The sequence below is a fragment of the Lytechinus variegatus genome, chromosome 9 (genome assembly GCF_018143015.1).
Source record: "Lytechinus variegatus isolate NC3 chromosome 9, Lvar_3.0, whole genome shotgun sequence".
Taxonomy (NCBI): Eukaryota; Metazoa; Echinodermata; class Echinoidea; order Temnopleuroida; family Toxopneustidae; genus Lytechinus; species Lytechinus variegatus.
The window spans coordinates 17,324,850-17,385,659 of record NC_054748.1 but is presented as its reverse complement, the minus strand read 5'-3'; the positions used below and the strand labels follow the sequence as shown (position 1 = coordinate 17,385,659).

The 60,810-nt window shown below is 37.1% G+C and overlaps 1 protein-coding gene and 2 long non-coding RNA genes across 5 annotated transcripts; 2 read left to right on the top strand and 1 right to left on the bottom strand.

Annotated features, from left to right (window-relative positions):
• Positions 1-11,232: 11,232 nt before the first annotated feature.
• LOC121421129 lies at positions 11,233-15,559 on the top strand. The gene is made up of 3 exons (XR_005970942.1): positions 11,233-11,330; positions 14,732-14,830; positions 15,411-15,559. It is a non-coding gene; the product is annotated as an uncharacterized LOC121421129 (long non-coding RNA).
• Positions 15,560-19,654: 4,095 nt separating this feature from the next.
• On the top strand, positions 19,655-39,136 carry LOC121421658 (CD151 antigen-like). 3 transcript variants are annotated; one of them, XM_041616424.1, is made up of 9 exons: positions 19,656-19,784; positions 26,447-26,524; positions 28,462-28,653; positions 29,488-29,562; positions 31,607-31,705; positions 32,759-32,923; positions 33,266-33,349; positions 35,078-35,156; positions 38,344-38,428. In XM_041616424.1, exons 2-8 carry the CDS (start codon positions 26,459-26,461, stop codon positions 35,138-35,140), a joined length of 744 nt encoding a protein of 247 aa, XP_041472358.1. In that variant the 5' UTR covers positions 19,656-19,784; positions 26,447-26,458; the 3' UTR covers positions 35,141-35,156; positions 38,344-38,428. The 3 variants fall into 3 exon arrangements, with proteins under 3 accessions (XP_041472359.1, XP_041472357.1, XP_041472358.1); XM_041616425.1 differs by lacking the exon at positions 35,078-35,156 and having other exon boundaries at positions 19,655-19,784; positions 38,344-39,136; XM_041616423.1 differs by lacking the exons at positions 35,078-35,156; positions 38,344-38,428 and adding an exon at positions 33,633-33,713 and having other exon boundaries at positions 19,655-19,784.
• A 5,125-nt stretch (positions 39,137-44,261) lies between these two features.
• Positions 44,262-52,180, bottom strand: LOC121421702. The gene is made up of 3 exons (XR_005971026.1): positions 52,073-52,180; positions 47,142-47,245; positions 44,262-44,681 (listed from the first exon to the last, which is right to left on the bottom strand). It is a non-coding gene; the product is annotated as an uncharacterized LOC121421702 (long non-coding RNA).
• Between the last annotated feature and the right edge of the window lie 8,630 nt (positions 52,181-60,810).

Genomic DNA, 60,810 nt, shown 5'->3' with positions numbered 1-60,810 from the left:
TGGTGGTGGTGATTATGGTGATTATGGTGATGGTGGTGATTATGGTGATTATGGTGATGGTGGTGATTATGGTTATGATGCTGGTGATTTTGGTTGATGGTGGTGATTATGGTGATGATGGTGATGATGGTGGTGGTGATGATGGTGGTGATTATGGTTATGATGGTGGTGATTATGGTTATGATGGTGGTGATTATGGTTATGATGGTGGTGATGGTGACGATGTGGTGATCATGGTGAACATGATGACGGTGGTAGATGGTGGTGATCATGGTTATTGGCAATTGATTGTACTTATGATTATGGTGATGATTTGGTAATCATTGTGATTATGATGATAGTGATGGTGGTGATGATTATGGTGATGATTATGGTGATCATTGTGAACATGACGGTGGTGATGGTGATTGTCATGATTCAATGGTGATGATTATGGTGATGGCAATGATATATAACTATGATGATGATTTGGTATTCATTGTGGTGATTATGCTGAATGATGGTGGTGATGATAATGGTGATGATTATGATAATAATGGTGGTAGTGCATGATGAGCATACCACAATGATGACGATGATTGTGATGATGATCATGGTAATGATGATTTTATGATGATGCAACTTTCGGCCTATAGGTATATTAAATTGTGTTCTGGCGCTCAATTCTTCACCGTTTGGTCTCATCCCATTAGATTAGCAATGATCGTTAAGAAAAATGTGATAGACCTCAACTGTCATCGCCAAAAGTATTCTGTACACGGTTACATGGTATTGCTCGTATACACATAGCACTTGATATGATAATCACATACCACTTGAAAGCCGTTTGGACACCAATCTGTCTTAAAACTACTTAAAAAGTTAGCTCGATCTGATCTGATATTAAAGTATGAAGGTTATATCTATTACAATAAAGCCATTGAAAAAAATCGTAATAGGGCTAATATATCTGTCTCAACCAAGAAATATTTGCGATCAATTGCAAATATTCTGTTGCAATTTTACAACTGATAGATCAACGTTGGCTGTAGCAAATCAGACTAAACTTTGTTTCAAGGAGGAGATTAGCAATCACTAATTTGCAATTAACTGCAAGACATATGATTGATTTAGGGACCAAAAGACTTGCAATCGATCGCAAGTTTCTTGCAACGCCCCACAAGAGTGATAGATGCATGGGAGTATTATGCACACGGTTGTATACCACCGTATACAAAAAAAGGCTGCGGGGGGTTATAACAAAAATGAATATTTAGCCCAATTTACTGCTATGATTCCGACTGCTCGGATCAGATCTACGCCACCGTCCAATTCTCATATAATCACGCTTAATCCATCGGAACGACGTGTCTAAGTAGTATCCCTAAATTAGACCTCAAAATAGCCAATCTGGAATAAAATTATTGGAAATGGTTTTTCAACTGATTTGAGTAGGTATGGGTGTCAACATTTACCAAAAAAAGTTAGGAGGAATACGGGTTGGGGAAAGTGTTTTTTTTCAAGGTCAAAGGTCAATGACCTTTTTATATATACCGTATAATGATATCTCTGAGATGGAAAGGCGCAGGTTGGTGATAATGGTGTCAAAATGCACAAATTTTTACCAGAATATCAAATAAAATAAAATTAAGTACCTAGCATGCACATTCACCAATGAAATTCAAGGTCAAAGCCTTTCAAAGGTCAATGACCTTTTTTACATTATATACCATACTGTATAATGGTATCTCTGAGATGATAAGGTACAGGCTAGTGATCATGGTGTCAAAATGTACAGATTCTTACAAGAAGGTAAAATAGAATGAATGTGAGTACCTAGAATGGACATTCACCAATAAAATTCAAGGTCAAAGCTTTCAAAAGGTCAATGACCTTTTTACATTATATATATCATACTGTATAATGGTATCTCTGAGATGAAAAGGCACAGGTTGGTGATCATGGTATCAAAATGCACAGATTCTGATCAGAAGATCAAATAAAATAAAATTAAGGACATAGAATGCATATTCACCCATAAAATTTAAGGCCAAAGGTCAATGACCTTTTATACATTATATACCATATTATATACTGGTATCTCGAAGATAAAACGGCGCAGGTTGGTGTTCTTGGTGCCAGAATACACAGATTCTTACAGGAAGATCAAATAAAATGAAATTAAGTATCGACAATGCACATTCACCAATAAAATTCAAAGACAAAGGTCAATGTCCTTTTTGACATTAGATAATAATAATGGTATCTCTGAGATAAAACACCGCAGGTTAGTGATCTTGGTGCCAAAATGCAAAGATTTGTACAAGAATCTTCTGAAAATGGGTAGGATAGGTCTAACTCTCATGTCACAGCTAGCATCATCTGAGAGCATTTCCAAACAGCAGAGGGATGATGATGAAGTGAAGGCCATCATTAGAGCTGCATGTATATCAACTTCAACAAAGATGAATTCCCGTATTATTATTAATTACCTCTCATTGCGAGCTGCCAGAATCTCTTGAGATGCTAATGTTGCAGGACAAAACTTCATATCTGCTCTCTGCCGTATGTCATTATTTGGTCCAGAATAACTGAGTGTTATCATGCACAAATTATATGATATGATAATGAAATTCAAAAGGAGATAATAGCTTAAAAGTACACATCCATTGACCTAACAAAACTCCTACAGCACCACGTCCAGTTCTTGAGAATCAAGCTATGCAACATATCAGCAATAATATAGACCCTGGTCTGATATCCCTTGACAGAACGTTATTAGGCTTTCATTGAATGGGCCAGATCAAAGTCCTGAAAATGTCAGAAGGTTTTCAAAAGTTTAATTACTCTTTGCTGAAGTTGAGACACTTAACTTCATTTACTATGACAAAAGCTGCAGCTCTAATGATTGCCTTATTTTAATTCTTCATCATTGCCCCTGGCTATATGAAAATGTTCTTAGATGATGCATGCCATTAGGGTTAGGACTATCCTTTCCATTTACAGATTAAGTTATAGTTTATAGTATTGATTGTAGCAATTGCGGTTGGTGACCTATTGCTACAGAAAAATTAGTACCTTGATTTAGATTTATAAAATGCATATGAAAATGCTGCTACTTTAGACAACTTCACCATTTTAGATTATATCATACATGATTTTTTTTACACTTTTGGCAATGCATGACTACCATACATCTTAAAAAGTGCTATTTGATATCGATTTCACCTCGAACTTGTATTTTGACGTCATCATTGGTCAAGGAATCAACTATTAAATTTGTGTTCATTTTCCATGCAGGTCAGTCTTTTTCCCATCAGAATCACTATAAACAATGATGTTATCAAGTTATCGACCTTTTTACTTAAATTCCCTGACGTTATTGATATAGTTGATTGACTTCTAACCCTTAAATATATTTTCCATGGCCGCCATTATTTATCCTTATTTCAGAGTGAAATTATTAAACATCCAAGTTTTCATTACAAATAGGTATCTTTCTTTCTATAATTCACAAATAAAATGTGAATATAATAATTATGAATTACTATCTTTTTTTTGGAGGGGGGGGGGGGAATCATGCATGGATGTATAAATATTTATTAACTTTTGACCTTTGACTCTGGATATCAAAGGTGAAGGTTAATTCTTTATGATTATTTTGTGTCTTTTCATCTTCTTGCAAAAATTGCTTTTTGACACCAAATCACCAACCTGCGACTTTTCATCTCAGAGATACCATTATACCGTATATAATGTAAAAAGGTCATTGACCTTTGAAAGGCTTTGACCTTGAATTTCATTGGTAAATGAGCATTGTAGGTACCTTATTATTTGATTTTATTTGATCTTCTTGTAAGAATCTGTGAATTTTTGACACCAAGATCACCAACCTGCGCCTTTTCATCTCAGAGATACCATTGTACCGTATATGGTATATAATGTAAAAGGGTCATTGACCTTTGAAAGGCTTTGGCCTTGAATTTCATTGGTGAATAAGCATTGTGGGTACTTGATTTGATCTTCGTGTAAAAATCTGTGCATTTTGACACCAAGATCACCAACCTGTGCCTTTTCATCTCAGATATACCATTATACCGTATATGGTATATATTTTTAAAAAGGTCGATGACCTTTGAAAGGCTTTGACCTTGAATGCTTTTAGTTAATGTGCATTCTGGGGACTTAATTTTATTTTATTTGATCTTCCTGTAAGAACCTCTGCATTTTGACACCAAGATCACCAACCTGTGCCTTTTCATCTCAGATATACCACTATACCGTATATGGTATATAGTGTAAAAAAGGTCACTGACCTTTGAAAGGCTTTGACCTTGAATTTCATCGGTGAATGAGCATTGTAGGTACTTGATTTGATTTTATTTGATCTTCTTGTAAGAATCTGTGCATTTTGACACCATGATTACCAAATTGTAGTATTTTATCTGGGAGATACCATGATACAGTATATTTAAAAAGGTCATTGACCTTTGACCTTGAAAAAAAGCACTTTCCCCAACCCGTATTCTTCCTAACTTTTTTTTGGTAAATGTTGACACCCATACCTACTCAAATCAGTCAAAAAACCATTTCCAATAATTTTATTCCAGATGGTTACTAATTATGGGATACTAAAGCGCTTAACAGATATATTATTACCCCGGTCGTCGGATTCAATCACTCATTCCCGCACACAATGCAGGCGCGGATCCAGGAGGGGGCCGGGCCGGCCCTGCCCCCCCCCCTATTTTTTGACAACCTGCAGAAAAAGTTTACTCTTTACCTTGATAGAAACTACGAAAAACAGAAAGAAAAGTAAGAAAGAGGTATTTTCCCCATGATGTGTAATTTACGGCCTCGTAACGGCCGGCCCGACCCGAAAGGAAACAAAAAAAAGGTGAGGGGAAGAATTGGAAAATAGACTTTATAAAAAAATATAGCTCGCGCTTCGCTCTCGCATTGGCTTGGAAATGAATCCCATTCAAGAGGGTTAAAAGACACTAATATATAACCAATATATATACAATATATCCATTTCTGATATCAATTTGCACACAATTTTCTAGCACATCAAGCTTTCATTATTTTGTTTGATTTACACAAATTGTTAATGTGTATCAAAATGTTCGGCTCGCGCTGCGCGCTCTCATTGTTTAATTTGTGAGATACCTATGCTCTTTGGAAATTCTTACCAAAATTTGTCAAAATGCTCCTTTATCATGTATTTGCATGTACATGTATATCAAAAAATGAAGCTCATGCTTCGCGCTCGCATTAAATTGTTTGAGACACACAGCTTGTTCATTTAAATAAAAACTCGCTTAGCCTGTTCATTTTTTCAGGTCGGAATATCAGAAATTTTGAGCTCGCGCTTCGTACTCTCATTATGTATTTGGTGATACTTGTATCCTCTTCAATAATCACTAAAAACAGTCCTAATTGAGTCACTTTTTTGAGTCACTTCGCGTTGTTAAGGTGGATACTTATCTTTGTTCATGATTATAAAAACTGCTCTGAATCTTCTGTTCTAAGGACATAAAATATCAAAGATTTTTAGCTCGCGCTTCGCGCTTGCATTATATATTAAGACCACATGAGATACCTTATATTGTTTATAGCAATAAAAACTAACATATACTTAAAACTTCAGTCTTTAGTCTTTAGTCAGGACTACCCCGTGAAAAACCAACAAAAAAGCCAGATTGTAGCGGCCAATCGAGAAAAATATTGATGAAAATGTTTTTCGCCCCCCTCCCCCTATTGGCGAAAGCTGGATCCGCCCCTGCAATGTGTGCACATCCTCCACTCCCTGGGGAGTATTCCAGTCAGTTGCCTGTGAGGCACACACAGTACAGTAGTTCCACTCTGCGCATGATTAGAAGAAGGCCATTAATTGGTACTATGGTGGGTTAAAATTTAATGAGATAATTAATTAAGTACCAACTTTGATATCTTGATTATTCATATATTCTTTTGAATCATGTTTTTCATTTACATCCACCAAAAAATAACGACAATACCTCCATGAACGACTGGTATTTCACAGTTTTTCCAGGTACATTGTACATCATGCTATATTATGCATTCAAAGTGGAATGTAACACCTTCATGTGTTCATTGATGTTCTATTCTAGTCACCTGGTCTATTCATTTTCTTTATCCTGCAATGTAAGATATGCTTACGTAATATCTTGCTTTGAAATCTGCCTATCATGAGAGGTCCTTTGGACAAATTAGTCCCTTAAGTAATACCTCGGTCACATTTGTTCTACGGCGGCCGTACGGCGAGTCGAAAACGGTCGTTTTATTCATTTTTATTCAAACCACCTATATGTAGCTGGTACAAAAAAATGTTTAAACGACTGTTTTCGACTCGCCATACGACGGCCGTAGAAAAAATGTGACCAAGGTGTAACTACGAACTGGTCTATTAATGCGGCTAGGATCAGCAATCTGAAATAAAAATGTATAATTTTCAAATTGGACTACATACGCAGTAATAGCTGTTAATGTATTTTTGATACATTTTTTTTCATTCTAAATCCCCTTTTATAACAATGTCGCACTTCACCTTTCAATATTATGCATGGAAATAAAATATAACTTTTCCTTTTTAATCAAGAGCTTCCATTTTTATGTCTAGGGCCCCGTCTTACAAAGAGTTAAGATCGATCCGATCAATCGCAACTATGGAAAGCCAGCAACGTCCACATCTGAAATACATGTTTGTTAAAAATTATGATGTCAATTCATATACTTACTGTTTTCTTGACAATTCAGTATGCTTCTCTTTGTTTTCAAAGGACGTTGAGCAAATTATTTAACGATAAAATTTTGACATTGATGGATTTTCATATACTTGAGAATGGTTGGATAAATCAACTCTTTGAAAGATTGGGCCCAGATGTGTGCTTATGTGGAGACTTAATCTTTAAATAATTCATATTTTGCACAAAAATATTTATGGCACGATAAAAATAGATTCAAAATACCATGCCCTTCTTTCTCGATCATACGCAATATTTAATTGTTCCAAAACATTAACCTTTTGTTAGTATTAAGTATATTCGTTTGTAAACGTTTGCTGCACCGGTGAAGGGCAAATTTTCCGAAAGGGGGTATGAATTATCAATTCAATAAAGATGAATATTATCTTTATCCCACGTACACAGCTAAGCTTGGCACGCGTAGGCGTTAATTACAATTTAAATAATTGTACAATCCCGATTCGTAGAAATGGTAGGCCTATATTATGTAGCTGCATTGGCCTGCATTATCTGTATGATTACTTCGCTCCATTTGGCATATATTCAAAAGGCAAATTCACATTACAATAATTGATATATGAGGACTTCGTATAATAATGATGATTAGATATTGTCAATCAGCTACTGACGTGCATGCATTTATCTATCGTCACTATACCCATTTCAATTTGGAAACAGAGTTAATGGGTTGTGATCATGGTGGTTGAAGAAGAAAAAGACAAAATACTTTTTTTTCATTAATTTTGAATTTGGATATAACCGTGTATATTATTTCTTTTCTTACGTCAGTCTTACTTTTGCAAATTGTTGCATTTGTGTTGTTATATTATGTTTTCGTTATCTTTTTTGTAAACTCATTTTCACTTTTGTATCTTTTGCATTGTTCACAGCCTTGCTGAAAAGCAGCTTTTAGCAGAAAGCAGGCTTTTTAACCGTGATTAAACAAAATTAAAATGCAAAAACGTTCAATACTTTGAAAAATGATTGCATAAATAAAAAATCATCGGGGCTTAGCAACTAAAAATACACATTATGCATATTAATATTACAATTCTAACATGTCTAACAGAAAAAACATAAGCTACAAAACGAACTCAAAACCTAGGATATATTTCTAGGAATTTAATAACGTCATAGAATAATTCGTTCTCTTTTGAAACGTATAGACCCCCATTCCATGATGTCTCTACCCTTAAAAAAAACATGCACTTTCTGATGCGCACTCCAGTTGATTACTATGAATATTATTTACAAGCAACGAAGGAAAAAGAAAGCGTAAATGTCACCTTGGTTTTGCGGAACACAATGTATCGTACTATCAATGGTATTCCATTGCTATTCACCGTTTAACATATTTATTCCCCTTTCAACCTAATGAACCAAATTTTTGATAAGTTGGTTGGGACACTCAATTTGGATCTCTTTCAGTGTGTCACGATCGCCAACCGTCCGACTTGTGGTTCTCCCGCTATATCGCAGCGGCTTTGAAAATGACGCTTGGGACTGGAAAGGGTTATTTTCTTGCCATTTTCCTGATATTTTGTGGTAAGTCCTGCAGTATCATTCTTCATTATTGTGAAATCGATTTTTGGTCCCCGTCTCATAGAAAAGACTTACGATGAATTCGAATTAAATAAAAATTGCGATCAAGACAGATCTTAATCCTTGTAATATAAGTTATATAGAAAAGGAACATTTATATCGATTGCATTCTGAGTTTGATTTGAAACTGTCGTACAACTTTGTAAGACTGGCCCCATGATAAGGACAGTTCGTTGTTCCGAAGGTTCGTTAATCCGAAAACGAAATAAGGTTCGTTTTTCCGAAGGTTCGGTAATCCGAAAACGAAATAAGGTTCGTTTTTCCGAAGGTTCGTTAATCCGAAAACAAAATAAGGTTCGTTAATCCGAAAACGAAATAAGGTTCATTAATCCGAAAACGAAATAAGGTTCGTTAATCCGAAAACAAAATAAGGTTCGTTAATCCGAAAACGAAATAAGGTTCGTTAATCCGAAAAATGAAAACCGGGAAAGCAGAGGCAGAGGCAAGGGGGGTGGACACTTGCCGTTCAATTGTTATGAGGATGGGAAGGCAAGGGCGGCCAAACGAATTTTCGTTTGGGGGGTAAAGCCAAAAAATGAAACTCATACGTAAAAATGGGCACTTTGGTGATATTTTCACCTTAAGATTATCAAAAAAACCTTTTTTGAAATGACTTCTTATTATGGCAAAATGTATATTTAGCCTTTATTTTTCAGGAGAGTATAATGAGCGAGCGGCTTGGTAAAAAAACCAAAGGTGAAGTTGTAAAACTCGTTTTGGGGGTCAATTATTCTTTAAATGGCATTATTGCGTGGTGTTGCGAGCGTGAATCACAAGCTAAAACTTTAGGGAATTTCAATAAAAATGGAAATAAGTTTTTAAAAATCCGAGCAGATTTCTGCTGTCACTAAAAAGATGTACATCTAACTAAAGAATTAACACGAGCGCAAAACGCGAGCTTAAACATACTGACGAGAAAAGGAATCTTAAAGAAAGAATTTAGTGATCTCTTTAGGATACATATTTCACCAATCGAATAACTGAGAGTGCGAAGCGCAAGCTGAAAATTTGCAATATTCCAGCCTGAAAACTTTACTTTAAAAAAGTATTTTATTTCGAAAACATGAAAAACAGCATATTTATTTTTGAAAAAGGATCTTTCCCATTTTTGGAAAAATATGCATTTCCCTGATTTTTATTTCATTTTTGGGGTGCAAGTGCGCCCTGCCTCCCTCCCGTCGGATCCAACTTTTGTCAAATGGGGGGGGGGAATTTTTTCAGCCATATTTTCCTCGATCGGCAGCTTAAAGTTGGTCTTTTTTTTGAAAGGGTAGTCCTAACAGTCAATAATTAGCTTTATACTTATAAAATAAAGTAAATATGTAATAACATGATAAACCCTTTTTAAATAATGCGAGCGCGAGCTATATTTCTTTTAATATGATGGGCAATATGTTTGTGATCTTCAAAACGAGATGCCTATGTAACTAGATAATAACTGCTAGCAAGAAGCGCGAACAGAAATTTTAAATATAAGCTCTGACCTGATCTAAAGGGGACATTTTAAGAACTTTTTGCAGTTAGCCATGAAGACGATGCGTGTTTCAACCAGTGGCGGCGGAACGTATTTTCCTTTTGTGGGGGGAGCCAAAAAAGGGGCCAATAGGGGCATTTTGGTGCAAACGGATATTTTCGCCATAAGATTATCATCTGTGTAAAGAGGTTGTGTGTTTTGTAGTAATTAAGTTGAGCAAAAAAATTTAAGCGATCTCTGATTGGTAAGTTATATATTTACGTTTCATTTCTGCGAGCGTAGCGAGCAAGCGGTTTGGGGGAAATGTAAAATTCGCCTATTTGGTCAATTACTGTTAAAAGGGCATCCTTGTGAGATGTTGCCAGCGAATCACGTGCTCAAACTTTTGGAAATTTCATGTAGGCCTAAAATTATAAAAATTACATTATTTACCCAGGGAAGCCACTTCAGTTCTGAAAACTGTTCTCCCAGCTATTATTAGGCCTATTATTATCCGTGTTTGTTACCAAAATGAATAATTTTCATTTTCGGAAATACGAACCTTATTCAATTTTCGGATTAACGAACCTTATTTCGTTTTCGGATTAACGAACCTTCGGAATTACGAACCTTATTTCGTTTTCGGATTGACGAACCTTATTTCGTTTTCGGATTGACGAACCTTCGGAATTACGAACCTTCGGAAATACGAACCTTCGGAAATACGAACCTTCGGAATAACCGAACCTTCGGAATTACGAAGCTTCGGAATTACGAATGTATGCGTTTTATTTGTGACCACTCACACCCCTGATAGTAATGCAATAATGACATATTTTTATACAGCTTTTAATAAAGCTGTTTATCTATATATAGTTGGCTATTCGAAGACGCACTGTTATCACCTTGGCTTAAAGGTATTTTTTAACTTTGTGAGAAGCCAATTTAAAAAATTGTCAAAATTAAAATGGTGTTTCCGGTCACTTTATATTTTAATATTTGAAGCACTAAATCATTATTTTCGAACGCAATTTTTTTCTGGGCTTGGCATTTTTGCAACATATTACAGACACAGGTGACAAGTGTGACCTTCTAGCTCAGATTTTTTAAAAGTCAAACCAATGTTAACCAATCACTTTTTTTCCAGCACTTGGTGCATCAAACTTAAGGATTAAATCGGAGCCGGGCACACATTCATCCCTCCTGGGTCGAGCGCAGCAAATATGGAAAAATATCCAAATAATTCAATGACATATTATCTACAAACAATATTCCATAAGCGTATACATGGTATAAACCATTTAAACGTTTTTTTTACCAATTAATTTGATTTCTAGCTTTTATTATCGCCTCCGTAGCTGATGGGATTCCGGAGGAATGTCCCTTTACGTCACTATATTGTGGTTTCTCTGTCTTGGACAATGGTGATACCATCCAACTGGTTCCAAAGACAGTATCCGATGAAGACATTTGGTTGCCACCTGAGTTCGATCGGGTTCTCACTCACAAACTGATTTGTAAACAGCCAGGTAATTTCAGCTTTCGAGTAAAAATAATAATAATAATAATAATAACAATGATAGTAGTAATAATAATAATAATAATAGCAATATGAATAGTAATAACAATCATCATTATCATCACCATTACCTCCTTCATCATCATCATCACCAGCACCACCATTATCACCATCAATATAGTCATTAGCATCATCACCATCATTATCATCATCATCACCATATCATCATAATCTCCACCACCACCAACATCAAGACCACAATCATCATCATCATCGTCCTCATCATCACCGTCATTTGGGACCTTTCGCAATCATCACGGACGCTAGTATTAGGGTCCCCTAACACAAAAGTTAACGCTTAATCACACACTTGATTTTTAAGATTGATTGTGCATTACAGTCAATAGAATCAAACGTAGAAAACTGCTCTACGATCAATGCTAAGCTTTGTGTGACAGGGGGTTACAGGCCCTACAAATCTGCTTTTCGTGTGCAAAATCCCTTTCCGCGACACCCGTACCGCATACATGCATGTATATTACGACTGATGGCTGGAGATATTCAAAATGCAGGACCTAAAATAGATTTATGACATGGATAAGAAAGTGGTTTTTCAAACAAATCGAGAACATATTGAGTGAGGAAAAACTTACTGAATGAAGGCTTAAATATAGATCATTACAGTCCATCGAATCGATATTACATTTAATGTGGATTATTGGTGGATCACTGGCAATTGATTTCATGGATAAGATCAACCTCTCCAGCCGAACATTTCGCATGCGTTGATATGTACACATCATATGCGATACCTTTGAACTCGTTTCCTTTTGTTTCTTTTGTTTCTTTGTTTCTTTTGTTTAATCCTTATACACAAACGATATGCTTCTCGCACACGATGTGAGGGGCATTATGTTTTACATTCCCCAGAAATGGGGATTAGATCCCGGGGGGGGGAGGGGGCACTTACATTGACGAGTGGATACCATGCGCGACCAAAAAAACACGTAAAAAGGATGTCCTTTTCACGATAGGGCACGTTACGTACGTAACGTGATAAGGGTGTCAAAAACGCAAAAATAATGAAAAAAGGGTATCTATTTCGCTAGGAAAATTACGTGTTTAGGGTCGAATTTGCGGGGATGATAAAACAAAATTAAAATGTTTTATAAAGGATGTCCTTTTTGTCCCAACACTTCGTGTTTAGAGTCCGATTTGCGCGAGGTGTAGAAGGTGCATGGGGTCGTACTAAACCAAATAAGGTAAAAGCCGACGACCGAAGGACCCGTAACAATAAAACATTCCTGTACTTGTTTAGGGGTTCATTTCAGGGATTATTTGCCAATAGTATCGTTTTGTTTCCAATACTTGTTAAGGGTAGGGTTTCACACGCCAATACTTGTTAAGGGGTGCATTTTCAGAATATGGAAATTACGTGTTTAGGGTGCTTTTCGAGACCCCATGGTCGCGCATGGTATCCACTCGTGAATGGAAGTGGCCCCCCCCCCCCCCCGGGATTTGATTCAAATTCCGGGGGGACCACTTCCATTGATGAGTGGATACCAGGCACGACCATGGGGTTTCGAAAAGTACCCTAAACATGCTAAACAAGGGAAGCAATTCTTTTCCAGATTATGAAAATGCATCTCTTAACAAGTATTTGGCTTGTGAAACCCTACAAGTATTGGATATATATCCCTTTTTTCAGCATTTTAAACATCGTTTTGACACCCTTATAACGTTACATAGGCCTATATACGTAATAACGTACCTGCCCACTCTGTCCCCTTTTACGGGTGGTCGCTACTGGTATCCACTAATCAATGGAAGTGGGCCCCCCGGGCGGCCTCTCGAGCTCTAGGAGGAGTCAAATGTGGCTTTGGAAAGTCGTCCTCAATCGGATAAATCGCTGTTACCATAGTAGCAACCAGAATTTTGCACACGAAACGCATATTGAATGTTTCCGTCGCAGATGCGAAACGAAAAAAAAATCTCATGTCACACAATTTGCATTGCAGGACTGAGTTTTACGACCATGATGACGGGCTCAAAAAGTCCCTTCCAAAGTCAACTACCGTTGTAAATAAGCGTTCGCGTCCTCAAACGAAAGGTCGGGATTAACATCATCACCACCACCACCATGCATTGCCACCATCAATATCATCATCATCACCATCATCATTTGATGATGCCCATCTCCATCATATTTCTTGTTCCTTAGGAACAGATGGTGAGCAAGATTTCGAAGATCGGCCGAAACTGCATGCAGGGGGGGGGGGCACTCAGTATATAATGCATAGTGGGTATGTGCCGCGGAGGGGACCCCCATTTTCACACTCAAATTTCCGTTCCAAGGCATAGCATTTTGCCTTGTTGAGAAAAAGAACAAAGAAAGCCGCTCCAAGGCATAGCATTTTCTTCTTATCGAGAAAAAAGAAGAGAGAAATCCGCTCCAAAGCTTCGCATGTTTTTCGTTACGCCGCTCCGATCGCATTGAATGAGCCGCAATTTTGGTGAAAAGCGGCCGCAGAGCTCCCCCGGCGGAGGCCGCGTTAGCTGCATCATGCACACATGACTGTTCCATAGGGATGCATACGCACTCACACGCAGGCGATCCGTTCCAAGGACCCCCGTTTTCACAAACATTTGTCGTTCCGAAGCCCGTTCCGAGGACCCTCCTTTTTACAATAAGCCCGCTCCAAGGCCCCCGTTTTTGTCTCGCCCGCGGCACACCCCCACCACTTTTTTGGTCGAGTGCCCCCCCCCCCCCGGACTGCATGTTCCAATTGTTAGGGAAGTTTGAAGAACAGGCCATGAGCCCATGCACATGAACCCCGGCTTATAATCGTAACCAATTCAGGACACTGGATTGCATTTCTAAATCTTCTAAATGAACTACATTGGCTATACCTGTTCTGATAGAATTCATTATCGAATACTTGTTCAAACCTATCAAAATCTCTGTCAACTACACTACCGTGCATTACATTTCTTCATCATTATTTCCACCACAAAGATCTGCATACTCTCTTCGTTCTGCAGCTGCTCCTTCCTATGTCATACCAAAACCCAGAAAACAAGCCGGTTTCAATTCCTTTCAATCTCTTGTCCCCCGTCTTTGGAACAAACTCCCTCCATCTCTTCGAAACCTCTCTTCTCTTTATAACCTCTTCAAAAAACATCTCAAAGAACACTTATATAACCATAAACCGTAACTTGTCTTATGCAATCAACAGCGCTTGGTATCCTCTGGAAAAAGAGCTATATAAATCCGATTATTAGTATAATTATTTTTATTTTTTCAAGATTAGCGCCAAAAGCATACATTTTAAACATGTTAGATATTATAATCCCCTGAAAATCCAACAATTAAAGTTTGCGAAATGTATTTTTTGTCTAACTCACCCTTAGATTGCCTCTCATCACCTTGTCTGAATGGAGGTAGCTGTGTGGAGACACTTGATGGATTCGAGTGCAGCTGCCAGTCGGGATATTATGGACCGGTTTGTGGTAGGTCTATATGGTCGTAGCTGATTCGGAAATGGGGGAACGGTGGGATCGAAGCACCCCAATTCCTGGGAGATCCGCCAAAAAAAATTAATAGCCTACGAAAGAAGTCGGTGAATTCCGGTTCCTGGAGGCATAACGACTTTTTTAAAGTCAGATTTTTGGGAATGAAATAATTTGTCGATTCGACCAATTTTGAGGTTAAAAACTCGTTGTTTTGAGATGGTTGGGAGGAGAATTTCGGAAATCGGTATAAAATTAATATACCAGTCGTTTTTGTGATTTTGTTTGTTTGAATTTATTTACTTGTTCATTATTATTATTTTTTTTTTTTTTTGGGGGGGGCTGGGGTAGGCAATGCTATGTGCCCAATAATTATCAACTACTAGTAATCACCGGTGGTGACTATCTCCTCGGGTCCAGCCATGGCGTTATTTCAATCACCTTTCCATAGTTAGTCCTAAAACAATTTCATCCGTTTTCTGAAGCAGCAAAAAAGACTTTTACCTGGTGCCATGCATGTAATTAGTTGATATCTCATGGACACTGACTAACCAGCCTTCACCGTTTCTTTCAAACTTAGCCTGGACTTGTCCAGATTCTTGGATCTATTTTCGAGGGAGCTGTTATGGTTATTTCTCTGAGGGAGCTACATTCGAGACGGCCCAATCGAATTGTCGTGATGTCATCATATCGGGAAGACAAGCAAACATACTGTCCATTCACAGCCGGGAAGAATTTGACTTTATTTGGGACATGGAAGGGGTATGTATTTTTGAATGAAATATCAATATTAGAATACGTTTGCTAGCAAATTAAGGATTCATGACTGGTTTGCCCTGCAAACCGTTTTGATCGGAAAAGAGGTTTGACTTTGCAGCCTAATGACGTTCCTGAGACTTGTTTATTGAAGCACTCTCTTGTTCAAAACCCCATTTTCAGAGCGCAAAACGACACATGTGGGTGTGTGTGTGGTATGTGTGTGATGGTGTGTGTGTGTGTATGTATAATAATAATTGGTATTTATATAGCGCTTTTTCAATTTACGACTGTCAGAGCGCTTCACAATTATTATTACCCGGTCACTGGATCCATAGCATTTCAAGCAGCCTGTTAGGCGCAAACTTGCTAAACCAACCACAATGACGGTTGTTTCCTACCAGTACCCAATTAGCACCTGGATGAGAGTGACAAAGTGTGGATTGGCGCCTTGCCAAAGGGCGCTAGGCCATGGTGGGATTCGAACACACGACCCTCTGATTACAAGGCGAAAGTCAGAACCGCTACACTACTACTCCACGGCGCTTCCACATAGGCATAGGCCCTGACAAAAAACTTTAATAATATATATATATATATATATATATATATATATATATATATAATATATATATATGTATATATATATATATATAGTAAATAGTGGTAGTAAAATACGAGCTGTGATTGGCTGGATAGGTACCACGTGACCTCCCTTCAAAAAGTTATATTGTACATATGTACAATATAACTTTCGATTTTTGGATGGCAAAACCCGTGTTAAATGAATGGGGAGAATATCGATTAATTTGTTTTCAATCGATATATTTGTATATCGAATTCCCAAAGTAGCATTTTTATAATTTCCGATAGCAGATAGAAATACAAATTTACGTGGTTTAACCCCTTGCAGCAGACGACAAATTGAACATCGTGTTCAATTGGAATTTCACAAATATAAGGTAAGAAGAACGTATGCCATCTAGATCTAGACTATGGTAAAATCCATGATGGGGGGCTTAGATTGAGGGATCTATTTACTATAATAAATAGTGAACTTCTATCATACAATATTACTGGACTATATGAACTCCAAATATAAAATTATCCCTCGTGCAAGCCTATTTCACCTCGGCCTTCGGCCTCGGTGAAATAAACCTGCACTCGGGATAATTTTATATTTGTCGTACATATAATCCAGTATATTGTACAATAGATTGTACACTATTTATATAATATATATATATATATATATATATATATATATATATATATATATATATATATAATTAAAGTTTTTTGTCAGGGCCTATGCCCTTACCAAGTAGTTGCCGAAAAGGCAAAGTTACAACAGTTGTAAGACCTTTATGAAACGGGCCTCTATAGTGCCAATTTCATAAAGAATTACAATTGTGGTATAGGCCTACTGTAATAACAATAAAAACGTTGATTGTGAAAGGCTGCTGAGCACTGTTACCATATAGTATATATAGTTACCATTTATGGCAAAGTTCTAATAACTGTACAACTGGTCCCTGATCACCACTATACAGTGCGTCCCAGAATAAACGAAACCGAGATTTAGCCATCATTTATCATAACTTAATCATAAATACAATAGACAAATGACCTACCAATTTAAAGCTTAGAATCTCCGCTTTCATCTGATATTACTTAGGTTATTTCTTATTCACGCATGAGTGAGCAAAAACAATTTGAAGAAAGGATACCAAAAACTCATTTGGCGGGGGTTATCTGGGTTTCAAAAAGAAAAGCACATTTCTGAAAAGTTCGATATCTTCTCTTTAATTTGGTACCAAAATTACAAAAAATGGTCAAGAAATAAAAAAAGTTCTGTTCATTTGAAATAAGGCTTGTATTTCCATAATTTCATGAGATAACGTGTTTTCACCGGTTTCCCACAGATGCTTTCGCATGGTGAACAAAAGATTTAATGCATGGCTGATCGTCAACAAAACAGAGTGTTGAGAGAGTTTGAAAGCCATCCTGGAGAACCTCTTCATTTTATGAAATTATTGAAATTCAAGCCTTATTTCAAATGACCAGAACTTTGTTATTACGTGACCATTTTCTGTAATTTAGGTATCAAATTAGATAGGAGATATTGAACTATTCAAAAATGTGGTTTTCTTTTTGAAACCCAGATACCCCCCGCCAATTGAGTTTTTGATATCCTTTCTTCAAATTGCATTTGCTCACTCATGCGTGAATGAGAAATAATCTAAGTAATATCAGATGAAAGAGGAGATTCTAAGCTTTAAATTGGTAGGTCATTTGTCTATTTTATTTATGATTAAGTCATGATAAATGATCGCTAAATCTCGGTTTCGTTTTTTCTGGGACGCACTGTATATAGTTGGGCGGGGCTTAGACCTTGTATTTGCGCACATAGTCCGCTTCATGACGATACGTATGCAACCATTATCTGTCAGCATAATTTTTGCAGACCATCATTGGTGATTGATAGCGCTGTCCATCTCGGGTACGTGAAATGAAAGTGGTACGAGGCCAGGGGAGAGGGGCACTTACATTGTCGAGTGGATACCATGCGCGACCAATTAAAAAAAAACACGTAAAATTGATGTCTTTTTCAATTACGTTACGTACTACGTAACGTAATAAGGGTGTAAAACACTAAAATAGTGAAAAGGGTATTATTTTCGTTAAGAATTAGCTACGTGTTTAGAGTCAAATTAGCGTCGGTATAAAAATCAAAATTGACTTGTTTGATAAAGAATGTACTTTTTGCCCCAAGAGTCAGCACTACGTGTTTAGAGTACGATTTGTAGATTTGTACGAAGTGTGGGAGGTATATAGGGTTGTACTAAACCCAATGATGTAGGTAAGGGTAAAACCGACGACCGACGTCCGTGACATAACAATTAAAATACTGCTGTACTTGTTTAGGGGTTCAATTCAGGGAATACTTGCCAAGAGCATCGTTCTGCTTCCAATACTTGATAAAGGGTAGGGTTTGGTCACACGCCAATACTTGTTAAGAGGTGTATATTCAGAATATGGAAAATACATGTACCTGGTTAGGGTGCTTTTCGGGACCCCAGCAGGCTATAGGGTCGCGCATGTTATCCACTCGTCAATGGAACCTCATCCCACCTAATGAATATTCATGGCGATGTGCATATTACTGTTTTCACAAAATCTTTTTTTACTTTAAGATCCAATTAATTTGCTATTTCTTGTCCGATTTTGATGAAATTTTCAGCAATTTGCTCTGTGAGTTTCACTCTTATTTATTTCAATGTAAATATTTTCAGCCCGGATCATCCCTTTGAAGCATTAACACTTTCTATGCAATCCATCTGATTTAAAATGGAATTCTTCCCTTCTACTAATGACTTAATTAAATTTACCAAAGAAAAAAATTGTGACGTCACAGGGTGACAGATTCAAAACATCATAACTCTTGCATTCATTGAAGAATTTTCATCTGATAGGCATTCAACCACTTTTTATCAATATGTTTCTCAATAAATTGTCTCGTATATCATTACGACCGATGTAACGTCAATGTGAACTTCTCTTGATTGATATAGGCCTATTCGATACTGCAAACTTTTAAATGATCTAGTCACGTGATCACTGAGATTTAATCTGATTCAAGCAATGACGTCATCTCGCCTGGGATGACCCGTCCATGTTTCTTAATGATAAGTGATATCCGCCTACTTTAAAACCGATATGTTTAATGTATGTATTCGAACCGCGCCTTTTTGTTCAATTCGATTGTTATCATGTATTTGCACTTGACGACGTCCAAGATTAGTCTGTAAATACAGACTCTAATTTAGTCACTTAAACAAATTACACCATGTCTAGACTGAAGAATAGACTACAAACTATGTCTGCGTCACTAAGTATGCAAACGCAGCAACATAATACAAGCGGATTTAGTCTCACCACTTCAGACTCTGTATTATATACACTATACGAAAGCAAAGGGTCTGTTCTTGCCGACTAGTCTCAGATGACCATTGTCAACACAACTGACCAACGCATAAACGGATTACTCCATAAAACGGTTCCTCATCAGTGGACACAATCATTTAATGATTTTGAAGCATACGTGCGGGTTGACAAACTTTTTATCGGACCCAACTGCTGGAGCTGGACAAAAAGACATTTTGTGCTACTTTTTTTCGTGAATTTGAGAGTCAAGGTAAGATCTGCTCCTTTTTTATTGTTTTTGTTACCAAATGCATTGGGATGTCTCCTTGGAGTCTTGGACGCTTAGTCAGCGTGGGTGTGGGTGTGTGTGTGATTTTTTCATGCTTTTATTAAGCAGATATTATTATTATTTACGTCTGGGATCGACCTTTAACGTCACCATATGAGAGACGTTTGGTGGTTGTTTGTTTTATTTTTAATCATGCATAACAAAAATAATAAAAAATAATCACACATATAATGTAGGAACTAATAATAGACTGTAAAACTGTGGTGTTAAAGCTGACACCAGTTGGTGTTAATAAAGACCACACCCTGAGGTGTTATAATTACACCCTAGAGATTGAACATAACACAAAAAAGTGTAAATGTAACAACCAATGGTGTTGTAATAACACCTATATGTGTTAAACTAACTTAACACCGGTGTAAAATAACTGATGTAGTCCTCTGTGTACACCAGTTACACCACAGTTTTTGCTGTGCATAAGCATAAACAAATATGTTTGAAGCGCAGAGTCCCTTAAATAACATCGTATGTAGTAATTTGTTTAAGCAAAATATTGCCCTAATTTGATGAAGAAGCATTCATTAAAAAACCAAAGCTTAAGATAAAACAAAAATAAAATAATGCTCTTATAGCGTATCAAGACATAAATATCATTTGCATCTTAAATAAATTCAGAGACATTTTCATATACCTCAATTATGAGGAGTACTTTGTCGCCGTCTAAAGCAATTAGTTCTGACAGTCCCTTTATAAATTTATCATTAAAACATGATTGCACAGAAAATATTCATATATGCAAGGTCTTGTGAAACATAAAAGAGCATAAATACAATAGTGCCACATTCCATAAAATATGAAATTCAGAAGAACGAATGGTGAATCCAGATTATAAGCACCCTAACTGAAAAAATGTCAGCACTTAAAGCACAAGTCCACCCGAACAAAAGTTTGATTTAAATAAAAAGACAAAAATCCACCAAGCATAACACTGAAAATTCAAAATCGGATGTAAAATAAGAAAATTATGACATTTTAAAGTTTTGCTTAATTTGTCAAAACACATCCTGGTCGGTATGCAAATGAGGAGATTGATGACATTATCCACTTGCTATTTCTTTTGTATTTTTTCTATAAAATATGAAATATTCTCATCCGTAAAGTGAAACAACGATCAATTCGTCCCTGATTATGCGAGGTAAGCGTTGTTTATATGGTTCAGTCAAGTTTGTCCCTATTGCCAAATTTGTGAAAAAGAGATAAATATTGTATAATTCAAACAATTACAAAAGCAATTGTAAGTAAAGGACATCATCGACTGTTACTAAATTTTGCATATCACTTTTTTGAAAAATAAGCAAAACTTTAAAAATGTTAGAACGTTCTTGTTTTACATCCGATTTTGTTGAAATTTTCAGCATTATGCTAGTTTGATTTTTCTCCATTTATTGAAATTAACATTCTTCTGGGGTGGACTTGACCTTTAACAAGCACTTTTGAGAACTCGTGTACTCAATGTAGCCCTTGACCTACCACTTAATTTTTAAAGCGTTGTGCTTATTTACTCCAAAATGAATGAATTCTTACTCCTTTTCAATCCCCCTTGGTAGTGAGGTCAATAATCACTCGAACTGGGGTGAATTAAGAGTGAACAAACGAACATTTCATACGAATGACATTTGAAAAAGGGTGAGATTCACCCAACAGCAAGCGTGAAATCCACTTTAATGTGTTGATTTTTTTAATGATAAATATGCCACCAAATTGTTATTACTTTATCATTGGTACCATTTAGTCCTACACATTTAAAATGTTGGGCAAAATACTATCCATTCTGTTGGGTAATTGTATGTTGGTTAAATATATATATATATATATTGGGTAATAAACCTGCTCAGTTTGATAATAATTGCCAAATATAATTATATAAATATATAAATATATATATATATATATAACAGAAATAAATACTCCGTAATGAAAATATTTTCATTACGGAGTATTTCTTTCTGTTTTAACTATTCATTGGACCAACTCCGAGCAGAACATTCCCACTTTGTTTATATATATAACTATTTATATTTGGCAATTATTATCCAATTGAGCAAATTTGTTATCCAATTTGGGCAGATTTAACCAATAGTTGTGTGGACAGAATTTTGCCCATTGATGGTTAAAAAACTGGCCTTTTTGCTTAACCTTTTTAAGAGTGTATATATGAGATCTGTGTAGTTATTCATATGCTCATTACATTTTTGTTTTTGTTCTAACAAATTTATCTAAAATTAATCGATTTCTAATTGAAATGATCGCTCGATGATGAGTAGCCTATTCGAACATCGGCCAAAATAAAATTACTACGTAAATTATTTTGAATAAAGTGTTTATTTCAACGGTAACCAAAATAATCTATGTGTTTTACGCCTATAGGCTATACACTGAATACCAATCAACTTAGCAATTAATTGATAGGAGAGCTTAGTTACTAATTAACATGCTTTGTTAATGAAGCTCTATCGATAATCCCTTTGGAAAACAAATGCTTGTTGACAGACGAGGATCGGTATTTGAGGATTACGTAATCTTACAAGGGCGTGTCATAGTGTAATACTTGGATACTGTGTCATTCACAATAATCATCTTCATATGCTTATGTTATTTGCTAATAATCATTCTTTATAAGCATTTAGATGTTTCTATCCTAATTTAAGAGAGAAAAAACATTCAGGCTTTAATATGTGAGGGACTTTTCAGTAGATGTAAACAGATATGTTATCGTCATCATGTTTCACGAGAGATTACTCCAAAGAACATTCAAGTACATAGGATTTTCTTTATATATATATATATATATATATATATATATATATATATATATAACGATATTACGTTCCGCGTGTCGGACATCATAGATGATATTAATGAAGCAAAGTGGTAATGCATTGTACTTAGTTCCAACTGAGTTTATATATATATATATATATATATATATATATATATAAAGATATACATGATAATCTCTGTGACACGTAAGCATAAGACACTAGTTTATTTTCAATTAAAATATTTACGTTTAACCATAGTAAGGTAGCTTATAGTTTAGGATACTTCGCGCATTTGTTATCAACTTTGGTTATCTCATAGAGCTAGCTCCATGGTTATCTCATTCGTTACATTATTATTCATTGCTGGTATCAGGGTAAGGGATTCCAATTACAAATTAATTTTGAATGCATATATATATATATATATATATATATATATATATACATATATATGTATATACATATATATATATATATACATATATATATATATATATATATATATATATATATATATATATATATATATATATACATATATATATGTGTGTGTGTGTGTATATATACACACACACACACTAAAGAGTACCATTGTACTCTTCGTTCATTTCTTTCACAGCATATTCAAGTAAACAGAGAAGCTAAAGCTGTATATGTATATTTTCTAACATTTACATACACATAGGCCAAAATCGATTCTTACAGAAATGTGGACTTTGTAAGTCACAACCTCAATATCAAAGGGGAATCCAACCCAAATAAAAACTTGTTTTTATAAGAAAAAGAAAAATCTGACAAGTAGATAGGTGAAAGTTTGAACAATATTGGACAAATAACAAGAAAGTTATAAATTTTTAAAAGTTGTAAATATTGGTAATCACTATACCTATGGAGACTTCAAATTGGCCGCTTATGTGATGTCATAGTGATGTAAGGCAAGGACTACTCTTCTATGTACTTCAATACATATTATGGCTAAAATGTCATTTTCCCCAAAAGTTTTATTTCAAATTGTATTTTTCTTTCATGAGGACATTAAACAATATACTACCTGGGTTATATTTAGATTACTGCCCCAGGGGAATGGGTAATTAGGAGAAAACCACAAAACCCTGATAATAAAGTACATGGCCTATGGGAAAGTTGTCCTTGCCCCTTGTCATAATTTACTTACCCAGTTGCCAATTTGATATCTACATGGTATTAGTGATCTCAATTTTAAAGCAGCTATAACTTTCTTATTGCTTGTCCGATTTCTTTCAAACTTTCACCATTCTGTTTAATTCATTTTCTCCTTCCCAACACAACATTCTATGGCCAAGGCTGGATTCCCCTTTAAGCACCATTGATCATACTGCGAATTATCAACATTAATTTACATAGTACCATTTTATTAGCTATTAATATTATTACTAGCATTTCCTTATGTAATTATATATACTTTCAATTGATATCGATCCGTTGTGTCTTATGCGCTAGTAAGAACCACCTATAGCATTATCATTTCTATCATATTTGTTAGTATTACGTGGTTAATGACATCTAAATTATGTGTTTTCAATTACTTAGCAACATGAATAGACAATGAGCAGACATTGTATGCATACCGAGTAGTAACGAGGAATACTGTATGTGTAGTCCTGCTACATTTATATTCAGTCTGGGAAAAAAAAGAACTTCTAACGATTTGAATAGTGAGCTGGTAACTTGTAAGCATTAAATGTATTTGGGTTATATGCCCATATTATAGAAATACGATATGCAAATTGAATAATAACATATAATCTCAATTTCCCAATGAATTAAATCGTTCTTAAGTATTTGGTAACGAGCCCGATGTGTTATCATTTTTTTTCGTAGAACCATAAACGACTGATTTGACATTGAATTCACGTTAATGATTAACTATATAGTTGCTCATCTAACTAGTCCCTATAATGACGTCATTCTTATTCATGCCTGATCCATTTTACACCACACAGTAAAAAACTATACAACGCTGTTTACTATATGAACCTTACAGTAATTGTTTAAACAGTTTAAACAACTGTTTAAATCTCAAGCAACAAAGTTTAATTTTCAATATCTAATTTTCAATAAATTAAAATTGATTGTTTAAACGGTTAAACAAATACTGGAAGGTTCATATAGTAAACAGCGTTGTATAAAATCTGAAACAGCGTTTTTACTGTGCCTGAAGAGCAACACCATAGTAACGTTAATAAATTGTTATAATAGTGTTAAGTGTTAACAAGATCTCCCTTGCTTTGACAAAGGGAATGGGGTGACACATTATAACCAAATTTGAGTTATTGATGCGCTTATATAATTTTTACAAATCTATTCCTTCTAATCTTCCAGGCTGACTTTAATGTTAAAAGGCTCCGATCCAACTTCGTACATGGCACCCGGGGGGGGGGGGGCACTTCCATTCACGAGTGGATACCATGCGCGACCATGGGGTCTCGAAAAGCACCCTAAACACGTAATTTCCATATTCTGAAAATGCACCCCTTAACAAGTATTGGCGCGTGAAACCCTACCCTTAACAAGTATTGGAAACAAAACGATACTCTTGGCAAATATTCCATGAAATGAACCCCTAAACAAGTACAGGAATGTTTTATTGTTACGGGTCCTTCGGTCGTCGGCTTTACCTTATTTGGTTTAGTACGACCCCAGCTTCTACACCTCGCGCAAATCGGACTCTAAACACGAAGTGTTGGGGCAAAAAGGACATCCTTTATAAAACATTTTAATTTTGTTTTATCATCCCCGCAAATTCGACCCTAAACACGTAATTTTCCTAGTGAAATAGATACCCTTTTTTCATTATTTTTGTGTTTTTGACACCCTTATCACTTTACGTACGTAACGTGCCCTATCGTAAAAAGGACATCCTTTTTACGTGTTTTTTGGTTGCGCATGGTATCCACTCGTCAATGTAAGTGCCCCCCCCCCCCGGGACATGGCATCAGTACACTTCGCTCTTTTAAAGCGGATACGAACCTGGAGCCTTTTAATCGCACCACCTCTAGTCCTCAAATACTCACATATAGTCAGGCTCCTAACCCATAATGCAACATTCGGAGAGTATAGTCTTGTAATATAAGCATACTAGAACAATATCACACGAATTTTATACTTGGTATATTCAGACCGAAGTAAAAATGATACCAAGGAGAAAAAAAGTATTTTTTTTAAAGAAAGGTATTCTCTATACAAATAAAGTTATAGGCTTATTAATTCTCGGAATTATTAATATTTACCTCAAACGGCAGATTTCAAGACTAGCTATTTATGACACACAATCGATGAGAAACAACATACTGAGTGTGAAACTTTATTTTGTAACTTGCTTTTTTCTGCCAAAGTATAAGGCATAATAATTCTAAATGCTAGATTAGTTCTGGGAACATGAATATAGGCCTACGTACCTCTATTGTAGTGGAAGAGCCGTGGCGTAGTGGTTCTGACTCTCGCCTTCAAAACAGAGGGTCGTGTGTTCGAATCCCACCGCGGTCTAGCGTCCTTTGGCAAGGCGTTAATCCACACTTTGCCACTATCGACCCAGATGCTCAATGGATACCCGGTAGGATGCAAAAGATTTTGTATGTTTGATTTTGCCAGCGCCACAATGAGGCTGCGATTAATGCAAGGAATGCTCTCCAGGGAGTGGAAATTGTGCACTTTTCGTGCGGGATTGAAATAAATCCATATGCTGTAACGCGCTTTGAGCCATTCTGGGAAAAGCGCTTTATGAAAAAAATGGCTTTCGCAATGATTTTCACTTTATTAATGTCTTTTCCTTTACTTTTGTAGATATAATTCAACATGGTGGCTGGTTGCGGTCCGAAGATTGCTAAATTGATCCTCTTCATATTGAACTTCTGTGTATGGGTATGTATCCAATATCTAAACTATAACACAATTTTCTATTTTTTCCGATTTTATTCTGCTGTCATTTTTTCAGACATGCAATAGTGTGCATGATATTTCTTTTTAGGGGACCTTGTCAATAACATATACTTATGTCTGGGACTGCTATTGAACGAGGGGATGTGTGTACTCAGGATTTTCCAAAAAGGGAGGGGAGCACATTTCCCCTAGGTAATTGAATAATCATCCAAAAAAGGGTCTCACTAAAAAATTAAGGATGTCCCACGTAAAATTTGACAAGCAAAAAAAAAAGTTGCCAAGGTCCTCACTTGCATATGAGCGACATATTCCCATCAAAAATATTTCCCGTGACTCTCAAGGGGTGGGGGGGGGGGGGGGCACGGGCCGGATGTGCCCCCCCTGGATCTGCCACTGCGAGGGGGAGGGGGTGTTGTTGTTGTTTTTTTATATCCGGTCAGTCTCGATAACTCGTCATATAGATTTTTTATATAAATGTTTCTATCAGGTGATTTTTTTTTCGAAATTCCCCTTATGTTTTTCAATTCAATCCAATTCTTTATTCCATTTCCATTCAAACATAATACAAAGTAATATAAAGTAATACAAATCAAATACAATTTTACAGACGAGCATTCTTACTTCGTAAAAGAAAAAAAATATAATATTGAGCATAAATGGAAATGAGGGGGTCCACCAAAACGCAAAGCTTGTTAAATGCAGATCCCCCTTGGAAATGAAAAAAAATATAATTGACTTATTCAAATATGCATTTATATAAAGGAAAGAAAAAGAGGAGGGACAAAAGGTCCAAATCATATTGATGTATACATAAATACAGAACAAGTGCAAAGATATTCACACAAAGAGGTCTTCGCTGTGAAGGATATGTTGCGCAATATGCAGGAGAAAAAGCAGAAAGAGAGAGAGAATGACAAGACATAGAAGACAAGACAAAACAAGAGACAGGACAGTACAAGAAAAGATAACATAATAAGTAAAAAAAAATAAAAGGAGGAAAAGTCAGAATGGGGAAGGGCTGACCACAAACAAGCTTGATTTGGTGAAGTAACAAAAGATGATTATAACTGGACAATATAAGATGGAAAAAAGATAAAACAATAAAGTATTTCTAATAGTAACTTAATTAACTTTTTATACCCTTCGATTCACAAAATTTGGTACGTATAATTGAGTTTTTGCAGATTGTTGTAATAACAATCAGATACGACTGGGTGCTATTTATTACGATTGGGACCGAACTTTAACGTTACTATCTGAACGACTTGACCAGGACTCGAACCTTAGATTACCTGGGGCCCGTTGCAGAAAGAGTTGCGTTTAAACGCAAGTCAAAAAATCAAACGCAAGTTCCAAATGTGCGCTGTTGATTGGTTGAAAATCAAGTTGCGCATGATTTTCAGAGTTGCGATTGATTGCAACTCTTTCTGCAACGGGACCCAGGTGACATAATCAACGGCGTGTTCGTTATTTTGTTGTTTATTTCAATTCTATGTTTCATTCATATATACGCTTTCTTCTTCTTCTTCTTTCCTTGGTTGGCAGCCAGTCAGGATTGACTATTTTTGCCACAGATTTTTGTTCATTTTCAATCATGTCAATAGCTTGTTATTATTATTTCCTTTTCCATTCCTTTTCTTTCTCTCTCTTTTCTTTTCTTTTCCTTTTTCCTTCCTTTTCTTTTCTTTTCCTTCATTTTCTTTCTCTTTTTTCCTTCTTTTCCTTTTTTCCTTTTCTTTTCTAATTATTTTTCTTTTCTTCTGTTTTCTTTTTTTTTCTTTTTCCCTCTTATTTTTTCTTTTTCTATTTTTTTCTTTTCTTTTCTCTTTTTTCTTTTTCTTTTTTTTCTTCTTTTGTATGCGTTCTGTTTTGAGTTAGGCTCACTTAAAACATTTTCCATATAAAACATTGTATTACAGGCGGCAGGTATTGTACTGATCGGAATCGGATCATGGATAACCGCCCGGCAACAAGACTACACGGATCTGTTCTCTGAGGACACGATATTGATCGTTACAGGGGTAACGATAGGGGTGGGGTGCTTCATCTTTATCGTCGGCTTCTGTGGATGTTGTGGGGCTCTGAAAGAAGGAACGTTCTTATTAAAACTGGTAAGATATTGCCATGACAACGGTATAATAATAATAGGATACTTAATAATAAAGATATAAAATGTTTAATTATCACCTAATACAAAAATGTTTCCAAATCTGTATTCCGTTAAAAAATATGTCCTGTGGCAATTATGTTTGGTACCTATCTTGACCACACATCATGCTACAAGAATGTAATTTACCCCAAGGTTACCACAATAATGATGAAGAATTCTATTTCCGAGATTTGAGTATACTATCATGGTTACAATGATTTTAGCCATTTCGGGGGCCATTATATTTTTTTGAAATACCCGGCCTCCCAAAACTATTGTATCTAACCAGGCTGGATGATCCGCGCCTGGATGATGATGATGATGAGAAAGATGATGATGATGAAGATGATGGTGGTGATGATGATGTTGATGATGATAAAGATGGTGATGATGATGATTATGATGATGGTGGTAATGAAGATGATTTAATGATGATGGTAATGATGAATATGACAATATTGATGATAACGACGACGATGACGACGATAATGATAAAGAAATTATATTTTCGTGATTTAAAAACATTCTGTCATGATTATAGTGAGTTTAGCTGTATCCTTCTTTTTACTTTCGCAATGTAAGAACAACTGTGATATCAAACAATTAAGTTATTGACTGCTAATACTCTTGCAATCCTATAAACATATCATTCAGTCAAGTATGGACTTTGCCATTCAACTCCGCTACGCCTTGAAATGAGAAAACTTGACATCATTTTATATTTTGTACTATTCAATAGTGAGGGTTTCAATATCTGCTTATTAATATATAATTATCCCTATTATTCTCTTGATAGTATTTTTTCTTCATGGTTCTAATCATTATTCTGGAGATCACCGCCGGTATCCTAGCATTTGTCTTCGATGATGAGGTAAGGACACCTGGGCCCCGTCTTAAGACTTACGATTGATCCAATCAATTGTAACTCTATGGAAATCCATCAGTGTCATAATTTTTTCTACATGAAATTTGCAAAATGTCCTTTGTAAACAAAGGAAAACACACCAAATTGTCAAGAAATTAATGACTTCATGGATATACATATCTAGAACAACTTTTGAACAACCATGCATTTCATATGTTGACTTTGCTGGCTTAACATGGATGCGATTGATCCGATCAATCGCAACTCTTAGTAAGACGGGCCCCAGATGAGAAAAGGTGGATGATTGATGCAAAGAAACCGAGAGAGAGAGAGAGAGAGAGGGACAGTAGACAAAATTATATCTACAGTAGATGTGGACCAAGTGCCAAGAGAGAGAGAATAAAACAGATGGAGGGGGGCGGCACAACGGGGGGAGAGAGAGAGGGAGTAGATGAGACGAGGATAAATACTCAGAGAAAGGGGAAAAGAGAGAGAAAATAAAAATGTATATCTACAGTAGATGTGGAGCAAGTGGACCATAAAGAGAGAGAGACAGAGAAAGGGAGAGAGTAGTAAAGGGAGAGGGAGAGAGGGAGGGAGAAATAAAGAGAGAGATAGAGAAGGGGTATGGGATATGTAAACATATGTCCTGCCTCGGCAATAATAAGCCAGGACCTGGGCTACTTTGACTTCCTTTGTTAATTGTGTTTGTAAACTACTATGTAATTGTTTTATTTTATACGTCATCTGATCCTTTATGAATATTGAAATGAAGTGATACAAAATCATATAAAATAGAGAGAAAACAATGTTAGGCGTAGCTCAATCAAAGTACCCCAGAGCTACCACGGGGAGCTACCCTCCATTATTGAAATTTCGGTGAAGCCGAAAACATTTTTCTGCCTGGAATCGGACCCGAGCCCATGCACGCTTTGAACGCCTGTTCAATTCGCGGCAGAGACATTTCTTCGGGATCACCAAAATTTCAAAAAGGGAGCATAGCTCCCCGGGATAGCTCTGCTGGGGAACTTTGATTGAGCTACGCCTACCCAATTAATGTTCGCTATATTCACTTCTTTCTCAATATACAACATTTCAAAAAACAGAGTTACCAAAGCTGAAGCCATATTTATAGATAGATAGATAGATAGACAGCCCGGGGGGGGCACTTCCATTCACGAGTGGATACCATGCGCGACCATGGGGTCTCGAAAAGCACCCTAAACACGTAATTTCTATATTCCGAAAATGCACCCCTTAACAAGTATTGGCGTGTGAAACCCTACCCTTAACAAGTATTGGAAACAAAACGATACTCTTGGCAAATATTCCCTGAAATGAACCCCAAACAAGTACAGGAATGTTTTATTGTTACGGGTCCTTCGGTCGTCGGCTTTACCTTATTTGGTTTAGTACGACCCAACCTTCTACACCCCGCGCAAATCGGACTCTAAACACGAAGTGTTGGGGCAAAAAGGACATCCTTTATAGAACATTTTGAATTTGTTTATATCATCCCCGCAAATTCGACCCTAAACACGTAATTTTCCTAGCGAAATAGATACCCCTTTTTCATTATTTTTGTGTTTTTGACACCCTTATCACGTTACGTACGTAACGTGTCCTATCGCATAAAAGACATCATTTTTACGTGTTTTTTTGGTCGCGCGTGGTATCCACTCGTCAATGTAAGTGCCCCCCCCCCGGATAGATAGATAGATAGGTAGATAGACATATGGATGAATGGGTAGATGGATGGATGGATAGATAGATAGATAGATAGAATAGATAGAATAGGAGAGAAAGAGACAAGAGAGAGGGGAAGATTGAAAGAAATTGTGTAAGGGATATTTTTCGTTTTCAGTAACAAATACATACTCAAAATCAAATTCGTTTAAATTTCATTTTTCTCTTAAGATTTCGTAACAAATCTTAGGATTTTGTTAAATTCTAGGCAGAAGTAGCCCCTTTACCGTTCTGAGAAAAACAATGCATAAGTTAGTCTACTATGTCTACAGTTATTTTTTTTTGTTCTTGTTGTATTGGACAGCTTGAAGAAAGTATGATTGAAGGAATGACATACACCATCAATAACACCTACCCAACAACTGATGCCTCCAAAGAATCCATCGATGGCGTCCAAAATGGTGTAAGTATAACTTCATTTCAATGATATGTTTCCTCTTTGATAATCCAGGTCACAATTGAATATGTGGAAGAATAACAATTACGAGTGGTCAAGATCAAGTTTGAGTTCCGGTTCAACTTCATACTTGACTTTGTTTCACCTATAAATTGATGCAACAACATTAAATTTAATTTCCTCTTTAAAATTACAACTAGATATCTAGTTTTCAGATTAATACCAATAGTGGTTGTGTCGTGAAAAGCACAAATTAGCGGCTTGAGGTATGCAAAGTAAAAATTTGTAATAGAATCATAACAGTTATATGAGCTTGACACAAAAGAGGGAAAGATATATCGCAATGATAGTCTTTGAGAATCAGAATTGAATATTTTCATTCTAATGTAATCCAGAATTCACTTTGTACATAACCACAGTCGATCTGGGTTAATCTTGAAGTCATACAATTTTGAACTGTCTTACTCCACAGTTTGTTCAAACGCAATAAAGTATTCTTTGAAATATATTACCGATGGCTCTTGTAATAGTGATTCAGCATCCATCTTTAGAACCACACAATATTTTCTGGATTAGCAGACTCCTGAGGTCATGGTACCAAATGCATAAAAGTTACCATTATGGTAATTTTGTTACCATCGATGGATAAATACCATGGCAACAATGCTCAGCAGCCAATCAAAATCAAGGATTCCATGCAATCAACAATTGATTGGCAAATTTGCAATCAAAGTTTAGTCAACGAGCATGAATCACCTCGACATGGTGATGACGGGGGGGTGGCTCGTATATACATGGTCATGCTTGTTTTGTATCTACCAACATAATAATCTAATTCTCGGATCGCTCAATCCACCTCAGTGGTGCCGTAACAACCGTGGTTCCCGAAGCCATACTTGGTCCAACAATATTATCTCTTCTATTCTCATTTTTTGTATGTTCATGATTTTGCAATGATAATGTTGCATTGTTTTTTTGAGAACGGAAATGAACAAATAAATAGATAAATCACCTTTTCAATCTTTTTTGTTGTTGTTGGTATTTTGCTCTATCTTCTAGTTCGATTGCTGTGGAGCCATGGGATACGCCGACTACGCAAACTCACAGAACTTTGCTAATAATCTAGCTGTTCCCGAGTCCTGCTGTATCGATGGAGCATCCGTTGCGCAATGTCAGGCCGGTACAAAGGGAAATCCCACTAATCCAGAACTAGTCCACAGTCAGGTAAGATAATTATAATTACTGTTCTGAAAATAAATTATTGAACTAAGATATTAATGATATAGATAGCACTGATGGTAATAAAAGTTACTTATATAGCGTTATTACTTTCTTCCTTGCTACACTAATTTTTACCCCGGTCACCGGATCCTGGCACGTACGCCTGCACACAATGTGTGCACTATCTGCACTACCTGGAGAGCATTCCAACAAGTGTTCAAAGACTCTGCATTTTGCTATTAATGAATTCATGATCAATTTATCAGGTTGTGTCTGAAGCTTTTTTTTTATTTGTTATAATTTATCTGTTATTTACAAAATAATTTCTGGCTCTTTTTTTTTCAGGGATGCGTTGCCGCTTCCGTCGATACCATACAGGATAACTACTTGATCATCGGTGCTGTTTGCCTTGCTCTTCTTGTTTTTGAAGTAAGTTACACTCGGGCTGGTCGATATATAAAATTTGATGTTATTCGACATCGCCAGCCCCGATAGCCGAGCCTAAAATCCATCACATTATATACGTTCATTATGAGCTGCAACTCCGCGAGAGCAGGGAATTTAATACATATATATATATATGTATGTATATATATATATATATATATATATATATATATATATATATATATATATATATATATTATATATATATATATGCAATATTTGATTGATGTTATTTTATTTCCAATATTTTCAATTATACCAACAGATTCTAACTTTATGGTTTACTTGCTGTGTCATTAGTGGGATAGGCAATCAAGTTGAACCATTTTAGGGTAAATAAATTCTCAGGGAATTCCAAGGCAAGATATTAAATCAAGATTTAAAATCGTGGCTTGTTCATCGTGCAGTCGCATTCATGGTTTGCAGTGCTCTTTCATGTCATTTTCATGCCATTAAAGTTTCTTAATGAATTCCATCAATAAAAAAGTGGATGTGAATATAAAGACAAAAGTCAAACAAACGCGACGCTCACTAAAGATAGCATCAAAATCGGTTGTAAAATAAGAAAGAATTGAAATTTTTCATATTGCGCATATTTTTCACAAGACGCACAGCACATTGATTTTCAGAATGATAAGAGAGGTAATGGTGACATTCAGTCACTATTTATTTTCTATTATATTGCATGATCATATAGAATAATATATCAGTCTTTGCCTATTTGACAATAAGGGGGCTCTTCATCATAATAGGATATAGAATTGGATAAACTTTATTGGTTGCACTTCGTAATTTCGAAGATTCGTTATAAACACGTAAATTGCATATTTACCTCGATGTTCGTTAATCCGAAAACGAAAAAGGGTTCGTTAATCCGAACATTAATTGGCATTATTCTGAAGGTTCGTCTGTCCGAAAACGAAATAAGGTTCGTTATTTCGAAGGTTCGATAATCCGGAAACGAGCCAATTGTAGCACAGACATTTTCGGGTAGGGAGAGGATCTTTAAATCCCGGGCTTTGAATACAACTAACATGCAGCGAAAGACTTTAAATTATATAATAAATACAACTGATATAGAGAGAATGTATTTCTATATCATTATTTATTCCCTACCTGTCGGTCTACTATAGGTGTTGAACTTAATATTATATCAATAAACTACTCAAAATAATTAAACCTTAGCATGCTTAGCACATGCATACACAATCATATTACATCATACACACAGTCATAAGCATTCAACAGTTAAAGTTCATTGTTCCGAAGGATCGTTCATAAGGTTCGTAATTCCGAAGGTTGGTTGGTCCGAAGACGAAATATGGTTCATTGTTCCGAAAGATCGTCTTCGGACTAACGAATAACCTTCGGAATTACGAACTTTATTTCGTTTTCAGACTGACGAACCTTCGGAACATTCGAACCCGGAATAACAAGCGTCGGAATTACGAATGTATGCGACTTGATCCCCCATCCAAGATAATACAGGGGTGACATTACACTGCCTTGCTATCCTGTCTATTTGTCCATACCTGTTTATTTTTTTTAATTGTTCATCGCTTGAAACTTAACAGTCCAATGCAGCGGCCCTATCATTCGCAAAGCTTGTAAACTGAATCATGTTGTGCACTGGCAACTCCTTCATTAATATTCACACCATCCTTTTTCTCTTTTCTCTCCCTTTTCTTTATTGTCTCTCCATTCTCACAGATCTTGACCATGGTATTTACTTGCTGTGTCATTAGCGGTATTGATAATGGAGAATATGCATAAACATTGAGCGAATGAGGCATGTTGAGTATTAATCTTTCATTTTTTAAAGACACCTACACTGTAAAAACTGCGGTGTTAAAACTGACACCAATTGGTGTTAATAGAGGACCACACCCTGAGGTGTTAAAACTACACCCTAGTGATTAAACATAACACCAAAGAGTGTAAATGTAACAAAAAAGGTGTTGTAATAACACCCATAGGTGTAAAACTAACACTACCAATTTAACACCGGTGTAAAATAACTGGTGTGGTCCTCTATGTACACCGGTTAACACCACAGTTATTGCTGTGTAGTTTCATTTCATAATCAGATATTTACCAAAATTTGTATTAGGGATTATTGCAATGAGCCAAACGATATGTTTGGGGTTTTTTTCACTCCAAAAACTTAATATGCTTTTTACACTGCATTTCCTTAGTAATAACATGAATAATAAACAATAATAATACATATGATTTCTATAATTATATAGCGTCTTATCCATTTTGATTAAAATGCTCAAGGCGCTTAGAAGAGAGCAAAACATAAAAGTAAGAGAACTTAGAGAACTACAAGAAAGGTTTTAATAACACTTTAATTAATTGATTAAATCAACCCCATACTATTTAACCCCGGACTGTATCCTTAACCCCATCCTATCTTCTTCTTTTTTCACCCTGTCTTTCCCATACTGATAGCCGAGGTCAGCGGACGATCGCAAAGCTCATGAATATTGATGAATTTTAACCACACAGAGCGTGATTAACGAATGATTTCGACTTCTGTGATTTCCCCCATGCTCCCGGGGGGGGGGGGGGCACTTTCATTCACGAGTGGATACCATGCGCGACCATTGGGTCTCAAAAAGCACCCTAAACACGTAATTTCCATATTCTCAAAATGCACCCCTTAACAATTACTATTGGCGTGTGAAACCCTACCCTTAACAAGTATTGGAAACAAAACGATACTCTTGGCAAATATTCCCTGAAATGAACCCCTAAACATGTACAGAAATGTTTTCTTGTTACGGGTCCTTCGGTCGTCGGCTTTACCTTTACGACCCCACTTTTTACCCCTCGCGCAAATCGGACTATTAGAGTACCCCAACACTTCGTGTTCAAAACACGAAGTGTTGGGGTAAAAAAGGACTTCCTGTATAAAACATTTAATTTTGTTTCATCATCCCCGGAAATTCGACCCTAAACACGTAACTTTCCTAGCGAAATAGATACCCTTTTTTCATTATTTTTGTGTTTTTGACACCCTTATTATGTAACGTACGTAATGTGCCCTATCGTGAAAAAGACATCCTTTTTACGTGTTTTTTTTGGTCGCGCATGGTATCCACTCGTCAATGTAAGTGCCCCCCCCCCCGGTCATAGCCCCACTTTCTCTCAGCCCGCTCGTTTCACACTGCATCTCTTAGCACCGCAATTGATGTGGCCATGCCGTTTTGAGCATTGCATATTTGGCAATCATTGATCCAAGAGCCCTTCCGGAGACCCCCATGCATGTTCAAGACCAAGATTTAGTTCCAAGGCCCCCTATTTTCGACTTTGGCGTTGCACACATAGGTATCATGTTATAATTCGAGCCCCCCCCTTGATGTCAACCAAATGCTAGAAAAGTAGAGGCTATCAAAGAAATTAATTGATTGTGATCATTTTTATTGGTCGGACGAAGTTATATTCATCAACGCATTGGATAATTTTAACAACCCTTTTTAAGAGTGTTCTTTAAATTTGGCGGCAGAAGCCAACACATTTAGGGGGGTCCACCTGAAATTTAGGGATGGACACAGGAAAAACAATTGACAAGCAAAAAACAAGGTTATCAACCAAAATTTTAGGGGGACCAACATTTTTTAGGGGTCCACCTGCATTTAGGGGGATGCAGGAAAAAAAAGGTTATCAACAGAAATTTTAGGGGGCGCCCGACCCCCCCCCCCCGCTTCCACCGCCTATATGGTTCATTTCTCCCGTCTTTTCTAATCACATCTGATTAGAACACAGTCATTTCTAGGAAAATGATAAAAATACAATTGACGGCAGGCATATAAACTGCAATCGGCTAATAAATTAGTTTTTTTTAGGCTATATCTACGATTGCGCGGGCGATTGCGCTATTCATTCATCGCATACGGCGCCATGCAGTATATATATTTTCAACACTGTCATAGCCCACAGTCATAAGCACGCTAGTTGTGATTTTTAATACCATAAAAGCGCATGAAACACATTTAGAATAACGATTCTGATTATTTTCAAGGTAGTTATTTGTGATTTATTTTGCTTGATGAATAGACACTGCATTATGCTGACAGTTTCATTGAAAGTCCTATGTATAATATGAAAGTCAGTTATAGCCACAGCCGGCCCGTGCCCCCTTTTGAGAAGCAATGTTAAAATTTGTAATGTAAAAATGCCATTAAAATAGGAGTGTGCCCCCCTCTTTTTGAAAGTGAAGACTTTTTTTGCTTAATTGTCAAATTATTTTCGGAGACGAAGCATTAATTTGGGGTAAAAAACCTTTTTTCTTTTTTTAGGCTTGTCAACTTTTTTTATTGGAAAAATGTGCCCCCCCCCCCTTAAAAAATCCTGGATCCGCCCTTGGTTAAAGCAGACGTACCCCTGACTTTCATAAAACAGTTATATATATGTCCTGGGAGATATAGAAATGGAGTCACATATGCTAATTATTATTTTATTCATAAAATGAGAAATATGTAATATTTTGGGTTTCCTCGTATTATGAAATTCACTTAGTTTAGTCGGTTTGCACATCTTTTAAAATATTATTTCGACTTATCACTGGAAGCCAGTCGAGGGCCTCTTTACTCCAAATCTTTGATCAATTACTCACAACTAATACTCCATATATTATATAATAAAATCGATATTATACAGTTAGTGTGTAATACCATCTGATCTGTTATTTATATATAGTGACTCGTTGTATGCAAGAACTGTTGTGAAAATTTATAGAACAATGTGTGATATTTTTCTTAGTTTACATTCAGTTCGAAAAATAAAAATTATTATTATGTTTATTTTTATTTTTTCTGTTTGTATCATATTCAACTTGCTGTGAAGATGACACTGACTTGTATTTACGACTTCATTATCATGTTATAATTTTTGATTATTTGAAACGAAACAATATTTTTTCATGAATATTTTCTTTCCTTTCCCCTTCTCTACTATACCTCCCTATGTAGGTACTGGCCATGTGGGTCACATGTTGTGTAATTAGCGCCATCAACGAATATGAATATAAATAAGAAAGTGGGCGTGTTTTCAAACTTTTATCCACCAATCACGGAGCTGTACAGATCCTCTCAAGGAAAATGAAGTGCTAGCTCCATTAACTCTGAACAAAAATGATAAAATTAACAAAAGGATCAACAACATTCTTTGAAAGAATTAACCCTTCCTTTTAGAAAGATACAGAAGCCTCCTGATATATTTATGAGACCAATCTCTCCTTTTCCCTTTTTTTTGTTAATGACATTAATTATTGGAATATACATGATTGGACGTATATATCCCTTTTTTACATTTGTAAATATACCAGTATTCATATTGTTAAAATAAAAAAATCCTTATCGTTTGTTCCTCAACATTAGGCCAAATATTTTAAGATCGTGGCCATTTTGAAAGAAAACTAAATGTTATTAAAGCTAAAAAAATAATTGTAAATGTATCATTAAATATTGTAATTCTTGAATGAACTTTTGACGAGTTGGTGGAAAATCACTGTTTAATTTATTTGATTTTAGGGCCAACATTTTGGGTTGATATCCACGTCATAGGTAAAGGATACTGTCAAATATCTAAGCACAATGAAAATACATGCATATGTATCAATTGGCTTTTTTAAAGAATTCATTTAGTGAGTGAATTTGCCGTTCTGTGTAAACCTGACAATTAAAGACTCCCCCCGACTAATATGTGACATGTATTGCATCTTTTTGTAATGAAACAATCAAATATAATGAAATAATAATTGTATTGATTACTTTATGTATTTTTGTAGTTGCTTGAATTTGAAAAAGGTACAAATTTTCGAATGTTATGAGAAAGAGAGAGAGAGGGGGAGAGAGGGAACAAAACGGTTAGATGGACGGGAAAGTGAGGGAACGGGAAAATAAGAGAGAGAGGGGGGTGGAGGTGAGGGAGAAAAGGAGAGTGAGAAAGAGATGGGGAGAGGGGTGGGGCGAGTCAGAGTGAAATTGGCAGAGCGGGAGAATTAGGCAGGACATTAATTTTTTGTTCCAAAGTAGAGGCTTTGCGTTCGGGGCGTTAGCGAGTTTTTCATTTCATTTGTTTTTTGCAGTTTTTTTCACAGCAAAAATCTGGACAAGAAAGTACATATCTAACATTAAAATATCAAGATAATGAACAAATAATTTTGTATATTCATTACCGATACACACGTCACATTTATCAAGTAAAACTACGGCGTGAGAGTGCTGGAAAATTAGGGTATAGCAGAAGTGAAAGGGGAAATGAGTGCAGAGATAGAAAAAAATGCGAGAAATAAAAGAGAAGGGGGTGGGATCGGGTTATAGAGAGAAGGAAGGGGGGAAGGGAGAGGGGGTGTGGGCATGAGCATTGAAAATAGAAGAAAAAAAATATTCCATCCCCCCCCCAAAAAAAAAACATGGTCCAAGACCAGGAAAACAAAACGAGAAAAAGAAAATTTAAGGGAAAAAGGGTGAAATACGACACTTGTTGAATATCATGTAAAAACCTATTAAAAATTAAGATGAAAAGTAACAAATTTTGTTGCTCGCATCTTCCTCCCCATATATGCCATTTTGCGCCCCCTCAAAATTTTTGCCTAATTATGCCACTGGTGGTAAATTGCAAATTCGTCCACCTTCATTTAGTCTAATGCCATTCGGTCCATCAACATTTTGTCTAACCATTTGGTCCAATCATCACTTTGTCTAATCACCAATTCGTCTATGACCATTTCGTCTAATAACCAGTTGGTCTAATACCCATTTTATTTTCATTCGATTTTGCACAATTAACACTTTAGTTTGATTAGACCAAATGGTATATGGACCAAATGGCTATTGGACCAACTGGTTATTTGACGGAATGGCATTAGACTAAATGAAAGTAGACCATGTGGTGTGTAGACGAACTGGTGTTAGACCAAATGGTAGTAGACGAGTTGGCAATTGGACGAATTGGCATTAAACCCCACTGTTTGGTTTATTTCTCAAATACTACATCATGGGCTAAATCAGTGGCGTAATGAGCCAAAAATTGTAAGGGGCGAGTTATTGCATATCAGGCAAATTTTGTTTTTACATTTTTATAAAAGAATCAAATTGTGTGATCAATTTTGACATAACACTGTATTCAGAAAATAGTATATTTAACCCTTTTCTTTCCTTTTCACTTCTTGGTAATATATTTTTTGGAAGGGGGGGGGCAATGCCCCCCCAAGCCCACCCCCATCTGTATGCCACTAGACTAAACCCACTCGGACTAACCATCACTTGGACTGTCACGTTTGTTCTCATGCATACATGGACCCCCCCACTCTCTCAATTTTAAAATGGCCTTAACTTTCTTACTGCTATGTGATTTCTCTCCAACTGTTATACTCATTTTTCTCCTCTCTCTCACACACACATTTTATGACCAAGGTTGGATTCCCCTCTAATCTAAGGTCATAGAAGGTCATGGCTGAGGATCCCCCTCCCCTCACCTGCCTTGGAGTAGTCTAGATCTGGACATTAGTATTTATCTGGATAAAAACCTAAACTCATTCATCTCACACAGTATACACACACATGGTCTTTTCAGTTCCTTATCACTTCCTTTCTTTAGTAGAGGAAGTGAAAAGACCTGAAGGATGAATGAGTTTAGGTTTATCCAAATAAATAAATACGAACATCCAGTGCCGGCCGCACAGAAACGTTGTTAGCGCTTACAGTATGCCCTGTCACATATTCCAGATTGTTCAGTCAGAACAAATTTAGGTGTGTAAGCAATGCACTGTTGTAACACTAGGCATCGCTGCCACATCTGAGAGCGCACTGTTGGCAATAACAATTCTGTGGAGTCGGTACAGATCAAGACCAGCCTTGGAGTAGTGCATTCTTATTTTTATTACTTGTGTTGCAATTTAGAAAAGTCATATGGAAGAGTGACTTGTCCAAAAAAGGGAGGGTTTTACTTAAAGAACATTAAGGCCCAAATTTTGAAAACCCATGGTTGAGTCCTTTGTTTATGCAGATTTCCTGTATAAATTACACTAATTTTACTGTGTATATTAAAAAATGTCCAATGCTGATGCGCGCTTTTGTCAGAATGTGCCAACTTGACGCCTGTTGCCTTGGTTATCAACGCTATTTTATTCACGAGTCCACTGTTTTTAATTAATGAGTCAACTCTTCAAACAGTGTACTCATGAATAAAATAGCGTATCTAACCATAGTAACAGGCATCGATTTGGTGCACTCTGGCAAAAGTGCGCATCAGCAATGGACATTTTTTACACATGCCCCATACCCGCTAGATAAAGCATAATTTATACAGGAATTCTGCATAAACCATGGATTTAACCGTGGGTTTTCAAAACCACCTTGGTGAATTCGGGCCAAAATGTTTTGTTCCATGCCCTTCATGAAAAAATACAACCAAGAAGTCTGTTGAACATTTGTGAATCAAAGCAGTAGTATTCTGCTTCTATTCTCTCTCCTCCCTCTGCACTTCTTGCCCCTCTTTCTGTCTTTTTCTCTTTCTCCTTATCTTTCTTTCTTCACCTCTTGTGGGGTAGGCGCGGGGGAGGAGACGGTGCCTCGTAGGAGTTTTCTTTTCTGTGTTGATATTATGTCTGTATATATATATTTGTAATAGTGCACTATTTCTTTATAATTGCCGTTCATATTTTTGAATGTCTTTCACTTATGTATTTTTAGATGTTGTCATGAAATGTATGTATGTAAATCCCAAAACAAATTTCCTTTATGGACCTGAATAAATTGAATTGAATTTTGGACATTAGCAATATTTCGTCAGCTCCAACTCTTAGGACAATCTGCCGTTCCGTTTCACCAATTTTCGACAAAGACCTCCAAGCTATTCCTTGTGATTTGAATTGCATTTTAAAAGGAATTGGTGCATTATACAGCGCGTCCCAAAAAAAACTATACACTTTTGAAATGGCCGCCAAATAAAAAATCTAGCACTTTGGGGAAAAAGACTCACATATATGGATAGCCAATGAAGTCAACTTTCAAATGACACCAAAAAGTTGGAAAACTATTAATGCTTGAGCGAGCACTGCCCACTGAAACAAAGGGTATGAAAATTAGGGTGGGCTGGAATTAGCCTTCCAATTTATTTCAGTTGTTGAGAGGCAAATCATTTCGAACTTGCAAAGTTAAGGGCGTTGTGATAAATTAATGATCAACCTTGATCAGTTTTGATAGCTTAAGCAAATTTTTTAAGTCATTAAATTGAACTTTTATGCATGAGTGAACACAAATTAAACTTTTGGAGCAGCATTTCAACTTTATCATTTGGATCTCTTTTGGGGCAGCATTTCAACTTTATCATGGGGATCTCAGCAATGTGTTCATGGGAGTCGGCCAGTCGGGAAAATAGGGGGTGAGAATCGTGAGATAGGGCTTAAGTGGGAGAAGTAGGTTGATGAAATAAGGGTCAACAGAATATTCAGCCCCTGCCCCCCCCCCCCCCCCCCTCTTTCCCACCCTCCCCTCTTGTTGAGAGACTGATGGCTATTCTCATGTACGCGTGAAGTCCAGAGCAGAATGTTGGTTTAATGATTAATTCTGAATTAGGGCATCAACTTTTTCCTATCAATCATTCAATCAACAATTTATCAGTAAATCAACTCATTCAATGTGCAATGTGATCAATAAAACATTCATTTTTTCCAATAAATTATTTCATTAATCATCATAATCATTAAATTATTTTGGTAATCATTCAAACTGACCATCAGCCACCGGTCACTTGGCAGTTAAGTTTTGAAAAGGCTACAATCCAGGAGATGAGACAGACAGAGAGAGAGAGAGAGAGAGAGAGAGGGGGGGGGGCTGGAAAATGGAGATGAAGAGAGGAGGGAGGTTACCTATGACTTTTAATTAGTAAAAGGACAAAAAGAAGAGGAATGCCCTTTTAACCAAGTCTTAGCATACCTCGCCCTCTTGCTTGTAACAGGTACATGTACCATCACATTACTCTGACTCTCATGAACACACTTCTGATGTCCACAAGATGAATATGCTACACTAAAATTACAATTCCTGTTCACTCATGCAGTACATTTCAATTTAGTAATTCATGAAATTTGCCTATTAAAACCAAAACTTATCTCACTCATGAATAGCAGAACACCCTTAGCTTTGTAAGTTCCAAAGGACTAACCTCTCAAAAAACTGTCTAGCAGAACTTGGCTAATTCCTGCCCAGCCTAGCCAAGCTTAGTCTTTCAGGAGAGAAGTGGGGGGGGGGAGAGGGGGTAGAGATGGAGGGAGGGGTTGCTAAATGTTCTGTTGACCTTTAGCCCATCAACTTACTTCACCTACCTAAGTCATATTACCCCCTCTTCTCCTGACTGTCATGAACACATTGTTGAGATCCACATGATAAAACTGCACTAAAAATTGCAATTCATGATCACTCATGCATTAAATTTCAATTTAATAACGTATGAAATTTTCACAAACAACAAACTGATCACATATCTGATCTTTAATTCACCAAATAACCTTCAACTTTGCAAGTACCAAACAAAAAATCTGAAAGAAATTGGAAGGCTAATTCCAGCCCACCCTAATTTGCATACCCTCTGTTTCAGTGGGCAGTGCTCGCTCAAGCATGAATAATTTTCCAACTTTTTGGTGTCATTTAAAAGTTGACTTTATTGGCTTTCCATATCTATAAGTCTTTTCCCCCAAAGTGCTACATTTTTTATTTGGCAGCCATTTCAAAAGTGTATAGTTTTTTTTGGGACGCACTGTATAGTATCTCTGTTGCAACTGCGAACACTCCCTAGCACGTTTCTCCATCGCAGCTGCGAGCACTTCCTAAAATACCCAATCAAATCCAACAAAAGTGAACAAATGAAAGTTTCAAATTTGATATCCTCTTCATACAAACAAACATTTATTTGACAAACATGACCACGTCACGCAGGACTGGAATTCCAATAGACATTCCTGATTACAATCCGGGTTTCCAGCGCTGGAAGGTCCCAGTGATGATGATTTCACGATGATGATGATGAAGAGAAAGAACGAGCGAATAACCAGGGGTGTAATGTCATACCATCTTGCAACAGTGATCTTCATTATCTGCAAAGTTTGGGTTACAGAAATCTATGCCTTGCATCGTCGAGTCCTGTTCTTTTCATACGAGATTCAAAGAGATGGTTGCCATGGTAACATAGAGCTTTTCGACAATGCTTTCAGTTTGTTCATGTGAAGAGGAAGAACAGTATGCCGACCGGAACATCCTAGAAGTTGAGCTTCGTTCGCTTCCAGTGACGTCTCTTGGCGTTGTAGCTGCATAGTTAAAAACAAATGGAAACAGAAACAAGAATCGTGTCATTTTCTTATCAATGTTATTTTTGAGGATGTCCACCCTTTAAGATAACACTAATTTATAATTTCATATCTTGGCTAGGCCTGGGACTTTCGGGTTTTTTTCTCTTCGGGTACCTGTGGCAATTTTCGGGCGGGTACCCGAAAATGTCGCTCGAAATATGACTGGTGGAAAAACCCCATTGGTGACGTCATCAAGCCAATGCGATGCAAGCCAATTTATGAATGAAAATATAGTAAGCATGCGCATTGCAAGGCTCCCGTGCGCCACGCATTATTCCATCGAAACAAGTCTGCAATACTCTGTCACCTCGTACCTAAATTGACCTAGAATTCCACTTTCCTACATTTTATATGAATTATGAAAGGTATTCTCAGAGGATCTATTTTCTCACCGATAGCGCACAGGTCTTGCTTTTCCGTCAAAATCGTACGAAGTAGCGTCGATATTACATCGTGTTCGTGAGTTTGTAGAATCTATCGCTACGTGAACAAAGTCAATTGATTTCCGGGTTTCGGAGCGTCAAATGCGCCAGCCAATCACGATCGTGTTACCATTTTCGGTTTATGATGGACTGAAAATGGTATCAAGAACGTGATTGGCTGGCGCCTCGTATGCTCCGAAACCCGGAAATCAATTGACTTTGTTCACGTAGCGATAGATTCTACAAACTCACAAACACGATGCAACATCGACGCTACTTCGTAAGATTTTAATGGAAAAGCAAGAATAAAAATTTGCTTACCTGTTCGCTATCGGTGAGAAAATAGATCCTCTGAGAATACCTTTTATAATTCATATGAAATAAAGGAAAGTGGAATTCTAGGTCGATTTTGGTACGAGGTGAAAGAGTATTGCAGACTTGTTTTGACGGAATACTGCGTGGGGCTGAGGCTTGCAATGCGCATGCTTACTATATTTTCATTCATAAATTGGCTTGCGTCGCAGTGGCTGGATGACGTCACTGCGCTACAAAAGAAACATGGCGACGATTGAACAATCTCAGTCACATCATCACTTGAAAAACTAGTAGATATTTCGAGGGTAATTGGTGAGATTCAAAATGAGACTTGTGTACTTTTGTGATGAGTTTACAATCATGTCTTACACTACGCAATACAAATCAAATGTACGTTATACTGGTGAGCAATTTTCGGGTATCGGGTATTGATTTTTCTACCCGGGTACCCGAGGCTTCCGGGCGGGACCCGGGTACCCGGTTTTAGTCCCAGCCCTAATCTTGGCATTGCATCTGTTAAGCTAGTTAGCTTTACTAGAAGCAGAAAATCAAAAGAAACTTATCAAAGAAGGTTTGATGAAAGTCCATGAAATAAAAAAGTTACCATAGTTAATATTTTTTGAATTTAAAGTCTTAATGCTGTGACCTTGAAAGAAGCTCTCCATGTGATCTAAATTCCATAAAATGCAATTTTCAGGAAATAAAACATGATTGCTGGTTCACTATCTGACACATTATTTTATACTTTGAAGTACTTAAATTTTTTTTTTTTTTTGGGGGGGGGGCAAGAGTACCCCCATCTGTACACCACTGATGTTGAGCCTCACCTTACTTCTGAGAAATTAGCGAACTGTCGTGCATTTAAAAAATACTGGTGTTAATTCAACACCAGTTCAGTGTCTATAGAGGAAAACACCAGAGGGGTGTTGAAACAGCACAACTTCGGCTGTGGGCTAACACCAGGGGCGCGTTTCATAAAGGACTTGCAGCTGTTGTAAATTTGTCATCATGGCAACTACCATGGAAAGCTTGATTATGATTGGCTGCTGAGCCCTGTTGCCATGGTAGTTGCCATTATGGCAAATTTACAAGTTGCAGGTCCTTTATGAAACGGGCCCCAAATAGGTATTTAAACGACACTAAATTGTCTTAAACTAATATCAGTTTGACTCTTTAATTGGTGTTGTTTTCAACGTTTCCCTGGTGTTTTCCGATATAGATAACGGAATGGTGTTAGGATTGTAAGAAAAAAAATGAATCATTTGTTATACTATTTTTACACATTTAGGCAGGGTGCTACATAACTTTTTAGAAGCACTTGCCCAGTCGGGCAAGTAAATTTTAAAAAGTTCAAATGTGCTTGCCCCAAAATCCATTTCCCTTGTCCGAAAAAATCCTTGAAAAAAAAAGTTTTACCTCTTCAAAAGAAAGTATTGCAGTTTTATAAACCATTAACCCTTTTCTCTCTTTTGGCAAGAACTTATAATGCCATGACCAAAATTAGGGTCAATATCATATCATATTGACCCTAACTTTGGTCATTCTCTAAGAATTTTGCTTGCCCAATTTGGGCAAGAACTTCTGGTCTTTACTTCAAATCACTTGCCCAACTATTAACTTTTACTTGCCCCAAGCAATCGGGCAAGTGCTAATGTAGTACCCTGATTTAGGGAAGACTTACCGAATCCTGTTACCAGTCCTGAGACGCACCCACTGTGGAATGGGACGGTTCTGCTTCTGCTTCTTAGCAAGCTTCTGCTTGATTTTGAATGTCTTGTGGGAAGGCTGTAGAGAAAAACAGAAAAAAATAACCAATGGAATTATAGTGAATATCTAATAGGAAGGATGAAAAGATAGGGATATGTATCAATCACAAGTGGAGCACCTCTGGCAGTCTCACCTGCCTTACGCGATTCAATATACAATCAAGACAAACAAAGACCAATTCACTGCCATTTCAATATCCTACTTTTGTCTGGGGGTGGCCTCTTTACCTTGTGCTTTTTATCTTATTGCAGTAGCCTATGCAGAGACCTTTAAAAAAGATTTGTCATACATTACTTGTACGAACTCTAGAAATTTGGAATGTGTCTGTTTTTTCCCCCGACTTTCACGACAGCATGGAAATATGGCTCCTGTAAAAGCAGAAGCATTACCCATGACATGGGTAATCGAAGTACATGTATCATATTCGTAAATTCATTTTTTAGAGATTTATTCTAATACCAAATTATTGGATGATGTGCTTGTTTTGAGCTTCACTTTGGTCAATTTTTATCATGACATGTTGAATCGAATCGGAAGGCTCTGGAAAGATGGCGCAGATTACTCATTTTCAATGGCGACTTTTTAAAGGGGACTTCGTCTGTCTTTGGAGTTCAAATTGGGACTTGCATGTGGTGAGTGATAGTGCCTGTGTATAAATGTGTTTGGTGTAGGCCCGTTTCGGGTACACGTGTACACGGGTACACGCACGGTCAAGTCAGTGCACGTGTACTAAATTCCATCACCGTGTACACGGTAGCATCTGCATAAAGCTTGCATGGGACTACAAAGTCAATGAACAAGCTCACAGCCTCACATTAAATCTTAGTTCTCAGACACTGTACATGTTTTAATCACTAATATGCCAATATATTTCAATTAATCTTGAGTGAGTTCACTTCCAAAATCGCCGATTTAATCCACATTCATTCTTGAGACTCGAGTTTTTGTACCACGAAATGGGTCTGCTCCGGTCTCGAAAGCTCAAAAGCGTTGCTCAATCACACTCAGAGCCAATTTGAGAATCACCAATTGCGACAGCGATCATTGCTATAACTTACGTGTTATACGCTCGTACAGATGTGCTACAAGCCTACAAACATACGCTCCTCAAATTGGCAACAAAATAATGAAAATCAATCGATAACTTCAGTTACACTTAATTCTGCAGCGATCTGTGCATGCATGTACGGTACAGTATACAAAATGCGCATCCAACGAGCGTCGGCGCTAGCTAGGGCCCTGCACTGATTTTATTATGAATTCTTTATTAATTTAATGCGCTGCTAAGCTGAGTAAACTTTTAATTTGCACCAATTTTTGTGGATTGATACTTCAAACTTCTCAGGTAAGCTTTAAAACCGTGACTTAGGCTATATATAGACCCCTTTTTATGACATGTTGATGCGGGTCCGTGTCGACATGAAAACATAACTCGCTCTCAGTGTTTACTACGTGTACACGACCGAAAAACATGCCGTGTACACGTGCATCAAAAATGGACTTTCAAAACGGGCCTAGTTTGCTGTGATTGACCGTGCTGGCTTGTGAATAAGTTTTAGTTTGCCATGACATGTCTAGGGAAATGTGTCTAGGCTCCATGTAGACTGATATCTCTGCTGTTTCGGAGAGTTTTTTTTGTAACATTTTCTTTCTCTGCATTTACTTTTACGCACGACAGAGCAAGTGCATTATTTGTTTTCTAAAATAGCAACACAGAAACAAATTCTTAAAAAGTTACAGTACAGTTTTGTTGGACTTCTCCCGCACTGGTTTCCTCGAGCGTGCAATGTCAGTTTTCGTTGTGCACCTTTTGCACTGCCGTGCAGGGCACAAAAAACTCATGTCATGTGACGTGTATTGGCCAACCGCGATGCTTGAAATAATACACCTATTTTATAATACTACTTAATTCCCCCCTTTTGATGGGGGGAAAAGGGTACAATAAATGTCTATTCATATGATTTGGGGGCAGGCAATTTGATTTTCTTAAATTAGTACTCATGGTACTTTTAAACCAATATTTGTAAAGTTAAAAGGTGATTTTACTCAAATTTTCAAATTTTTATAGCCTTTTTAAAGCCAAAATTAGGTTTCATCTTGTGATTCTTTCAACGACAACGTTGACTACTGTAAATTCTGAAATATTTGTGGCACATTAATTATCGCGGATTTCGCAGCAAGATCGTCAAGCATCAAGCATGTTCAAATTTAAAAATACGCAAATTTAGGAGTATCTGGTAGAATGCACGTTTTGAGCTGCGGTTCAATTGCGTGCATGGTTTTGGCAAAGAGACTGCATAATTTAACCTATGGCAATAGATGGCGACATCTATAAAGAAAACTTGTGCTAAATTATGTCACAAAAGCTCATGCTTCGGGTTCGATCATAAAATTAACAACAATGCTGACTTACAGTAGAGGCGCTGGTCCAAAAATTGGGATTGTCCCAGAAAACAAGGATATCCTCATAAACCAAGACAAATCATGTCTTGATAAATTGAGACTGTCCTTGTTTATGGGGACGTTTTTTTTCACTTCCCCCTACGGGACAAAGACAGCAATTACGGAAATTGAGAGTGCTAAAAATAGATTCAGTGACCTCAATTCCCCCCAGTTCACCGTCTATTTTTCATGACTTACCGTCTTCCAATAATCTTGTTATGAAACCTGATATGTTTACATTGACTAGCACACTTGATTGGTGTCGGCACTTGACAGGTGAATGAACATTCCTAGATTTCTTGTGTGAAGAAATCCTTATAAACTGAGACAGTCCCTGTATAAACTGGGACGATCCCAATTTTCTGACCAGCGCCTCTACTGACTTAGCGTATGCCGCTATAGGGTCATTCCATGCCAATTCACCCAATGAAAGTGCAATTTTGCACCCGACCGTCTCAGAATTCGTTGTAAATTGGTACACATAAAATTCACCATGGCTCACGCACAAAACAAAAAAAAATAGTCAAATCGGTCCGTCGGTTCTCGCGCTACGGCCCGCCGGTTTCTCCTTGTTTTGACAAAAATGGGCGTGACCTTCAACTTTCAATGGCCATTGCGTCGTAACATGTGGACCAATTTTCACGAAACTGGTACCAATCAAAAGGAAATTCAGAGAGGAATCCAAAACATTCATCAAATAATGTATTGGAGCGATTTATAAGGTCGTGACCCTTGACCTATACTTTGACCTTGAATTTGACCCCCGGACAAATAATTTTTTGACTTGATTTTCGTGTATGTTAATTATTTGTATGATATTGACAAAATATGTTAAAACCAATGATGATATTTTATTTCTTCACCTTTAAAAACTCTTACAAAGATACCATGAAATTTCACTCTAGTCCCACATACTGATATTCATGTTAGTAAAGTGTTCACCAGTCACATGATTTCTTCCAATCTTAATTCACAGTATGCAAACACGTGAAAAGAAATTAAGCTCATCATTTCACAAATGAAACATTAAACATTTATGCTCATGAATAGGTATCTGCTTAGGCATTTTGATGTTCTGCAATATATATCATATATATATATATTTGTGTTAGTAAAGTGTTTACTTTTCTTATCAAATTGTTGAGTATATGCTTATTTAAGGCTCCCATAATATATATATATATGATTTATATTGCTGAACATCAAAATGCCTAAACAGATACCTATTCATGAGCATAAATGTTTAATGTTTCATTTGCGAACTGATGAGCTTAATTTCTTATCATGTGTTTGCATATTATGACTTAAGATTGGAAGAAATCATGTAACTGGTGAACACTTTACTAACATGAATATCAGTATGTGGGACTAGAGTGAAATTTCATGGTATCTTTGTAAGAGTTTTTAAAGGTGAAGAAATAAAATATCATCATTGGTTTTAACATATTTTGTCAATATCATACAAATAATTAACATACACGAAAATCAAGTCAAAAAATTATTTGTCCGGGGGTCAAATTCAAGGTCAAAGTAAAGGTCAAGGGTCACGACCTTATAAATCGCTCCAATACATTATTTGATGAATGTTTTGGATTCCTCTCTGAATTTCCTTTTGATTGGTACCAGTTTCGTGAAAATTGGTCCACATGTTACGACGCAATGGCCATTGAAAGTTGAAGGTCACGCCCATTTTTGTCAAAACAAGGAGAAACCGGCGGGCCGTAGCGCGAGAACCGACGGACCGATTCGACTAATTTTTTTTGTTTTGTGCGTGAGCCATGGTGAATTTTATGTGTACCAATTTACAACAAATTCTGAGACGGTCGGGTGCAACCACTGGGTGAATCCAGATGGAATGACCCTAGTATAGGGCTAGAATTATGAGCAGACAATACATTTTTTTTGCCTGAGTTTCTGACAATGTTATTTAAAAGTAAAACAAGCCAAACACACACGATATTGAATATGCAGATGGGGAAAAGGGAAGTGACTTTGTTTGTGATTGTGGAGCTGGAGACAGGAGAGTGCAGCGCGAATTCAGTACCCGTCATGCCCGTAAATGTTTTAGAAAACCACCCAGAGCAATAGAATTAATCCCGAAAAAATAACAGCGTTTAGATCAGGTGTAACGTTACATTAGTTCAGTATAATGAACTTAGTTCAGTTACGACTCCCTCGAGAAGTTATACCCACAACCCACATCAAAAATATAAACACTCGGGACTACACATCATAGATTGGAAACAATATAAGTTATCGCACAAATCTCTTTCAATCACTAACATCTTAGCGTAAATCTTGCAATCTGATTATTATTTGAGGATTTGAACAACTGAATTATTTCAAACTTTAATCATATTGTATGTTTTCAATTTAATACATGATAAAAATATGATTTTATACCATGGTGACGATGCTTATTATAGTAGCAATCAAGACCCAAGACGAAGAGATTTATTACGCCGCATGATGGCAGTATTACATTTTATACGAATGCTCGATCCATATCCGATAGAGGTATGCATTAAAACAAGAGGGAAAAGAAACTTAAATTATAGATTTTTTCATACCTAACACTCGGTATTCGAACTTTGCGAGCCGTGTAAAGACGCTTAAAATAGTAATGAATAAAAATAAAAGTGAAGAATTCATAAAAAGCACTTCCAGCATAAAATGTGAAAATTTTCGATTGTACTCATATATATACCCCTGTAGTACGCACGTCTGTGCAACTCATAAGCTATAGGCCTATTGTGAGCAAGTAGCAGAGTGCGATCGGAAAGAGCGCCAGCTACGGCGGAGGACCGTCCAGAGCAGTGTTTTCTCATGGCTTCTACCCTTTACGACGTACCTCTGGAATCGTTGAAAATCCTAAATCCTGTGGAGTTATCCGGGCGTTAGGGATCAATTTTTGGACAGCGTGAGTTTGAGTGATCGCCACCTGGCCAACCTTGGGCACGTTTGGGGTTTTTTGAGCTACGGGGAGTGATTTATTTTCATCCTACTTTTTCGTTTAGACATTCATAATTCGCGGTGCATATAATACATGGGCCCATGACTTCGGACATTGACTCTCTCACATACCGGTTCACTAACCGCCATACTTCATCTCTCGCGTACGTCCGCATCCGCGGAGCGAGCCTCTACGCGGTCGGTTGGCCGCTGCAACGCTTGGAACCACCGTACCCTGGCCTGGATTGACTGCGGAGCTGAGCCCTTTTAGACTTCGCTACGGAGCTGCCGTCGGCGTATCCTTCCACTGCCTGTTAGAGCAAGTCGGGACTCAACAGCTCAGTCAGATCAGCTAGTGGACTTGCTCAAAGCCGTCTCAGCACAAGAACCAGGTGAGACTAGTCATCTGAGAGCTTGCCTTAGATCCTACCACTTCATCAGTTTATACTCACACAGATTCTTTTTGTATTCAGATTGTTATGTAGATATCTTTTCTATTTACCGTAAAATATTATTTATTGTAGAGTCGTAGACTTTGCCCAACTGCGGTCTACATATACAACAATTGGCGTAGTCGAAAACTTAAGGTCAGTCGTGGGGTATCTCAATTGATTTATAGGCCCTATTTTTTTTTTATTGCTATTGCTGGAATTTATAACGCCAGTGAATGTACAATAATTAGCTTGATATTAGTGGAGATACGAATTAGTAATAGTAGGTTGCTTTTAATATAATTAGATCTTTTTTACAAGTTCTGACTAAAGGATAGGGTGTAGTTGAAGATATTTTTGGCACCAATTTTATAAGTGGTGTAGTTCAGTAAAGCACTGTCGGTGGTCGGTGTAGTTTTGACAGTGACATTTGTAGTTTACTTATAGTTATAGGTTTATAATTATATCAGTCTCGGACTGCTTAGTATTTTTGTAAGGAAGTTTTGAAGACTGTCTTTGTATATTTGTAGCTCTACGGCTATTAATCTTTCAGCCGAGAGGAAGGTGATCAATGCAAATTCTTGTTTTTGCATGATTCATGTTTTGTGCTGGAATTGTTGACTGGCTTTAAATATCTAGGTAAATACTTAGTTAATCCTTAGTTAAGATTACTTCAGGTGGAATTTTTAGTTACGCAAAAAAAAAAAAAAAAAAATAGAATTAAGCTTTTGATTTATTTCTACAAATTAATAAATCAATAAACACCAGCAGCGATATATCTCAAGGCTGGTATGGTAGTCTCAGAACTGAACTTATTTAAATTTATGATTGAGTAGATATACAGAGCTACAAGTAAAATGTGAACTCTAAGCTCTTGGATAAAGTACCTGTGAACTTTATAGTCAGGACGTTTAATTTTAAAGGAAGACTAGAAGTCTGGAGCACTGTTTTATTTTAAAGGTGCATTACTGTATTATAGCAGAACTTGTTCGGTATTTCACTACATGTAGGTGGTAATTAAGTAAGGCAATTTTCTTCATGTACACGTAGTGTATGTGACGTGAACAGTGTGTATTGCTCCCCATTGAATCTTGTCTTTGGAGATATACAATATATTAGTTTGATTCAAAACTTGGTTTTTGTGAGCAGATTGACTTATTTCTTGTTTTCTTTTTTCTTTTGCATTTGCCGGAGGAATCAAGAGAAAGGAAGTCTTTGTCATTTCTAACTGTACTAACCTCAATATATTAACAGGTCAGTATTGTTTTGTTGTTTATTATAACAATTTAGATAGCGCAAAGCAGTTCATTACTTTGAAAAAAAAAAAAAAATAAGAAAATAAAAATTATTTTAATTTTTCTTTATAAGAGTGTAGGAGATTTAACACTTAGAAACGGATGCTTATTTCAACTTTCTAGTACAAATTCTGGCAAAGCACAGGGAAAGTCTATACCTATTTTTTATGAGCATCCAGATTTCTTTTGTGGGGTCATTCCATGTCAATTCACCCAACGAGTTAAATCGCACCGTCTCAGAATTCGTTCATTTTTGGTATATAGGGAGTTTGACATGGCCCATGCTTACATGATTTTTTTTAGCGCAATCGGATGCACGGTTTTCCCGTTATGACACGCCCAATTTCGGTGATTTGGCCGAAAATGGGCGCGGCCGCCAAGTTTTAAGCGACCATAGCTCGGTAACTAATGGACCGAAATCATTAAAAAAGGTATCATTGGATAGGAAATTGAATGAACTATCTGAAAAATGTGTTATTTGTTATGTAGGGGCAATATAATGAGTGATGACCTTTTGACCTTTGCATTGACCTTGAATTTGACCCCCGGGGTCACACTATTTTTAGTCAATATTTTTATATCTGAATCCCTAACATTATTTTTACACAATATCATAAAATTGGAAGTGTATTATTTTTTCTCTGTCTTAAAACCCCTCTCAAAATATGCTTTCTTACTGCAAAAATTGTCATTACAGTCCCACACATATCTATTTGTGCTGGGTCAGTGAACAATCAACATGCATTCAATACTTGTGATGCAATAAGGGATGAATGCACTATTTTACTGAAGCTGTACAATTCATGTCTTTCCATTGTTCTTGAACATGTAGTTTATGTCCAGCCAAACTCAGTAAACAGTTAATAACATGTTTTATCATGGAGGAATAGTACCCTGCCCATAATTACCATATGAGGCAGATACATGTATGACCCACTGCAATTTCTTTGTAATGTAAACAAACTTTCACTGTGTGGGTTTCATACAGGATTGTTCCTACAGTGTACAATGTATACAAATTGATCCATTGAGCTGAGCCCCTCCCTCCCCCACCAAAAAAGCATTTTATACATTGTATGTAGAATTAACCAGATTCACTGATTCATTGATAAGACAACAAGTTCCTGCTTAACCAACTCTTTCCTCAACTTACAGTAGTTTATTTGTTTTGTTTTTTGGCTTGGACACTTGCCTAGCTATCTTACGCTATACATGTAGATGTACCATTTCATGGGTGAAAATTCAGATAGCACATGCTTTGTACAATAATTTGTCCAACTTATCAAGGGAACACATTGCTTCGTGATCAGAAGTTAGACGGGGGGGGGGGGGGGGGGGACTTCCATTGACAAGTAGATAACATGCGCAACCAAAAAACATGTACAAATTATCTCTTTTTCAGGATATTGCATGTTACGTACATGAGTAATAAGAGCGTCAAAACACTTAAATAACGAAAACAGAGTACATGTATTTATTTCGCTAGGAAAGCTACGTGTTTACGGTCCAATTTGCGAGGGTATAAAACATAATAGTTATAATGATTAACCCTGGATTAGTACGGTAGATGAGATCTCCAAAGAGTTTGGAGACTATCCTGTCAAATTTATGCATCCTCATGGGGCCAGCAAAGAAAGACACAAAGACATGTGTTGGGTTGGAGAAGAAAACATTCTAGATTAATGCTCCTTCTCCTACTTCATCATCTCAGAAATATGTCATCTCAGACACTTTTATTGCAAAAATATACCCACATTGGACACATTCTCTTGAGCTCTGATCACTACAAGATTGGCCCTGGGGTGGGCGGGGCAGTCAAATGTATTGCTGTACACACACATGGCCAAATTATTTCCAAACACCACCTAAACGAGTTTTTCTCTGTGTGCAAAATAACCCCGTAAACAAGTTTTTCACAGGCTTTATTTACTATTTACACATTTGGCCCCTAAACAAGTTGTTGCCAGAATATGACCCCGGGGAAAAAGCTTGGGGGAAAAAAACATACCCTAAACACGTTTGGCCAGTCTAATAAAAAAGCTTTGAAAAAAAATACCCTAAATGTGCTTCACCCTGCGATTGACCATTGACCAGTCTTTCAAAACTACCCCTTTTTTGAAAATCTGTGTTTTTGACACCCTTAACGAGTGCATGCGCGGCTCACGTCCAAAACTGAAAAACCACCCCTTTAAACACGTTTTTTGGTCACGCGTGTGTACAGCACTATATGTGGCTGCCCCCGGGAGATTAGTAAAATGTATGTATTAAGGTAGTGTAATTCATGTTTCTTAATATGGACCTACCTCATAATGCTGATTTGCAGGCATGCACATCATTACATACATGGAAAATTTCAGAATTCCCAGTAACTAACAAAGATTTGAGATACTTCGTATCAACATACATATGTGTATTCACTATACAATACAGAAAATAGTATGTGTGGGACTGTAGTAAAAATATTTGCAAAAAGTATGCCTTCTTCGAGAGAAGTTGGAACAAAAACAAAAAATAATACACCTCCAGTTTTTTTATATTATATAGAAATAATGTTGGGAATTCATATATTGAAATATTGACTAAAAATAGTGTGACCCCGGGGGTCAAATTCAAGGTCAATGCAAAGGTCAAAAGGTCATCACTCATTATATTGCCCCTAAATAAAAAATAACACATTTTTCAGATAGTTCATTCAATTTCCTATCCAATGATACCATTTTTACTGATTTTGGTGCATCGGTTACCGAGCCACGGTCATTTAAAACTCGGCGGCCGCGCCCATTTTCGGTCAAATCACCGAAATTGGGCGTGTCATAACGGGAAAACCGTGCATCCGATTGCGCTGAAAAAAAATATGTGGACATGGGCCATGTCAAATTCCCTATATACCAAAAATGAATGAATTCTGAGATGGTGCGATTTAATTTTAATTTATTTTTGGGTGATTTGACACGGAATGACCCTGTGATATTTCTTGGAAATGCATGCTGAATAGAGACAAATCTGGTCATTATATTATTAGGTCGAAATCAAACACATTGAACCTAGATTGTTGGATAACTTTAACATGATATTCTTTTCATGCTAAAATTAATGCTGTGAAAATTGTTCATGTGTTTTGGAGATGATTGCGAAATAATATTCGTGGTTTAACGATTGTCCCCTAATTAGGTGAGATTTTGGGGAACATTTATTGTTTGTAACTTTGAAATTCTATAATAGTGTGCCCAATATTCAGAAAGGGCATTTCCTGGTTGTAATAATTTGTATTTATTTTTTGCAAATTATTGGTCAAAGGTTTTCTCTATTCAATAAAAAACTTAGCCCAATTGTCTGTATTGCATTGAACAGAGACTACTATTATATTTAGTTGTTCAATTTAATAACACCTATAATACTTAATGCATTTGTACAAAAAATAATCATTGTTTTCTTTTGTGTGTGTTGACTAGTGTTGCTAATCTGTTGTGATACTGTGCACACCAATAGTCTAACATTGTACATGTCATGTATTAATATTTAGGTTTTATAGACATCAATATTTGAGACACAAAAAAAAAAAAAGAGGTTTGGGATTTACATATAACTTTTCTTATCCCTGATTGCTGGGGTGCACACATCTTTTTGTGTGTCATATTTTATGTTGTTAATAGATATAATAATTGTCACCTTTCAACACCTCAATACTTGCTTGTGTCAAAGAAGGAAGTATTTCTTATTTTTGAATAGTCCTTTGATTTTCTTGTTGAGTAATCAGTGGAGCAAACAAATATGGCTCAATCACAAGAAATTAAAATTAATTTTTGTAGTGAGGATGATTTGATTCCCATTTGTTCGTTGCCAACAGCTAAGAAAATAATCAGATGGAGGGATCAATGTGGGAATTTAACCCAATCCTTGTTTCTTCGGTGTCCCAAATTACGGTATGGCCCCAAGTACTTACCACACCTTGATTTCGAACACAATAGTCAATTAGACTTGAATATGGATGATTTTACAAGCAATATTAGAGAGGGAGGGGAGGAATCTGAGGAAGAATCTGAGGAGGAGATAGAGGCTGAGGGTAATCCCAATGTTAGTGGGGGTAATCTTCATACAAGTGAACATGCTCCATTTGATAGAACCTCTAGTAGTCGCAATCGGTATGAGAATAATGCCAATGTTAGTGGGGGTAATCTTCATTCAAGTGAACATGCTCCATTCGCGAGAACCTCTAGTAGTCGGAATCGGTATGAGAATAAGGGGGCATATGATGATTATGCGGTTAGGGGTAATCCTCGCACAACTAGCCCAAGAAGTGGCCGGAAACTTCCTTCGAGACCGGAGCCCCCACCATCCCTTCCAAAATCGATTTCGTTTGATGGTCGAGGAAGTTGGGAGGCATTCAAAAACAAATTTACTTCATACGCAGCCGCATACCGATGGACGCCCGAAGAGAAAAAAAATGCACTTGGATGGTCGCTTCAGGGCGAAGCCTCTGATTACTTCGCTGCCATTTCAAGGCAAGGTCACAAAGAATACGCGTACCTAATGTATCTCATGCAAGAGCGGTATCAAAGAAATGCGTTACCCGAAGAGGAACTTGCTGAGTTTCATACCGCTCAGCAAGAACAGGACGAAGCTTTAGCTGATTGGGCAGGACGACTTCGCGTATTAGCATACCGTGCTTTTGAAGGACTGGGTAATATTACGAATCCAAGGGTTCAATCTCAGCTCGTGCTTCAGTTTTGTAAGGGTTGCGTAAACAAACAAGCAGGTTACTCTGCTCTCATGTCCCATCCCGTCACCCTGGAGGATGCGATTCAAGGAGTAAAGTGGGCAGAGAATTCCCGCAAAGTCGTGTATGGACGAAGTCAAGATCGGAGTAATTTCAGATCGGATAATAGGGTAGGTCGTCCGCGAACCGTACAGTCCGTGACCTGTTCGGAATATAATTCCGAGGACGAGGAGACTGAGTCTTCTTATGTTTCGCGTGTTCAACAGACTTCTACAGGTAATCGACCCTGGACGAATGATGGACGCGATAACACAATCAAGAGTGTTCTTGAAACCATACGGACAGGATTCGAGGGGATGCGGTCAAGTCTCGAAGGACTTCGAGAGGATATGAAGGGGATGAAAGTTAGCATGAATGGTCTTCGGGATGATTTGAAAACCGAAATGACAGAACTAAAACAGAGCGTTAAATCACTCAAACCCCGTCCGCGATCTCCATCTCCGAATACATGTTTCCATTGTGGGCAGACTGGTCATATTAAGCGTGAGTGTCCCAGTTTGCAAAAGGTGTCCTTCCTACTTCACGATACGGAAAACATGGAGGGATCGGGGAGCGAGGCCGATCCCCGGTCCGAATGGAGCAAGGCCAAGAACCTATAGATCAGGGAACAATAATTGAGTCTGGCCTTCAAATTGAGTCAGATATTGAATCACGTAATCTGCCGGACATTACGGAACAAGCAGAATCTTCTTGTTTTGACCCGCTGGAATTAGACACTACTTCCGTAGCTGATGTGTTTTTAGAAGCATCGTCTGCATTTGAGGTACCCAAAGTGGTAACTGTGAATAAAGTATCTAGTACTTCAATGTTATACATTCCGATTCGTCTAGGAGAGTTGGAAGTGAAGGCAGTAGTGGACACTGCTGCGGAAGTGTCGATCATCTCTGATAAGGTTTATTCCATAATGAAACCTCAACCTCCGATCGTTGAAAATATCATCCTCCAAACAGCGGACAGAAATGTGAAAATGAAAGCTATGGTAGTGGGACAAATCCCCATTAGCCTTGGATCAGTTCAGTTTGAGGAAGGATTACATGTAGCCCCCATTGGAGACGACATGCTTCTCGGTTTAGATCTTATCACCAAGTATGGTATGGACATTTCAGTGCGGGACTCTAAACTCACCATTGGACTACATGAGATCCCGTTGCACTTTGGGAGAAAACCCCAGAACGCGACTCCTCATCACGTCAAACGCGTCACAGTGTACAGTGCCACAGTCATTCCCCCGAATTGTGTCAAGCGGGTGAACTGTAATGTGGAAGGGGACATGGAGAGTACCTTCATGTTCCAACCAACTCACCCGTCTCCTATATGGTCACCGCGGATTGTTTTTGACCGGGGTAAGGATATTTCCGTGTATGTAGTTAACCTGACAGATTCCTACCACCGGTTGCCAGCTGGTTTACCCTTCGGAACGGCAGAAGAAGTGACCCTCGAGGAACCCAATATTGTAGATGGACAGGACTTTGAAGAAACAGATATTTCCGTAAAGCAAACTTCGGTTATGGACTCGCCTAGTATTGTCCCATCTCATTTGACTGACCTGAGAGACAGGTCGAGTGAATCTCTCTCTGCAGAGCAGATTTTTGATTTAGATAATCTTTTATCAGAATATCAGAACGTCTTTGCTAGGGATGATTTCGATTTGGGAAATTTCAGAGCAGTTACTCACAAGATAGACAC

Excerpts from the sequence above, each read along its gene's own strand:
- LOC121421658 (XM_041616423.1), top strand. The coding sequence starts at position 26,459 with ATGGTGGCTGGTTGCGGTCCGAAGATTGCTAAATTGATCCTCTTCATA. Across the intron at positions 29,563-31,606 it reads CATTTGTCTTCGATGATGAG|CTTGAAGAAAGTATGATTGA; the intron begins GTAAGGACACCT and ends TGTATTGGACAG. Across the intron at positions 32,924-33,265 it reads CAGAACTAGTCCACAGTCAG|GGATGCGTTGCCGCTTCCGT; the intron begins GTAAGATAATTA and ends TTTTTTTTTCAG.